The sequence below is a fragment of the Cryptotermes secundus genome, unplaced genomic scaffold (assembly GCF_002891405.2).
Source record: "Cryptotermes secundus unplaced genomic scaffold, Csec_1.0 scaffold1705, whole genome shotgun sequence".
NCBI classification, from domain to species: domain Eukaryota; kingdom Metazoa; phylum Arthropoda; class Insecta; order Blattodea; family Kalotermitidae; genus Cryptotermes; species Cryptotermes secundus.
Genome location: NW_019718639.1, coordinates 1356145 through 1415672, shown reverse-complemented (window position 1 = coordinate 1415672; position 59528 = coordinate 1356145). Strand labels below are relative to the sequence as shown.

General features: G+C 41.2%; 3 protein-coding genes across 16 annotated transcripts in view; all 3 read left to right on the top strand.

Moving 5' to 3' along the window:
* LOC111863680 (Golgi-specific brefeldin A-resistance guanine nucleotide exchange factor 1) overlaps positions 1-4817 on the top strand; it is a 45009-nt gene extending 40192 nt beyond the window's left edge. For 4 of the 5 annotated variants that reach the window (XM_023850207.2, XM_023850215.2, XM_023850238.2 and 1 more), the window contains exons 31-32: positions 2149-2547; positions 3455-4817. In XM_023850207.2, coding sequence (XP_023705975.1) covers positions 2149-2547; positions 3455-3643 — 588 coding nt within the window. In that variant the 3' untranslated portion in view covers positions 3644-4817. The remainder of the gene's footprint in view (positions 1-2148; positions 2548-3454) is intronic. The other variant, XM_023850219.2, reaches the window with a different exon arrangement.
* A 3640-nt stretch (positions 4818-8457) lies between these two features.
* On the top strand, positions 8458-15503 carry LOC111863731 (zinc finger protein OZF-like). 2 transcript variants are annotated; one of them, XM_023850325.2, is made up of 4 exons: positions 8458-9009; positions 9813-9926; positions 11245-11312; positions 13666-15503. In XM_023850325.2, exons 1-4 carry the CDS (start codon positions 8881-8883, stop codon positions 14753-14755), a joined length of 1401 nt encoding a protein of 466 aa, XP_023706093.1. In that variant the 5' UTR covers positions 8458-8880; the 3' UTR covers positions 14756-15503. The 2 variants fall into 2 exon arrangements, with proteins under 2 accessions (XP_023706093.1, XP_023706084.1); XM_023850316.2 differs by having other exon boundaries at positions 9810-9926.
* Positions 15504-19060: 3557 nt separating this feature from the next.
* Positions 19061-31638, top strand: LOC111863747 (zinc finger protein 22). 9 transcript variants are annotated; one of them, XR_002842660.2, is made up of 7 exons: positions 19297-19718; positions 20449-20595; positions 22717-22842; positions 24700-24767; positions 26813-27559; positions 28832-28988; positions 29084-29175. XR_002842660.2 is itself a non-coding variant. In XM_023850358.2 (6 exons), exons 3-6 carry the CDS (start codon positions 20455-20457, stop codon positions 25973-25975), a joined length of 972 nt encoding a protein of 323 aa, XP_023706126.1. In that variant the 5' UTR covers positions 19069-19216; positions 19519-19718; positions 20449-20454; the 3' UTR covers positions 25976-26294. The 9 variants fall into 9 exon arrangements, 6 of the variants coding, with proteins under 6 accessions (XP_023706136.1, XP_023706126.1, XP_023706115.1 ...); XM_023850358.2 differs by lacking the exons at positions 26813-27559; positions 28832-28988; positions 29084-29175 and adding exons at positions 19069-19216; positions 25339-26294 and having other exon boundaries at positions 19519-19718; XM_023850347.2 differs by lacking the exons at positions 26813-27559; positions 28832-28988; positions 29084-29175 and adding an exon at positions 25339-26294 and having other exon boundaries at positions 19287-19405; positions 19519-19718.
* The last annotated feature ends 27890 nt before the right edge of the window (positions 31639-59528 follow it).

The window sequence follows — 59528 nt, the reverse complement described above, 5'->3', positions numbered from 1 at the left end:
CTCGTGCCACGCTGGTGTCGTGCTCCCCAGGTTGCCGACGAAGATTATGGGTCTTCTTCGAAATCACTTTATGATTTGCTACCTTCAACGTCACTCTCAGAATTGTCGGTACAGGATTCTGTATCGGAGGCATTGATTAGCTGCAATATGTCAGAATATCCCAAACGACACGGACCACATGTTACGAACGAACTTTGAAATTACTCTCGACTGAACACGTCTAGCCACTAAGCTATTTGCTGTGTGTTAGTACGGCAACGGCAACGCATGCATAAAGAATGCTAGCATTGAACTGTAGATGAACAGTATACGTATTGTTTAGGAGAGATCTATAAACAACACGTGAGTTTATATCTCTCTTCCACTGACAACATTCCAGTTGAAGTTCGTCACAGACTGCGATAAAGTCTCTAGACACAACATCCGGTCTGTTACCGTTACTTGGACTAATGTCGTCATCCAGCAGATGGCATTCAGGGGTGTCCAAAACGTATGAATTCTCGCAGAGAAGGAAAAAAATTGGCAAATTTCTTTTTGGAGTCAGTGCAAAAATTTTAACATGTTTTATACAATCTGTAAATTACAATATCTGATTCTATATTCTTTCGAGAAAAAAACAGCGTTTATTTCGTTCGATTATCACAGAAATAGCAGAAATAGGAGCAAAATTAGTAAGTAACTTACAGCTTTTACGGATTTCTAAGAGCGGCCCTTTAAATAATTCCGTACCGCCGCCACAGCCTAAGTTTAAAGGGCCGTAGGTTAAAGGTTAAATCAAGTGGTAACACTCACCTGACATTGAGGAGGTCCATGGCTCAAAGCTCAATCCAGAGACCAATTGAGCTGTTATGTTTTTGTGGATTCTGTTGGACCCATCAGATAAATTTTTGGATTCCTGCCGTGTGATTTACAGCTCACTGACAAATTTTCAAACCATTTGACACTATAGGGTATGATATTCTGGTAGCATTCTTAAGTAAACAGTAAAAAATGTGCTGAATGGTTTAGCATTAGTATATTACATTCAGCAGACATATACAGCTCAGGTGACAGGTACTCATGAAAGCAAGTCTTACTGAGTTGGTTGAGACACTACGCAACAAGCTGGAAGGTCATGGGTTTGATTTCCAATGAGGCTATCAGATTTTTCAATTGACTTGATTCTTCCAACCGTACTGTGGCCCTGGGATCTACTCAGTCTCTAACAGAAATGAGTACCAGGAATCTTCCTGGGGTAAAGGGCAGCCAGCGCGTATGGCTGACAACTTTTACTGCCATTTGTCAAGGAAATGTGCGAGCCTCAACGTCTCACAACCCCATCGGCCTCCACAGCCTGTTACAGGGACTTTATTTCTCAAAACACTGAATAAAGTATCCATCAGTTTCTTCTGTTGTGTAGTCATTGTGATCACACTGTGTACAGAAATAGAGTTGCAAGACATTGTCTCAGGTCAAACTTTTTTTGCATGACATTTCTCTCCCATTAACCAACATTTTTCCTGCCCCCTGCTCCTGGCCAACATTTCCAAGCTGTGGGGGTTAAGCTATCTAACAGGCCATAAAGGCCTATAGGGTTGTGAGACATTGAGGCTCCCATGTTTTCTGTAGACAATCAGCTCAAAGATGGTGGTAAGTTTGTCAGCATTATGCGCCAGCCGCCCTTTACCCCCCAGGAAGATTCCTGTTACTCACTTCTGTTAGAGGCTGAGTCGATTCCAGGGCCATAGTGCAGCTGGAAGGATTAGGTCAATTGAAAAAAATCCATTGACCTTATTGGGACTCGAAACCACGACCTTTCAGCTTGTAGCATAGTGCCTCAACCAACTACTCTACCATGTGTCCCTCATCTGATTTGGTTAAAGAATATTTCATATTTTATGAAATCTTACATCACCAAGTCAGTGATTATGAAATTTGCTGTCTTCTGGTATGTGCAGCCATGAGATCTGGTAGATAATTATAATTTCAGACGAACCTCCTGTCTCCATCTTCAGGGTAGAAATGTAAGTAAGGAGCTTAACTCTTCTGCCCCAAAGATGGAATGAGAAATTTGCTCTGAAAGGCTGGTAATGAGATACCAGACTACATGTTGTCACATACCAGAAGACAGTGATCTTCCGCATTTTCATTATCAGGCGTTTGTTTCAGATGCTGTCAACATCAATTGGGCCCCCCATTCAGCATGCCCCTTCTTCCCACCACACTGACATAACCAGCCCCCAACCCCCCACTCACCCTCCCTCAGTGGAACCTGTCCCTAATCCACTGCTGTACAGCCAGTCTCAGAATGTTGTCCCACCTGTATCTCTATACAGTCAACCTATCTCACTATACAGTCAACCTCAAAACACTTTAGGCTCTGTAACATTGTATAGCCAGTCCAAATCTTCCATACCTATATACAGTCAGTCTCAAACCACTGCCACATCATTGCATTTGAGCTTCAGCGCCAGCAGCACATCAAGTGCTGCCAACTTGACAGATCAACCAACAGTCAGTAATGCTGGTGTTATGATACCATCGCATTATTTTCACCATGATGTTGGGGTAAGATAAATATGTTTCACTTTTCGTATAACAGGTGTTTTATTTTGGATCTTTACTTTTACCAGTGCTGGCTAGAGAAGTTATAAGAATTTTCATTATCCAGCTCTGATTAACTCTGCCTGTCATTTGTCAAATTTTATGGTCTAGTGGTCAGGTTCTGCTGTGAATTTAAATGTTCCAAATTCATATCTTTGCCTGTAACAACTGCATTTTGAGACTTGTTTCCTTCTGATTTTCATCGGGCCATCTATGTAACTGTTGGGATACCACGACAAAATAGGCCTCAGCCATTTACTTCCACATCTTCATAATTCAGAAAATGGTCCTGACTTTTGATGTCATATGAGATGTGGCCAGGTGGGGTACACTCAGCTGCAGCAGTTTGTTCATTATTGAAGAAAACAATAAACATTGTCTTGATTTTAGATTTTGACATTCTTGCTTTCTTTTATCGTGGATAATGGGTTGATTTCCAGTGCACTGACTGCTGTTTTGGTCCTAGATCATATTGAAACATCTATGTTCCTTCACAGATGACCATACTACCCAAGAAGTCCAAATCTTGTATGACTTTTTCCAGCATATCAACACAAATTTCTTTTCCTTGTGATTTCTTTGGCATTGTTATGGAGCAGACTTTTCTCTTTATAAAATCGTTGGTTATAATTTGTTTTATTGTTTTCTTGTCCACGTTTATTCTCGTGCTCCAGTTCTGATGCCCTAATAGTGATTGTTTCATATAAAAGCCCTCATCTTTTCCACATTCTCATTAGTTTTCACTGTAACTAGACAACCAGGTTGTTCTTCAGTTTGGCCACTCTTGAGAATAGTGCACATTATTTGCACAGATATTGCCAACCTTTGCTGGCGTAACAAATCTGACATTGTGTTTTCATGTTGTCAACAGCAGCAGCAGCAACTGTTCCCTGTATCAGTGCCTGCCCCATTGTCTTCATCAGGGATGTCTAGCGCCGGATCATCAGGTGGCATCGTCTGCTCCCCAAATGCAATCCTCGTGAACCCTAGTCTCATGGAAGGCACCAGCATTCCTACACGCCACATCCTGTCCTCACCAAAGGGTCTCAACAACCAGTAACCAGTTGATGTGGTATTGAAGAATGTTACTAGTACCTAACGTGACAACTTGCCAAACTGTGGGGCTCCTACAGTGAAGAAATTTGGTCCTGGAATGCATTGTGGCTCATTATGTGTACAACATGGAGACTGACTACCTTGTGAGTTTTCTCAGTCCCTCCAGGCAAATGCTAGGATATTACCTCAAATCAGGCTGCAGCCCCTGTCCTTCCACATCCTTTCCGTAAAGAAACGGTGTGAGGATGTGGACTGGATTCAGCTGGCTTAGAATAGAGTTCAGTGACAGCTCTCGTTAATATGATAGGGAACCTTCAGGTTCTATAAAATGCTTGGCTTTCTTCTGACCAGCTGAGTGACTTAGCTTCTGCCTTATGTGGGTTATAATATGTTAATGAAGGGAGTTTTCATATCTTTTGGTCAGGATCCAGCTTTCGCAGCTGGAAAGATGTGAGTAATGCATTATATAATATACATTTGGCCAGTATAATTGCTTTCTTATGCCACACATTTGCCAGATCTGATTCTGAACTTGGGCACTCGTGTATTATATCCTAAAATAGCCCACAGCATTTGGTCTGATGTAGGTGTGTGGATCAGATTTACTCACATAGGATTTGAGAATGTGACAGTGATTATTGTGGAGCGTTATACCTTCTTGGACAAAACGCCGTGAATTGTGGTGAAAGTCAACGGAAGAGCATGTCACCTCCATCTTCAGGGTTGAATAGTACACCATGCAAGAAAATTTCATGAAGCAGGTAGCAAGCAGAGATGGTTTCTTACTTGACTTACTGTTCAGTCCTGAAGGTGGTGATATGTACCCCAGAAGATAAAACTTTTCAACTGTAACCACTGTTGAAATAGACAAATACATTGAGCCCTGCATTAGGATTCTTTAGGGAGAAGAAGCAGGAGAGTCTGAAACGGGGAAATCTAACAGTGAGATAATTGACTTGGGATCATTGAAATTGAACGTTGAGTGAGGGAAACCCTGAAACTGAGGAACAGTAAGTGAGAAATCCATTGTAAATGAAACGTTGTTTGAGATCAGAGGTTCTCACAGCAGTGAATATAAAAAGTACTTTTTTGGGGATGTTACTCTATGTAGTCTGGTAGAGTGTTACCAGCATTACATAATATTGTCACGTATTGGGCATATAACGCGACAAATAAATTCACGCCATATTTGATGTAGCGAATTTTATTTCACATTCGCACTTAACTTACAATCTGACAATTACTGCTATCTGCAGTATCACAAATACTACACTCCAAATGCCAGAATACAGCTGACTGGTTGCTGGCTAACTCTGAACTAACTCGGAGGTAGCTCCAGGACTGACTGTGAATAGCCTTCGCTGCTCCTTATGTAGCCTTGATCGGACAACACAGAAAACGGCCACGTAATAGGCACCACTATGTCTGGTGCCATCGTGCCAGCAACGCTGTGTACCGCTGTTACTACCGTCGTCTCTCGCAACCACTGTTGACCCGCGCTGCCTAGCAACCCGCGGTACATCTTGGTGACGTCACCACTGTTGACTCGCAGTGCATAGCTACCAGGATGCTGGGACTCGGCTAACTTCGGCTCCGCTCGGCTCACTTCGGCTGGCGGCGGGGAGGGGCGTTATCCATAGCTCAACATGTCACAATATAATATTCACTGAGCCGAGCAAGGTATGGTCCACGGTTATTACATAATGCTGGTAATGACTAGTGTACTAAGTTTGCTTGACGTCCCAAAAACAAGAGTCTAAATTGTCAGTGCTGTGAGAATGCTAAACCTCACCGAAATCGAAGTATTTCAGAATGTTTTATGAGATGATGATGTCAGCGGTTCCCGACTCTCATACAGGTTACCCAGAGTGTTTTGATGAGTGTAGTGGGTATGCCAATATGTGGTTTCTGTAGCCTAGTTTTTCCACAGTGCGCTCTGCTTGTATGCTTCATGTGTGAAGTTAACTAGATTCACATGTGATTTGAACCTGTCATGGTGACTGCATGCGATAAAGTCTGCTTAGACGATCAACATTTTCAGTATGGAGTAAGCACCTGACATTCTGGAGGCTGAGACAGACCCTGAGCATTGAAGACTTACTCCATATTGAGAGGCCACGCCATAGCTCAAGCAGTTAGTTGCTGGTTTCCCGCTGCAGCGGCCCGGGTTCAATCCCGGGTCTGGTCAAGTGGGATTTGTGGTGGACAAAGTGGTGCTGGGGCAGGTTTTCTCCTAGTACTTTGGTTTCCTCTGCCAATCTTGATTCCACCAAATTCTCCATCATCATCATAATCGCCAGGGACAGGTACAATAGGTCAATCAGCGGCCGCCATGCCGAGTGTACCCAGATCGACTCCAACCCCCCACTAATCGAAATAATTAATTAATTACTCCATGTTGATGTGGCAGTTTGCTCAGGACGACTTGATTGCCGTTGATACTCGTGTACTTTTAGAAGGGAGAGGATTTGTTAAACACTACATGAATGGTAGGAATTAGTGTGAACAGATGAGTGTCTGGAATAAGAAAGAAGTTATTGGAAGATAAGTAATTTTAAATTATTGTTTGCATCGTATGGGGTTGGAATGCTTAACCACTGAACCTGAGATACTGTTGTGTCAATGAGAAGGCAGTTTGTCTTTCCTTTGTTAATAGCATAAATGACACAGGCTACATGTGTAATTGTTGTCACCCAGCATTCTAATATTTTTACTATGATTCCATTTTTTCCCCTTGGTTATGTGCATATGTGTCATATTTAAGCAGAACGAGGTATTCAGCATTTGTGCCATGCAACCCTGTCTCCATTTCATTCTGACCAGAGCGGTAGGATGAATGTTGTATCACTTAACTGAACTGTGGCAGAGTTTCCAGTTTCCAGTGCTGGCATCCAGATTGTAACTCAGAAGTGATGGTATTGGTGTTGAAGAAATGCAACCCCCAACCGATAGAACTTCTTGCACGTTCTCTTGTGATGTTACGGTACGCAGTCAATGAAGATGCAGATATTGAGATTTCAGGTTTTTGCAGCAGTCACTTTGAAGATTACTGTATTCTGAGTTGTGATGCTGTGTAATCAGGTAGAAGTATACCGACATTTTAGTGAATTTTTGTGCAGTCATTTTCTGCTGGCTGGTTGTATGGTATACTCCTCAGCCATGAAGACAGATACAGTACAGTCCATTGAACCATTGTTGGACTACCAGGCTACATGGCACCACATCCCAGAAAACAATAACCTTTAAAAAAGTAACTTCATTCCTTTGAACTAAGCTGAAAATGTTAGACAGAATTACTGGGTTTTTGAGATTTTTCCATTGTCTGGATTTGTCATCCACCATCATCAGAACTTTTTAGAATCTATTTGAAAATGTTAGATTTTAGATTCTCATGGCAGTGACTGTAATCTCTCACTATGGTGACACAAAGTTTTGCGTGCTACACCAAATGTTCTACGATGTTAGTTGCTGTTAGGTGGTTGAGTGACAGTTCCTTTCGTGGTTGGTACACAGCAGAGCTAGTCATGTTGCCGATACTAAATAATGTCATAATGTAAATTTGCTTATGAAGGTTATGTCTGTTATTCTGTATGCTCTCCTCTCCCCTTCAGCAAACTTTGTTGGTACATTCAGGTACATAATTGTAATCTGTCAGATGACAGATTGTCATATTGTGCATTACTCAATTATGAACATTGTGTTAATTGTGCAGTAAATATCCTGACAATGCCTGAATTATATTAACACACATGCACATATTAATTTATAAGTGTACAGTATGTAAAAAGGTAATATATTTTTATGGGAGTAGAAATGAAATTATGTATATTGTATAATTAGACTCTACATTGTGGCCAAGAAAATGTACTGAGTTTATTATCTGTAGATGTTAATAAAATTTGTTGGAAAGTGAGAAAGAAGCTTTTGGTATTATGGGATTTTGTACTTTCATTACTAAGACTTAGACCTGCAGATTTAACCCCATTTCATTGAATTTCAGTCCATATCCCAATATGTTCAGTTGGCACAACACCAGACCTAATTGGACTGCATTTACTCAAGCAATGGTGCTGTTGTCTTCTGTTTGAGAGGAGCATGGTTAAAGATTCGGGCAGGACATTGGCAATCCTGACAGGTTCTTTCTTGTTGTTTTCCTGTCCCCCTAGGAAAATTCAAGAATAGTAATCCAAATTAGGCCATGACTATTATCGTCCACATTCTTTACAATTCATTAGTCACCAAAGATTGTATCATTCATCCCCAAAAGCATATGAACTTCTAATAGCATTATTAAATGAATCATAAATAAATTCTTGTCTCCTGGAAACTTCATAACTTGTGCTCATTGCAAAATTTAATTAGAATGATTGTGTCAAGAAGGGTGAGATTGGCAGGACATGTAGCATGCATATAGGATTTTGGCGAGAAAGCCGGAAGGAAAGAGACAACTTGGAAGACCCAGTCATAGTATGGGAATGGGATGGGGTGGTGTGGGCTGGTTTCACCTGGCTCAGGATATGGATCAGTGGCAGGCTCTTGCGAACAAAGTAACGAATGTTCAGGTTCCATAAAACGTTGGTAAATTCTTTAGTAGCTGAACAACTGGTGGCTTTTCAAGAAGGACTTTTCTCCGTGGAGAATATTATTATGTAGCCAACGTAGTGATGTGGAACAGTAGTTACTCAACTTACCGACTGGGATACTGGCGTGTACGGTAAGCTAGCTTTTATTTTGCCGGATGGGTGTACACCCAAAGATTGCAGTGAAGTCGACTGAGTCCCAGAAAATGTATAAAACCGTATAAAACCAACGAATAGGAGAGGTGTGAATGTGTGGGTTTTGTCTGTCTGGTCGCTAAATGTAAAAATGAATTGCTTAAACGAACCTAACGTTTATCGAAAATAATGTAAAGGAAATTAACGTTAATTGAAAATAAACATAATTACCGTATGATTTGGTGGTGATTTTCACTCTAGGTCGAAATGTAAGTTATCACGGAAGCTGCCTCAGGAACCTCAGGAATAGGTCAGATTGGACGGATTGGACCTACTTAATGTTAACTTTCCCTATATTGTAAAAGACCTAAGAAGAACGGGTATTGTCATGCGAACACTTTCCATGTCCCTGAGGGCAAGAGAAGGTGTTAATGTGTATTAGAACCCCAGCCTAGAATGTCAATAAAGCAACCAGCATGGAACATGTTGATTTAGCGGAGGTAAATGACATGAAGTGAAACTTAAAATGGATCTGATAATAACGGTAGAAGGAACAACTCCAGCTTCTACACCAAAGAAGGAAGAGCTTATTGATATAAAATATGAAGACCATTATGATCCAGATCCCACATCAGCAATCCCGAATGAAGATCAGGTGAGTTTTATCTTAAAATTCCGCCTCATTCTCCATGAACATTTGATGTGGATTCTTTGTATTTTTGTTGTGGTGACATGTTATAATATAAAAATGTTATTCAGACTAATAAATTCATTATCCCACTTATTTACCGATATTGCCACATTTATATTATATTATTACTATAACAATACAGGAGAAATTAATTAATTAATTACTGTAGCATTAAACCTTGCAGCAGTGTTTTTAGTACTCCGTAATGTATGTAATAATATCAGCTTCGAAGATTTCTCGGTGATGATAATACATTCATTCATTCATTCATTTCCTTTATTTTCCACATATCCATACAGGTAACAAACCTAGGATGTGGAAATAATCCCTTTGAGAATAGATGTGTAGAGATATATACAGTAAATTACATGAGTTACATAATTAAAAGAAGACCACAATATGAGCGTCAAACAGTAGCCACACGTCATGGGAAAAATAATATGAAGTCATCTGACATGAAGCTCATGATGTGTGTAGAAATTAGCTATTGGTTCCTTACAGTGACAAAAATAGATTCTCAGAGCATTGAACTGTGACAGTTTGGTATTACATTCTGTATCAATCCACCAGGGTAAATCATTTTGTAACTTTATAAGATTTGAGGTTTTCAGGGGACTGAATGCAATGAGATCTTATCCAGCAATGAGGCAGGTGTGTATAGAGTGAATTTTTATTTACACAGCTCATCACGTGGGAATTCTTGTTTTGTAACAGTTTTCTGACATTCAGTATGAAGTTAAGACTGATTTTTCATTGTTTTACAGCAGTTCTTGGATGCGGTTAAGACGGAACCTGATTCAGATAGTGAATTTGATCATGATCCACTCTCGAATGTCAAATATGAGGAGCCTGTTTGTGTACTACTCAAGAGTGAACCGTTTGTAAGTTATGTTTTCTTAAGGCTATTCCCTGGTCTGAATTTTATTGGAGGAGTTCTTTACTTAAGTAAATTTTAATATTAGCAGATGACCCAAGTAACTGTAAAAGTTATCACCATATTAGTTGTCTGTGATCTGAGTGCTGCCAACCTGAGAAGTTTATTTGCAAAAACAGGAGCCATAGTCTAACTTTTGAAAGAAAAGGAATGGAGGTGGGGGGAGGAAAAAATAACCAACCAACTGTAGAATTCTGTCTGCGGTAACATGTACACAAGATTGGACTTTCAGTTTATTTTGCTTTTGGAAAAGGATTTTCATTTTCTTTTAACATTAAATATTTGAAACTTTCTAATGTTAGGTTTTGTTTTTTATGTTTACAGTAAACTTGTACAGTTGGCAGTGTGGTGGTAAAGTTTTAAAGTTGCTTAGGTGGCCCCTTAATTCATAAGTACATTTTGAAATGTTGCTGTAGTAGGACCAGCTGGATCTGAAACCCACTACAGAAGAACTCTCCTGTGCACCCTTGTCCATGAAACAAATGGAAATGTTGAGTTACTAGATCATGCTCACATTGGATGATTTTAGCATGCACTGCAAAATTTTCACTGTCACAGTTTCCTTTATTCAGTATTTATCTGTACACATCTGATCTGAGATTCACAGTTTTATAATTAAATGTATGCTTGGAGTTGCTTTTTGTGCCCTCAGAGTTCTAGAAGTTCATCTGTCCTATACAGTACCGAGGTCAAGAGAATGTGGATCTATACATCCCCTCCCCAATATGCCTTCATGGTGGGGAAGAAAAAAAAAAAAGCAGCAAAGTAAAGGTGTCCCTGTAACTGGTTGTGAAGGCCCATAGGGTTGTGAGATGTTGAGGTTCCCACATTTTCTAGACAATCGGCTCATAGATGGCGGCACGGTTGTCAGCCTTACGTGCCTGCTGCTCTTTACCCCCAAGAATATTCCTTTATGGTGTAGTGCTTAATTAATTAAGCACAGGAACAACTTTACTTATCCTATACCAAGGGCACAGAGCCAAGTCCCATGGTTGGTGTGAATGATGTCACTTGAGACCTCTCTCTCTCCCCAACACCTTGTGGTCTGTGTTATTGATTCCAAGCACTCAATATATAAACTCATGTGTATTGAGTGGGTAGACGAGAGGGAAGTATGCTGGAGGGGGTAGCATAACAGCTCAAGGAAGTTGAGGAGGAGCTCAAACCATGGGCCTTTTCTCCGTAGCCGTTGTTCAGATCAATGATCTGTTGGTTCTAATTGTATAAATACCTGAGTGTTGTGTATCTAAATTATTTATTTTTAGGAAGCATCAGATTCCACGTCAGAAGGTGATGAAGTAATGAAAGAGGAATGTGTCTCGAGCAGTACCAGGTGAGTACGCTGACAGTGCATTGTATGGGAGCAGTAGGTGCTTGTCTGATCCAATACATTTGTTGTTTATAACAGAATCTCTCAGCTTCAGTAAGATGAATGCTGCATACAGTTTGTTGTGTCAGGACAACAGAAAATTTGCTACAGAGCAGTTTGCAATCTCTGTGTGGGATTAAGAACTTATTTTTTAAACAAAAATGCAAGTTTACATTTCTATAGTGTACCATTATGTGAAATGTTTATGTTGTATACTAGTGTTATACCCATTGAGAATTCAGTGGAAAATCTCATAATTTTTGTATAAGCTTTTGCCTATATTCATTTCAGCCCTATGTGTTTTTGAATGATGCTTTGAGGCCCACATTTAATGCTCCCTCTCTCATGAATAACATGTAGAAATAGTTGTAATAATCTCCTTTAAATAGTATTTTGCTTAGTGGGGCGTGGAGTCCAACTGGGTCAACTCGGCATGGTGGCCACCGATTGGCCTATTGTAGCCTGTCCCGGGTGATTATGATGATGGAGAATTTTGTGGAATGAAAATTGGCAGGGGAAACCAAAGTACTCTGAGAAAACCTGCCCCAGCACCACTTTGTCCACCACAAATCCCACTTGACCGGGCCGCCGTGGTGGGAAGTCAGCAACTAACCGCTTGAGCTATGGCCTTATATAGTATACTGCACTTCACATGCCCACATCAAAATATTATTGGTACTCACAGAATAGACACAATATACTTCAACAAACTACTGCTCACTTATTTCTGACCTGCTACATAACTTACATTCATGGAGTGTTTTATCACTTGACAGTCTGTTGCTATAGTAACCTGAAATTGTGTAATTTGGGAGCTGTTATCTCAACATTACATTCAGGTTGCTTTTTCTGTCATTGCTTAACCTCTGAAATGCAGCACTGCAAAGGAACAGCAATGACTGTCTCAAGTTCCAGTGGCTGCGGGAGAAGAGAAATGGAGTGTATAGACAAAGCCCAAAAAAGTAAAGTAAAGTTATCCCTGTACCAGGCCATGAAGGCCCATAGGGTTGTGAGACGTTGAGGGTCCCACATTATCTAGACACTCGGCTCAAAGATAGCGGTAAGGTTATCAGCCTTACATGCCAGCTGTGCTTTACTCCCCAGGAAAATTATTTAATTAATTCCTGGTACTCATTTCTGTTAGAGGCTGAGTCGACCCCAGGGCCATAGTTCCGCTGGAAGGATTAGGTCATTGAAAAAAATCTGGTGACCTCGTCGGGACTTGAACCCGCGACCTTCCAGCTTATAGCATAGCCCCTCAACCAACTATGCTACTGCGTGCACCCCATCGGGTGTATAGAGCAAGTTCTTATCACAAAAGTAACAAAACCTACTTCCTGTATGGTTCCACAGATTCTCCAGATAAGGTGCAGAACTGAAATATAAGTGCAACTGTCCTGACTGAGCTGTTTCATCATTGTCCTTTGTCCTTCCAAGCAAATGCTAGGGTAGTACCTAAAACAGTGGTGATCATTTCTTTCCACCTCTTTCCAATTCAATATTCACTTGTCCTGCCATTATACACAATGTAGTCTTGAGTCATTGAATAAGCTGCACCTAAATTATCATCAGATTTTGAATAATTTTATTAAAATCTTGTAAAACCAAAAAAAAAAAAAAAATCACAGTTTCATAATTGGTGTGTAAATTCCAGGAGACGAAACGTTTTTTGAACGAATAGCTTGTAAACTGCAGGCTTGAAGTGTAGTTAATGAAAGTTTTTAATGTCCTCCGAAACTGTAATGTAAGCATACCGTCAGCATTGTTTCTGTACTGGATTAAGCACCAGATTTCTTATTGTTATATGGGAGTTATTGTATTGCAGTAAAATTGAAAATACTGCCTTAACCCTTTAAGGTGCAGTAGTAACTATACATACCACATGCTTTAACTTTCAGAGCTCTCACATTTTACCATCAGAGTGTATTTGTATGTTTCATATGATTCTTACTGTGAACAGTGATTATTTCCATAGGCAGGATTGAGCATTGGCAGTCTCTTGTTTTTTTTCTGTTAGGTAGGGACTGGATTTTTAAATATTATGTAGGTGAACTTCAGGTTTCATATGGTTGACAGTCTTGAGAGTATATGTAATTGCAGTAATACTGATGCATGTGTGTCAGAATATTTCATGTCCCTAAAGCTGTACCTGATATGTAAATTGCAGAGAACATTGGTTACTCTGAACCAAAAGACCACTTAACTGGTTGCAGTATTTCGGCCTTAACTATTACAATCACAGCAAGTCCCATTGCACTGTACAACGATAGATATAAATCTATGACACCATTAAGTAATACTGTTTATTCTGTCACAGTGAGCACAGTTTCATCAGCCACCAGTATGAAGAAAATGGTACAGAAGTTTCACCTCGGCTGACATCAGAAGGGATATCAATGAACGAAGTGTCTGGGATGTGTAGTAAGGGGTCCTCCTGTGGTGGAAATTTGAAGAATTGTACAAATGTGGACTCTGAAGAAATATTGCTGACAAGCTCAAAATGTAAAGACCGAGTGACAGAAAAAACCTTTACATGTGAAATATGCTCCAAAGTATTTCCATACAATAGTAACCTGAAACGTCATGTTCGTACACACACTGGAATTAAGTCATTTAAATGTGACATATGTGGTAAAGTTTTTTCAGAGAGCGGAAGTGTGAAACTTCACCTTCGGACACACACAGGTGAAAAGCCTTTCAAGTGTGACATATGTGGGAAAGTTTTCTCACAGAGTGGAAACCTGAAGCTTCACACACTCAGACACAAAGGAGAAAGAAATTTCAAGTGTAACATTTGTACCAAGGCATTCCTAAATAATAGTAAACTTAAACGACATATTCTTACACATATGAGAGAAAAATCATTCGCATGTGATACATGTGGGAGAGTCTTCTCACAAAGTAGACACCTGAAACATCACATACGTAGGCACAATGGAGAAAGATCATTCAAATGTGATGTATGTTCCAAAGTTTTTGCTAATAATACTGTACTGAAGTGTCACATTCTTATACACACAGGAGAGAAATCATTCAAATGTGACATATGTGGGAAAGTATTTTCACAGAGTGGTCATCTGAAACTTCACATTCGCACTCACACTGGTGAGAAGCCTTTCAAATGTAACATATGCACTAGAGCGTTCTCAGATAATAGTAAACTGAAGCATCACATTCGTACGCACACAGGGGAGAAACCATTCAAATGTGACACATGTGGGAAAGTGTTTTCACTGAGTTGGAATCTGAAGCATCACATGCGGACGCACACAGGAGAAAAGCCTTTCAAATGTGAGAAATGTGGAAGAGTGTTTTCAGGGAATAGAAGTCTGAAACATCATGCACTAACACATGTAGGAGAACCCCAATTTGAATATAATGTATATGAAAGATTTCCCCCAGAATGAGCACCTGAAACTGTTCAGCCTAAAAATTGCTTGAAAGTGGCAAAGTGGAGAATGAATATGTGGTAAGGGGTCCATTCCTTGAGGAAAGAGGTGTTTGTAAGTCTCAAGGAACACACACGTACACAGAGGAGAAAGTTTCACATTTTAATGTGTGAAAGCATTCTTGCAAAGTGACACAGATACCACATGTACATGTGTGCACATACACAGTAGAAGTGACTTTCAAACATGACATGAGGGGAACAATTCTTTTGCCCAGAGTGTTACATCTATATAAACATGGGTGATAACATATAACAAACATGAGAGCCTGTGAAATTTGAATTTCCCATTGAAGTTGCTCTTATGGTTATTACTATAGGGTTTTAGAACTGGCTGTTCTGAGCAGAATGTACAGTGGATTTGGTCAGTTCCACTGACTGAGGTAGGAATTGTTGGGTATGTATGGGTTATAACAGGGCCTTAGTCACAGCGGATCGGCCTTCGTCCCTTCCACAGTGCAGCTGTAAACACTACCTCACTACTTTTTGGCCTACTCCCTGTGTACAGTCCAGAGGCTAGTCTAGTAGATAATTACTAATGTTCTAAAGGAGTTTGCTGCCTCTGTGGTCAGGGTAGAAGGAGTGAATTGGAGGTTAGGATCCTTGGAAATACTGATAACTATGTCTGAGACTTAGCGGGTGTCATCATCATCATCATCATCAGTAATCTGTCAAGACGACAGGTCCACAGTCTCTTCCAAAACAATTCCTCCACTTAATGTGATCTAGAGCTTTCTCCTTCAAATGACAGTATCCTCTTCTGTCCCCAAGGTCATCCAGCATCTTCTTATGTCTTGTTCCTCGTCTTCTTGTCACATCTATCCGCCCCTCTATCTTTCCTTCAATAACTTCTTATAGAAGGCCGTTACTGCGTAAAACATGAGGGTGTCATATCTTAGAAGATGGTAATTTTCATGTGAAAGCATTTTCAAACAGTGGGTTCCTGAACTAAAATATTTGCATATATCTGGGAGAAATGACTCATCTGTGACACGGGTTGGTAGTTCGATCAATTGAAAGTCTGAAGCGGCACACTCAGTAGTGCATGGTGGAAGAACATGCAAATGGGAAATTGTTTTAACGGTGTGAAAACCGACTCTTCATATTCTAAAGTACGCACAATAAGAAACATTACAATTCAGATGGTTCAGAAAGCATTTCATGGAACACACCATCATCATCATCATCATATGATGGGGTAAAATATTTCTTTCAGCATGATGTGTTAGATTGTTTTTGCAGAATTTATTGTGGAAGGGAGTCATGAAGCTATTTAACTGCGAGACTGCTGTGGTATTTAATTTTTGTATACTGGATCTTTAGGAGAAGTCTAAAGATGGCACTCAGGACATGGATATGATATTTGTATAACTGGATGATGCATACCACCACCTGCTTTAAACACATAAATCTGTTCTCCCCCCACCCCCTCCCAGGAGTCAGTTTAGTATGTGGAAGAACAATAGCCCTTGCTTTTCTAGGTCGCATCGCCTTTCAGATGTCATATAGGAGTATTTTATACATATCATTTGGTTTGTGTAAGACATTACATTGGGCTTTCAGTGCAGGTAGTCCCCAGTTATAGATAAGAGATTTGTAGATGATTGGCATTAACCAATGAGAGGATTCCTTAGAAGCTGCATCTCAAATCCACTTTGGTCCAGAGATCTTTTGTATTATTGTGTTGTCGTGCTACAAAGTTAATCAGATGATTACATTTTGGAGAATTTTATATCTCATCACCAGAATTCAGAACTAAATCATAACATAAAAGACAGCTAATAGATCCTTTGCAAATGTGGCAGAGTTTAGATATTTGGGAAAAATTGTAACAAATCAAAATTGGGTTCATGGGGAAATTAAGAGCAGATTGAATTTGGGTAATGCTTGCTACCATTCATTTCAGAACCTTTTGTCTCCTCGTCTGCTGTCTAAAAACGTAAACATTAAAGTATACAGAACTATAATTTTGCCTGTAGTTTTGTATGGGTGTGATAATTTGTCTCTTATATTAAGGAGTATTTGAGAACATAGTGCCCAGGAGAATATTTGCATCCAAGAGGGTTCAAATTATAGGAGGATGGAGAAGTAGCATGAGGGGGCAGCTTTATAACTTGTACTCCTCGTTAAACATAATTGTCAAGTCAAAGAGGATGAGATGGATAGGGCATGTAGCATTCATGGGAGAGAAGAGGAATGCCTGTAGGATTTTGGTGAGAAAACTAAAAGGGAAGATGCCACTAGGAAAACATTAAATGTACTAGATGCAAGGATAATATTAAAATAATTCTTAGAGAAGTAGGATGGGCAATACATATGGACTGGTTTCACCTGGTTCAGGATAGAGACCATTGGCTGGCTCTTGTGAATATGGCAATGAACCTTCAGGTTCCTTAAATTATTGTGAATTTCCAGAGTGGCTAAGCAATTTTTGGTTTCTCAAGAAGACTCTGCTGCATGGGGTTAGTTTTGTGTGAAATGTAGCCCCTCCAATAAGTGAATTTAGCATTTTTAGCTTTGAATTTGTTTTTGAAATTAAGTGCTTATTAGGAGGTTGTTGTAAAGAGCATGAATAGTGAGAGAGTAAGTTGGGGAATGGATTTATAGGTGTTTCAGCATCTGTTGCTATGTGTGTTTGGATAGTCACGTTGAAACATCTATTATGTCATCCGGTTTAAAATCAAATAGAATTATACTTATCATGCTGTAAATGGGTCTGACTAATAGTGGCTATACTTCTGAAATGAAGCTATAGGTGTGGAGTTAAAAATACTTCACATATAAATAAGTAGCTATGCATAATGTTCAAGTAAAGGAAATGCCCCTCTTGATACATAAGCAGTTTTCTTTTTGTGTTACCTATGCTCATCTTCCTGCATGTTCCATGTCCAAAACTATTCAAATGATTTCTATGAAATTTGGCATTGAGACCTTGGACCAAAATATTATTATGTGAATTTCATTTTTATTTGTACAATTTTACTGTAACTTATCCACTTCTGTAGATCAGCTAAAATAAAAACTCATATAATTTCATGGAAATTTGGAAATGTTATCCCTTGTGAAAATATTCTTATGTAATGATATGCCGACTTAGTATGGTGCACATGTATATTCCCAGTGCTGCCTATTCCCAGTCTTTTGTCAGACAAATTCTCCCGTTCATTTCTTTACTGATGTCAACTTGAGGTGAAACTAGCCCTTTTGAGTGTCATGGTAGTCAGTTTTCAGTGCCAGGTGATGTTCCATAATATCCACTTCAGATGTATTAACCTTTATTATCTACATAGTAAGCCTGGTTGTGGAGCCCAGAGACGAGTTTCTATGATGTACGGGTTGTTAAAGTGTGGTATAATAGGTGTGCATATTTCACGATATGTATCTTTATATGATCATTAAATATGGCCTATGCATTTTGTCTGTGTGTATATATTTTTGTTGTGTTCTACCAGTGCATTGGTTCAATGTAGACTGTAGACTGATTGTATTATTACTCAACCAACCATTCATTTCTGGGGCAGATGGTAGTGTAGTTGGTTGAGGCACAAGCCAGAAAGTTGTGGGTTTGATTACTGATGAGGTCACTGGATTTTTCAATTGACCAAATACTTCCAGCCACACTATGGCCCTTGGGTTGACTCAGCCTCTAACAAAAATGAATACCAAGAATCTTCCTAGGGATAAAAGGCTGCTGGCTTACAAGTAAGGCTATTAACCTTACCACTATCTGTGAAGCGATTGTCAAGAAAATGTGGAAGCCTTGATGTCTCGACCCAATGTGCCTCCATGGCCTGTTACAGGGATAGCTTTTCCTTTTTGACTATCCATTTCTATGGATTGACTAGTCTATTTGATCATGCCAGAACATAGGAACACATCAATAGCTGAGTCCAAGGTATACAACACATTGTACAATATTTCATTTTCCTGATCAGAAGGTAAGTCTGTGAATTATTTGCAGAAGTCTCATATAATTGTTGCACAGTTTAATGGTACACTATCATTGGCTTCTTTGGGAAAAGTGTGGAATGAGTAGGCTCTGCTTGCCACATGCTTTAACGTGGTTTCCTGCTTGGGATATTCTTTGGCCCAGAAGATGGAGACACGTTCCTACGAAACGTCGGTTGACTTGTAACGGACTGCACAACGTTATATCTTAGAAAATTTTTCATAACTATAACTATATAATCCTGCATGAATAGGCACTAAATCGTGAATCCCAATAACGTGAGCGAACGTGAGATTTTTTTTTGTCATTTTAACTGTGAAGCCTTTGGGGAATATATGTATAACATGCGCATTTTCTTTTGTGAACTGCCCAAACTGAAACCATTTTGACAAAAATGTCATGAAGACTAATCACAATTACAATTATTGCTGTGGTATATTGGGCCTATGAAACCCTCTAGAAATAATCGGTGTAAGTTCTCAACAATTAGATTTCTGTGTTCCATACAGAAAAAAAAAGTGCAAAAGGCCACAACGGAACAATTATAGTTTTTACAGGTTGCGTTTCGTGCGCCAAATAACTGTTTATTTCCTGAAGTTCCTGAACTAACGATCAAGGCGATCAAAGTGACCAAGAGTCTGTTACCAGCTAAGCATACGAGTATTGTATTGCATTCAACGCTAGGTTATATTAATTTGCGTGTATTGTTTTAGTTGTAAAATCGTATACCATTTATGTATGTATTTTATCCACGAACTCTTCATACTTTCCAGCCGTAGGGGCAGACGATGTAGTGTTACGTGTTTTATTGCGTAATGGAACGATTGTATTCATATCGTATGACATGTAATGATTAGAAAATTCAACGAACTTCTACCAGAGTAACGAAAGGAAAATATTAAAAAAGGGCACTGCACCCGGCCGTGGGTTATTCCTAGTGGTGTTGGATCAACTGAATAAGTGATGTTTTTTGGTTAGTTTTGTAGTCTTATAAACATAAACCAATGTAGGGTGAACCAGACTGACCCAATATTGATAGTAAACTGGATATGTTTTTACCTAATACCTGTAGATGATGTGAATTGGATACTGCGTGCACTCTGTTGCACGTAATGATAGACTATTGAACTCAAGATTCTAATAACAGAAGCTCAAGTTCTTATTAGCTACAAGTATACATATCAACTAAAGAGAAGGCTTACCTAACTTTAAGTAATCTACTCTTGATACAAAATTATTATTCATTCACTCATTCATTATTATTATTATTCTACAGGCATTATAGTTCAAAACGAACATTAGTTTGTTTTATGAATGCTTTCCAGTGGTCCTGACCCTCCGACTTTCCTCTCTGATTTCTAATGTCCAAGGTATCCAAATCTTAATCTGAATGCAGCCCCATGATAGCAGGTCTGCCTACTTGTTAAGTACCCTTCTGATTTATGTAGAGTTAACTCCCTCCAAGGTTTCTGCTTTTACATTCTAAAATCTTTTTCCAGCCATCTCAACTGCCCTGCTTTGTTCACAAGGAAGGGCACAAAGTAACAAAAGTAGTAGTTATAGTAACAACAGTAATAGTAAAAATAATGTCAGCAAAGCTGGAAGTTCTTGTATGCTTCAGGATGTTACGTTACAAGCATAGCGTCAGCCATAAGAAAGAAAACATTCACAAATTAGGCAGTATAAAGGACATTGTTTTACAGCCTGCAATGGATGTAATGAAGGAAGAACCAGATCTGGATGAGGAAACATCCCAACTGTCTACACTGAAAGAAGAACCACGTGTTGACATAAAATATGAAGATAATTATGATCCAGTATCACCAGCAATATTTGTTAGTCCAGAAATGGTGAGTTATGTTTTAATTTCCAGTCAGGCTTATTGGAAACCTTGTGGGACATCTGTTAAAATCTTAGAATCACATCAGTCAATTCAAGAACTTCTAAGCAGATTTTCATGAAATTTGTTATGGGTGAGTCTTAACTAAAATGTATCTGTATATTCCTATTTGGGTTAAAATCAGACAGAAATAATGGGCACTTTACATGAAGACTATTTGTATTTCTGCAAATATCTTGATCATAATGGGGGAACGCTGTAGTGTGGTTAAATGTATGAATGCATGCATTAAGGGGTGGGCCATAATAATCCCGCCCTTGCACTGCGACCTTCAAAGATCTACTGTGCTTCCCCATTTTTGTTAACCCTTTATCAAAGCTACACTTTGAATTAAATGTAGGACTTTATTTATGTGGACATCATAGTAGTCGCATGATTATATAAAAACTGGCCGAAGTGAGAAAATCTTAAATAAGCTGTGACCTCTCAATTGCATAGGATGTGTGTAACTGATTCATCTTTTCCCAGGCATAACTTACAAATGAGCTTATCTAGTATAGTTGGTTGAGGCACTGTGATACAAGCCAGAAGGCCACAGGTTTGATTCACGATGAGGTCATTGGATTTTTTTATTTACCTAGTTCTTCCAGCCACACTATGGCCCTGAGGTCAACTCAACTTCTAAGAGAAATGAGTACCAGGAATTTTCCAGGGAGTAAAGAGTGGCAGGCACGTAATGCTGACAACCTCGATGCTATATCACGGATAGCTTTACATATATTAATCACAACTCCTCACATATTTGTCAGAAGGAGAAATGTTTCCAGCAATAGCTGTAGCAAAAAATGATACACTATATGCTAAATACAATTTTTCATAAGTATTAACAGTGTTGAGATAATTACACCCTGTTATACCTTGTGTATATTCCCTAACTTGTATGTGCAGCAGTCAGGAATATTCATGTATATATTGTATTCTTCTGGGTTATGACTAGGGACTGGATTTTTATGTCTTAATAACCCTTTAAATATGTATGCATTTATGCATGGAAAACTTCCGAAATATGCACTAAAATATGCACATAAAAATTTATACCAAATATTAAAATTGATTTTACATTATTTTAAGACCAAAAAATCAATATTTAAGTTCATTTTATGCAATCACTGAACGATTCACTTGCAATAAAAAGCTATACTTAAATACAAATCATGCAACAAAACCAACATATTTCATTACAAATTTAAAAAACCAATCACACTCACATTTAGCTCTCCGAACTTTCAGCTTCTCTTCTGTTGCAGTTCACAGTTACTAAATGTTTTAGGTTTTCCATAGTTAGTCGCCTCCTATTGTCTCGTAAGATGTCCTTATAGCGGGAAAAACTTCTTTCCACCTCACAGGAACTTAGGGGCACGTGTACAAAATCCGCTATTTGCTCCACTGTTAGTGATTTTTTACTTGGCAGTTCAGTACGTTTACTGGCTAAAATCGTACACACACGACCATGATTGAAAATTTGAACATAAAATTAAAAAATATATATGATAAACATTTTAAAAAGGAAATATGCAGTATAAATAGAGATCTTCGAAAATATGACGCTTATTCATAAAACGGGCAAAATATGCATTTATATGCACCATCAAACCATGTCCAAAACTTAAGAAATGAAGTAATTCATACATATATCCAAACGAGCATACGTTCTGGTTGCAAGAAAGAAATATGCATTTGCATTAAAATCCGGTCCCTAGTTATGACACAATATAGTCTTGTAGAGAGAGATTAATGTTTTGGATGAATATGCCTGCACCTTCCATGTTGACTGAGAGATGTCACAATCCAGCAGATGAGCATGAACAATCACTGCCTTCTTGAAAATCTTGAAACCTGTATACCCTTATACTTATTTATATTTAAAAAAAACAGACAACAAGAAGATTGGTAATAAAGATGCAATTGTAATGCAGTACTTGCACGTTGTTTTAACAATCTTATCATATATGTATATTGTAGGAGAACTGAGTAAATTTTATAATATCTTATGTTCTCGTTTAGATCTCTGGTAGGCAAAAGGAACGTTACACTTTTATATATACTATATGATCCACGCTTTGTTTTACAGAAGTTCTTGGATGCAGTTAAATTGGAACCGGATTCAGATAGTGAACCTGATCCACTTCCTGACATGAAACATGATGAGCTGGCCATTCCAACAACATCTCCAGTTGTCCTGAAGAATGAAGAAGTGGTACGTCACATTTCATTTTCCAGTCTTTAAAACTGATTCTGTAGTTGAATTAGTTTTCAAATGTTATGTCATATCAAATGAATATCATGTTAGTGTGTCTCATTTGATGCATATCAAGAAATAACTTGATAACAAAAGTCGTGAAATGGGTAGTAGGTATTCATTGCATGATTCTTGTTAAATTTTAACTTAATTTTATGATTAATTTTTTTGCAAAAGGGTACATTCGGTTATTCTTAAATGCGGATGAATCTAAATCGTAAAAAATGTATATCATTCAGTCTTGAGGTTGCTGTGTTTCTGGACTTTGTCCATTGCCTGATATTCTGATCAGAACACACAGTTTTGGAAACTGAATCTGTTTCCATCCTTAGCTGGAAAGATGGGAGGCACCTGCTCAGTTAGATCATTAGAAAGAATTTATCTCATTCACTGGGTGCTGTAATTTCACCTGAGGACAGATAGATCCAATTTCCAAAACTTTGTATTCTCTTCAGAATATTGGATGATGTACTAAGTTCAGAACTGCAGTAATTCTGAGTGTAACATACCATCATCAGATTCCTATAGTAATGAAATATATGCAAATATGAAAAGACTATTTACTCATTCCACTGTAATTACAAATACTAAATAATTTAATATAACAGAAAGATGAAAATAAAATGAATTTCAGCATGCATAGTCAGCAATGAAATAAAACCTTGCAGCAATATACTCAAAATTATATGCACTTCTAGATAGCATGTATCTTTCCTGATATTATTTCAGTACTTACATTAGGATATTCTAAAAGCGTAAACAGGCTGTGGAGGCTCATATGGTTGTGAGACGTTGAGGCTGCCACATTTTATAGACCAGGCATGTCCAATGCATCAATCGTGGGATGATTTTTGGTCGATCTCATAGGCCTATAAGGAAATTATACATGAAAAGCATGTAAATTCACTTGTAATAAAATATGATTATATTCAGATTTTGAAGGGAAAATACATATTAGTCTTTTCTGTTTTTATGTAGCTTACATGAAAATTGCTTTATACTCGTGTTAAATGAACTGTGGGGAAGTCCCTACTCTATCCTTATCACATGAACACTTATTTCATCACTCGTCGTCAGCCGCGTGCGTTCTGATGCAAGAGTGATCGACAGAACATGTGATTCACTTCTTTCCCTCCCTCCAGTCAACAAACATCATGTTTGTTATTTTTACCAGTATTTTTGCTTAAAGCGAGGTACGCCGTTAGGAGGGGGTGGTAGATCACTGGCAGTTTTGACACTAAAAAGTCGATCACAACCTGTTTGAAGTTGGACATGCCTGTTATAGACCATCAGCTCACAGATGACGGTGAGGTTGTCAGCCTTATGTGCTGGCTGCCCTTTACCCCCCAGGAAGATTCCTGGTACTCATTTCTGTCAGAGGCTGAGTCAACCCCATGGCCATAGTGCAACTGAAAGGATTAGATCATTTGAAAAAGACCTTGTGACCTTGTGGCTTGTAGCATAGTGCCCCAACCATCTATGCTACAGCATGCCCCCCATTAGGATATTCTAACATTGTTAAATTCAAGTTCATGTTCTTATGTTGAAATTGTATGTGAAGCTACACTGTATTTCAGAAATTCATGTGTTCTGATGCGCAGATTTACAGGTTCTTCATTTCTTGAAATTACTGGTTTCGGCATGTGTTTCTGTATAGTCTGGTAGTATTTACTAACATTTTGAAGTAAATATGAACTAGACTACATGGCATAATATCCCAGAAGACAGTAAATTTCAGAGTCACGATCCCAAGAACCTCTTTCATTCTTATATGAATATACTGCACATTACTGAGCCAGCATACATTTATTTCAGGAAGAGATGTTAGATTTTGCAGCAGATGGAGTTGCGATGTCAGAGGAACATGACTCATTTGTTCCCAGGTGAGTATGCAATTGGTGCAGTTAGTACGTATCTACTCCATTACAGTCATTGTTTATAGTAGAAGATTGTTGCATCAGTAATAAGAATGCTGCATCACTGTGCTTGGCTACAGGAAACTGATCATGGTCAGCATTGATATATGAAGTCCTCATGATGGTGACTATGAGGAGTAAACCCTTTTGAGATGTTATACCATGTACTCTGAGAGAAATTTACTGACCGGCTACAGATACTTAGTGTTTCCCTACTAAGACATATCACTCTTCAAATTGATTCCCACAGTATATAACTTGCAGAGGGCAATCAGTTACTCTGCATGGAAAGAACATGTGACAGCCACAGCCTGTTGACCTGAACTTAATGAAAGCAGATTCTATCCCATTGAACTGCACAATGGATGACAAAACTATGATACTGTTAAGGTTAGTCTTCTGGGATGTGAAGCCGTGTAGTTTGGTGAATAGATAGTTGACATCACTGTCAAAAGTAACGCTATATAGTATGAAGAGTTCTATCTTCACAGTCATTGCTGTGAGAACCTCAGATCCCACAATCTTTATTCTGTCGCAGTCAACACATCTTCACTGCCCATCAGTACGGAGGAAGCAACACAGATCATGCCCTTCGGCAGACAGCGCAAGGAGACTCAGAAAATGAAGTGTCCGGCATACATAGGAAGAGATCCTCTTGCAGTGGAAATAAGAAGACTCGTGTGCATGTGGACTCATCAAAAAAATCGACAAGCTCGGAACGCAAGGGACAAACGACACGAAAAACATATACATGTAAAATATGTTACAAAGTGTTCTCATATAATTGCAATCTGAAACGTCACGTTCGTATTCACAATGGGGTGAAATCATTTAAATGTGACATATGTGGTAAAGTGTTTCTAGAGAGAGGAGGCATGAAGCACCACCTTCGGACGCACACAGGAGAAAGGCCTTCTAAATGTGATATTTGTGGGAAAGCGTTTTCTAATAATGGAAATCTGAAGAGTCATGTTCGTATTCACACAGGGGAAAAGCCTTTCAAATGTGACACTTGTGGGAGAGCGTTTTCTAATAATGGAAGCTTGAAACATCATACATTTACACACACAGGGGAAAAGCCATTCAAATGTGATGTTTGTGGGAAATTGTTTTCACTGAGTTGGAACCTGAAGTATCACATTCGTACACACATGAGTGAAAAGCCCTTCAGATGAAACGTGGAAGAGCATTTTGGAAAATAGCAGTGTGTAATAACACAGCAGAATCCCTGTACACATGTGACATTAGAAAATATTCTTGCTTAGTGAATACTTGAAACATCACTGGCTAAGTAACCACCTGAAATATGTGGGGAAGGATTATATTGTTCCCAGTCAACAAGACATTATATGTGCACACAGGAGAAAAAAGTTTCAAATGTGACATGGGAAAGCCAGAATTGAAACAGCTTTTAAACATGACATGTGAGGGAAAAGTTAATGAATGTATGAAGTATTATGCATGGGTAAAAACCATTAAAAGTGTTTGAAATCATGTTTGGATAGAAGCCTCAAATGATATGATTCTACATATACAGAAGAGATGACATTAAAATGTGACATGTGGGAAAGTTCTAGCACGTTTGTAAACACATTTTAACACTGTTTTCACTGCACTCAGGAGGGGGGATTTCATTGAGATTTATTCTGATTTTCCAGTTACAGAAAATCTTCTGGTTTGTCAGTGGAGACCAGGAGCCAGGGACTTTGCCTGTAATGCACTTGCATCCAGTCAGCTGTGTCTGGACTTATTTTTCACTGTTAATGAACTAGATCATATATATGTATATGTCCTTATTTTGCTAAGAACTTTCTGCCTTAGAGTAAGGGTTCATATGCATTTGTGGTTTGTTGAAAGTGAATGTTCTACAACCTTTGTCCATAAAGTTCCCAGACTTGATTTAATATCTTGGCTTAGGTAAATGGTGGCATTTCTGGGAAAAGGTGTTCTAAATATGGGACATTTTACAGATCGCCTGTGTTATTGACATTAGTTTGCTCAAACTCCGCTAGGTGGCAGCGCATGGCGGAAAACCCATGTCACTTGTCAGTTGTGGATTTGTGCTGTGAGAAGAATGAACATTCAACTTGAACAGCAAGTTAACATCAAATTTTGTGTGAAGCTGGGCAAGACAGCCACAGAGACATTGCAGCTTCTGCATGATGCCGACAGCAATGAAGCTTTATTTCGGGCACGAGTGTTTGAGTGGCACAGGCAGTTTGTGTCAGGCAGGGTGTCCATGGAGGATGACACAAGATCAGGCTGGCCTTCGAGTTCCCAGAATGAAGACAACGTGGTTTTCATCAGAGACATGGTACGGAAGACCATACTGTTAAGGTGTGGCCACACAGAGTGCTATGTACGCTATGTTCGCTATACGAACAGAAAAATATCTCCCTTTATTGCCAATGTGACTGGCCGCACAGACTTCCGTACGCTACGTACGCTATGTTCGCTATGTTAGCTGCATCGCAGAGTGTTTGATTCTCGGCTATATTTTTAAAACGTCGTGCTGGACGGGCATGCGCACTGGGCTCACTTCCAGGTGTCAGCTGCACGCCTCAGTAATTTCCCACTCTGATTACAACACGTATTACGTATCATTCAGCGCAGTATTCCTTAGATGAAAATGACACTGGAGGAAGTAATTGAAGAAGTAAGGAAGTCCGTGTTTGTGAACAAAGGGTTAGAAGAATATCGGAACCAGAACATGTGGGATAATGCCTGGGACATGATTTCTGGAGAATTGAATACATCAGGTAATGTACAAACATTGTTCTTTTATCTATAAGTGAAGAACTTAAATATTTTCATCAACCCCAGTGAAACAGTAATATTTATTATGAGAATTCAGAAGTAATATTTTATCTTTCATTTCTTAATTACGAGGTTTGCTTATTGCTACAGTTTTAGGATACTCTTAATTATAAATGTATTCTAAGTTTTGCAAAATATAATTGTTTAAAATCACAGTTTCCATATTTCGGCCATACTCGGATGTTACCTAGTACCCATTTCTCCATTCAGTCTAGTAAGCCACACGATTTACTATTCTGTGTTGCCACTCGACTCGACCATCATCAAACATGAAGTATTCCATGAATGAATTTCGACCTTGTAGTGCCTCTCTTGTCTAGTTTGTTGCAGTAGCAGCGCCCAATTGAACGAAATCATTTGCCTGAGTGTGTTCTTCTCCATCAGGAGTAATGCCGGCTTGGGTTGATTCTAGCCGTATATAATTATAGAAGACAACGGTAGCTTGGATTGCCTCGTCGGCAAGCTGATCATGGCATTCAAAAGGCTGATGATATATCCCCAAGGATCCCAAAAGCATTTGCAACAGTGTTTCTGCTTCTTGAAAGCCAATAATTGAAAGTCTTCTCTGCCTCACTAAGACTTTGACCAGTTTTGGGATAAGGTCTCATGAGGTACTTTTTAAGAGGAAAAGCTTCATCACCAGCTACAATGTATGGTAAAGGAATGTCCCCATAATTTTCATCTGGAGGCAATTCAATTTTTTGTCTTGCTAAGCGCTTACCAATATTACTGTTGGCAAAAACATTTCCATCACTAAGTCTCCCATATTGCCCTACATCTACTTGAACAAAGAGGAGTCTTTTATTAACCTCAACTAATGCCAGCAATACAACAGAATGATATCTTTTGTAGTTGAATTCTGAGCCTCGTAACGAAGGGGCTTTAATACAAACATGTTTGCCATTGATCGCTGCGACACAGTGAGGAAAGTTCCACTTTTCTTTGAAATCTCTTTCATATGCTCTTCAGATCTCTTCATTGGGCTCACGCATGACTATAGGTTGCACAATTTTCCAAATAGCTTCACAGACATTTTCAACAGTATCACTGACTGTAGACCTACCCATGCTATAGGTGAAAGCCATGGATCGGAACGAATTCCCAGTTGCTAGGTACCTGCAACGAAGAAAAAATATTATGATTATTAGTCGTATTTTACTAGTACCAAGTACACTATTATATGCATTATAATTTATTATGGTGTGTGTCTGCAGTGGAGGATTTGAAAGTAGATGGGAAGAAACTGCAGGATAGTCACAGGCAAGCTATGCTAAGAAGAAAGACAAAAAGTGGTCAGGGTGCTAGGAAAATGAAACCGTGGAAGTACGAGGCGCGAATGTCTTTCCTACTGTCTGACCTAACTCCACGGCAGTAAGTGCAATTTCTGATGTTATACATACTGTGATATGCTGCTTGAGATATTAAGATTCTTATATATGCATATGTTTTGTTTTCTTCTTCCGAAGAACTGAATCCAATATCGACGTAGTTGAGGAAACCGAGGAGCGTGAGGACGGCGTGGGACTCACGTTGGATGAGGAAGAAGAAGAACAGACAGAATCAGCCTTTCAAAACAGAAGAGAGAGCAGGAGTAAAAACGGCAGGAAGTTTGGGAAAAGGTTCGACAAGGAACACAATGTTGACAAAGTAATCACATTCATGCAAGAGAAGGAAAGGGATAGAAAACAACCAGGTGAGCTTGAGTATTTCTTTGCCAGTGTGTGCGAAAGCACCAAGCACCTTCCTCGTTGTTTTCAACTAAGGGTAAAGCAAGACGTTATGAAGGCAATTTTAAATGCAGAAATGGAGTGCTTGGGCACTGAGTCATCCACTTTTTCAACCGAATTCTGCCATCAAGCACAACCTTCTCCTGCTGCTAGTCAGTCTTCATCTGAAGCCCGCATTGCGACAACGGGCTACAATAATCAGGCGCAAGAAAACGCTTCAGGTCTTTCAGATGGATGTGCAAGAAGCAATGACAGTTCGTTTTGAATGATGATGTCAACTAGTACCCCTTCTGTGACCTATATGTAGCATATAGTCTTTGTTAAAAGTTAGAAATAAAAAAAATACAAATAAACTAATTACTAAAACACATGATAACTCACCTCAAAAAAACAGCCGGTCATTCCTCTGCTGAAATAGTTTCTCTGTAGTTAAGTTTCTTCTTTTCGATTTCATCCTTGATAAGTGATAAAAGATTATTAAACTGATTCGTATTCATTCAGAAATATAACTTCATCTTCATGTAACTGCTTTATCAGATGATGAAATTCACCAAACTTTGTTCTTCTTAAGTTCACGCCATGCACCCACTTCCTTTTACGTTTACACAAGGAAAGTAACAGGAAAAGCTCATTGTCGGAATCATCGCTGCCCCCCATGGCACACTATCAGCCAACATCTCATTCAAGACTGAGCAGTTTCATACCAAACATAGCTTTCTGTGTGGCCACGCGGTGTAGCGAACATAGTGTAGTGCTCTGTGTGGCTGCACCTTTAGCTGATGCCCTGAATATCAAGAAGTTGACCTGCAACCAAATTCTGCAAGAGAACTTGGGTAAACGAAAACTCAATGGCAGGGTAGTCCCACACACACACTCACTCAGAATCAAAAGGAGGTGCAAGCTTCGGTTTGTACTGATTTGTTACACAAGGCACAGAATGATTCCATGTTCGTTATCAGTATCAAATCATTGTGTTTCCAGTTCGACCCTCAGACAAAGAGGCAAAGCGCTGAATGGCAGTGAACGGGTTCTCCACTGTCAAAGAAACTGAGGCAGCAGCCATCAAAAATAAAGACTATGATTTTTTTTTAATGCCAGGGGTATTGTTCATCACAAATTTGTTCTGCAAGGACAAACTGTCAACCAAGACTTTTATATCTTCATACCCAGGCGTATGCGCAAGGCACTTTGATGTCGTCGTCCTGATGTTTGGGCATCTGGACAGTGGACTTTGTTGCATGACAATGCGAGACCACACACAGCTCCAAGTGTCAACAGAATTCTTGCTAACACAATGTTACTGTGCTTCAACATCCCTGTACTCCCCTGACCTCTCTCCATTTTCTGTTTCTGAATGAGGGATTTGACAGCGGCTTCCAGGACTTCTCGAAATGCTGGCAACGGTGTGTCAACTGTGGAGAGGACTACTTTGAAGGGGACAGGAGCCATTAGTTAATAAGTTGAATTTTGTATTTTTTACAGAATAAGTCTCAGAACTTTATGGACAAATGTTGTATTAATGTGGATTTCCATTTATTATTAACAAACCATGTCTTCAGGAATTGCAGAAGGGTACCCACTCAAAATCAGAATTTGTCTCTAAAATTGAGGCTTCTTGTAGGGGCAGAGATTTGTAGTCAGTTGATACTAATCGCATGTGTATGTCGACTGAAGGAGAGATTTTTGGTAATTCAATGGCGGGTACAGGTTTCTAGTCAGTGGGAATGTGTTTACCAAAATTCATTCAACCTCATCATGAAACAGACAAAAATTCCAGTATCTTGCCTTACAGGTTTATAAATTTTATGCAGATTAGCGACACTAAGGTTTTTGTGTTTCTGATAGGAAACTGATGTCATTCTAAAATTATATAAGTACTTTCAAATCTTATGAGTTTTATCACCATACTGGATTTATCACACTCTGACACCAAGCGAACCCTGCTATACTATCATTTAAATTCTGCTTGTGTATTGAACAGCTGAAGCAATGGCTGAAGAAATAATAACCATAACTGGTTAGTTATTAGCCACCCTAATTCCCATCCCACATTTCTGTTTCATTATTCCCAACGTAGTGACCGAGCAAGCTGACCAAGGGAGTAATACTTTTATTTTGTCTTTGGAAGGTGCCTGGTTTGGATCTTAGCCGGGATGCTCTCATGACTGAAAATTTTTGTGGTTTTCCTCAGTCCCTCTGGGCAAATGCCAGGATAGAACCTTGAAATAAGCCACAACCACTTCCTTCCAATTCATCATTTATTAATCATTCAACACCGTACAGTTTGAACTACTGAAAGTGTCGTTAAATAAACCACAAATAAATACACCAATCTACTGTCAGTGTTAATGAGCAGTTAGTAGCATTCCTGCAACTCTTCAGATTAGAAATGAAGCTCTCCGAAGTGTCAAGTGGAGAAAATCCAAGCTCGCTCAACACTGGGAAGCTCCAGTGCCATAGAGGAAAGCTTCAAGTGGAAAATTTTTTTTTATTGTATGAAAACATGAGGCATCATTTTTTACAAAATACAAAAAAGTAAATATAGAATTTCTTTTAGGTGATAGCCAGTGTTTCAGTGTAAACTAGGACCTCCCTCTTCAGGGCAGGAGGTTGAAGCTGACCAATCAGTTCCATCTAATTTCAACTTCTCAGATGTTTAAGGCTTTACATCCATGCCCCCATAAGCCTTCGTCACATGGTATTTAAGCAGAATGCCAACTTTACTTTCATAATTTTGTTAATGACAATTTTTATAAAAATTAAAATACCCTGTGCAGTAAGAGCAGTGGCAGACCCTGTATTTTTCAGATCTGTCTGCCAAATCCTAAGGCAAAAGGTGGTTCTGAAAATGTTGCAGTTGAATATATACATCATACAAGAACACCATGTAAATATGAGCTAAAAGTTAAGAAAGTTAAGGGATAAAAGAGGAATGAAACTTACCCTAAATCACAACGGTTTTTTTGGGGGGGGGGTCAGTTAAATTGCAGATATAGTGTGAATTCTGAATCTTATTTGAGTCGTTAAAGAGCCCTGTAGAGCACATCTGTGGGCTACCTGTATAAATTAGTGATCGATCAGTAATCGCTGTAGAGGGCTATGAGTGAGTATATATGTTTCCCAGTTCTCGTTGTCTTTTTCCACTTCACAGCTCCCCAGTTCTTTTCTTTTGTCCCTGCCCTTCCACTTCCTGTTGCAACCCCCTTAATTTTCCCAAGCCCTTTTCCCATTTGGTTCCAAATTTTCAATATCTTTTAACAACCTTCGCCGTACTGTACTGTGTTTGTTCTTTGAGCTGTAACATAACGCTTCAGGAATTGGCAGAGAGGTGGGAAATGTTTGTGTCTAAAAGAGGTGCAGGAAGTGGGGAATGGAGAGTAATACATGAAGAGGAACTTCATGAGGTGTACAACTTGCCTGGTATGTTACATTACTGAAATAAGTTATGGTGAGCTGGGAAGTAAAGAAATTAACACATTTTTGGGGCAGGGGAATCTCATGGTAAATATATATTAGGAAAACTGAGAAGACAATTGGAGGAAAATATTTGAGTACATCTTAAGAAAATATATTGTGAGAATGTGAGGTAGATGGAACTGACAGAAGATCATGTCTAAAGACAGGCTTTGATGTTTTCATAATTTTGTGTACTGCATTATGAAGTACATGCTTTCCAGTCTTGCTTCATGATCAGACTGTACTAGCGTCCCTCACAATATTTATTCTAGCGGTCCATTCGTAACCACACACCATGCGAAGAATGTTTTGTCTCTCTGATGGACTCCACCCTCGAGAGCTGTTTCAATCAAACCCTGCCTGTCTTGTCACCACTGGCAGCTGCTTACACCCCCATCCCTCCAAGGGGGGATTTTGTCAAATGATAACATGTGACAGCTCATTTAAATAATTCGGAAACATTTTCAGTCTTGCTGCATTCCATTTACAAGCTGTTATGTGGGTGTTTATTTTGGAGACAAGCTAAGTGTTTGTTGGTTTGTGCTAATGCATGTGTTGAAACTTGTTCTGGTGATTCATGTATCAAGGATAAGAGATAAGAGCAGAATGCTGATTGAGAGTGGAGTCTAATGCCATGTAGTCAATAGGAGTCAACTGACGTTTCAGAGGTATGTGTCGCCTCCATATTCAGGATCTAAAGTAAGCCAAGCAAGAAGGTCTTTTATGACAGTCATAAGGGAAATGTTTTGACCTAAGGGAGGGAAAGTAACATAAAAATGTAGAATGAGACATAATGAGGGCTTCATAACGCGCACCTGCCACCAAATGCATATTATTAGGATGATGAAATGAAGGAACGTTAGGTGGGTGGGGCATATAGTTGAAGTGATAATATTAAAATGAGAAGTTTAAGAGTTTGCGGAAGTTAATCTAATTCATGCTGCTTGGATTAATGTCCAGTGGCAGACTTTTGTGAATAAGTCTCTGTTTCCATAACAGCAAGGTCTAGTGGTCAAATGAAGAGAAGTCTCTTGAAGGCAGATCTTGTACAATGAAACTGACCAGTCAGTATGTATGTATGTATGTAAGGAGTGGGCCATAAAAACTGGCCCCTGCACTGCTACCTTCAAATCCGTTAGTTGATTAGGTAGTGAATTAAGTGTTCATTCAATTAGTTAAGAGTATTGCCATCTGATAGATTTTACCAATGTTTTGGAGGAATGTGATGCCTCCATCTTCAGGGAATTCTGTGTTGATGGTAGAGGCAGTAGGTACTTCGAAAACATTTGTAACAAACTACCAGACTGCTTGGTGTCACAACCCTTAAGCAAATAAAGTTCATAGTCAGCACCAGATCTCAAGTAATTACTTAAGTATAAGGTAGTTACTTCATTTTTATTACATTGTTTATTAATCACTTGGAAAATCCATCTGCAGCCTGAAGTTTGTCTAAATAGTATTAAGAACTAATTCCTGGCTTGCAGATAGCACACTGACTCCATTACAAAAAGGAACCAGTTGGTGCTGTTTAGGGAAGTAATTGCTAATAAGATCTAAAAGTGTTTGATGATGGTACATTAATAGAAATATTATGTTTTTGTACATTATCCATTGTCTTGTTTTTATTTAAATCACGTTAGGAGACTGAGTTCTGTGTTTCTCTTCAGGTGGAACCTACTCATTTGGGCCCAATTGATAGAGCTAGTCTCTATCTCCTGACACCTGCATCATCACAAGTTAAGGTATACAAACCAAGCACAGCACAAATCATCTGCGAGAGTTAAGATAAAACGTTAAAACATTAAAAAAATAAAACTCCACATGTATGAAGCCTAGCACCAGAGTGATAGATAAATTTTCTATATGGTACCATCATAAAAGAAGTTTATCTTAACTCTCTCAGATTTTGTGCTGTGCTTGCTTTGTATGCCATGTCTTATGTTGGTGCAGGTATCTGGAGAAAAGGACTGGCTCCTTTGATTGGTCCCAACTGATTAGGTTCCACCTGAAAACAGAGACAGAATCCAATCTCCGAAACGCTGTGTGTTTTAAATAAAAACAGGACAATGGATAATTTCCAGAAACATAATATTTGTTTGAAGTAATTGCTGTATATTCTGACAATCATACAAAACAAATTAAGTACACCATGTGGATAAAATACAGATTTTTTTCTTATGTTAAAGCAGCTGGTACATGAACATACCACAGAGTTCAGAGCTACCAGTCAAGTTGACTAAAGCAGTGGTGCTTCTGACTTGTATGAAAGGTGCCTGACTGGAATCTCAGTTGACTGAGGTTGGTTGTCTTCCTCATTGCCTCCAAGGAAAGGCCATGACAATAACTTACATTAGGCAACGACCATTTCCTTCCACATTCTTCCTAATTCATTATTCACCACAATCAAAACCATGAGCACTATACGAGTATATCTTGAATGACTGGCAGTGTGCATTGAATGAACCATAAATAAGTAAATATTTGCTAAGCTAGTTGATGAATCATATAGTCAATCAGCCTCTCATTGTGCACTGAAGATGGCCTTGGTGCAGAGAATGGAGATCAGCCGATATCTTGATTTGTGAATTTCCCCCTGTTTTGGCTATGTCCCTCCATCTGTTTGTGTTGGAGGGTGGGGGGTCGATTGTGAACAAAGAGGGTTGCTAACTTTTAATTTACAGAAATTAAATGAAGGGGAGGATGTGTCCCATGTGGCCCGCGTGGTTGTACTCAATTAACAAACTCCTTTCTCGCTTTTGAAAGTATAATTTTTAATTATGACTTAGAGACAAGCAGGCGCGCCCGATACTACCCCGCCTTACAAATGAAATCCGTCCACAAGATGTTTCCCAGCCCGTGGTCCGCGTATAGAAAGTGCAGAGCAGCTTACAAACAGTTTGCTTCGACGGCATTTGTCAGTTGCATAGTTTAGTGTCAATTGATGAATTCGCTTTGGGGGGGGGATGATAAGTTGTCCCAATGTACGGAGCTAATTAACTAACTCTGGTAGCAGAACCAGAAGGTTCAACACCTCTAATATCAAAGCCCGTCATAAGAGACCCTCTAACCCCACTCCACTCTACATGCAGTGTTTCAGCCGTCTGATTACCACCGAAACTTGTTTCCCATTCAGATGGGAGGGTGTCAAGACAAGTTTTCTCCTTAGCAAGGCATTATGGGTGGGAAAATATGATGACGTCAGTATTAATGGCCGTCATTTGTTGAGCTGAACCTAACCTTTCTCTGTTATACGTTGCTTAATCCGTGCCTTATTGCACATAATTTATATTGCAGGTTCGTGTTTCAAGACGTTTTAATTCTCATTAAACTCTTTATTTCATTTTTTAATTCTTGAAAGAGCTGCTTTTCATTCTCCCGGGAACTCTGTGCTTATCCTCAGCTTCTATCTGTCTTGCTTTTCCTACTACAGAGTAAGACCTAAAGTTGGGCCGCGCCATAGCTCAAGCGGTTAGTCGCTGATTTCCCACCGCGGCGGCCCAAGTTCGATCCCGGTTCTTGTCAAGTGGGATTTGTGGTGGACAAAGTGGCGCTGGGGCAGGTTTTCTCCGAGTACTTCGGTTTCCCCTGCCAATCTTTATTCCACCAATTGCTCCACAATCACCCTCACCTATCATTGGGGGCTGGTACAATAGGACAGAAGTGGCCGCAGTACAAGGGACTTAGTCCCACCCCACTAGCAATAAAAAAGAAACCAGCGAGAAACATTAGGCCCTCCCCTGCATTTTCTCGCCGGTTACTTGATTGGCTTACCTTTCAACTCTGAAAGTGGAGACAGTATGCTCTTCCGAAACGTCTACAGAACTACTCGGCATTACAACCCTGAAGATAGTGCTCTTCATACTCAAGGCTTGATTGTGTGACGAATTAATTTCGAAACAAACGTGAGAAAATTTCTAATGCTGAAAATAGTGGTTCCTTCAATTCAAGGCATCCATTATTCATAAGAAAGGGAAAGACGTAGAGGCAGATAATTAAACGCCCTCCCTCTCTGAGATACAGAACGCTGATGGGAGACATCTTTGCCACCGCCTTCTCGAGGTGACTATCACTGTTTAGACGTGTGTAACTTCAACATAGGGGCCACTGTTGTGCCATTACCTGCTCTGGTAATGTGTCGACTGTGGTATAGTGGCAAAATCAACCGACGTTTCGGAGAAACTTATTATCTTCTTCAGGGTCAAAGCGACGGAAAAACAATGCTAGAGAGAGATGAGGTCTTTACCCATCTGAAGAACTTAAATTGTCTTACGAGTCGTGACACTGCATGTTGTGTATCAGCATCGGAACTATACAAAATATCCCAGGAGGAAGTGTCAACATTGTGGGAGGTCATAGTATCGGTAATTCTAAGCAAAGAATTGTATATGTACATGTGTCCTATTCCGAACGGTTTCCAAGATAGAGAAAGCTCACTGTTCATTGTAAACCTGGCCGCCGCGGTGGGAAGCCAGCTACTAACCGCTTGAGCTATGGCGCGTTCCTGTTTTTGAACTTAATAATGCAGGTTTGATGAAACTGTCAAGTTTTGTCTGAACAGACAAACAAAACACCTTCCCTACTAAATACCAAATGTGTTTTAAAGTATATGTGTACTCAACCGTGAACAGCATTTTTCTTGTAAGATTTGAGGCTTTCACGGCGGTGACTATGAAGACAGCAGTCTTCTGGGATTTGGCACCGTGTATATGTGGTGTTAACCGACGTTTCGGAGGAACTTATCGCCTCAATCTTCCTTATTTCGATCCAGATTAACTGTAACCGGGTTATTGAAGGTTTGCTGTATAAAGATAATGAAAAGAGTACATATAGTACACACTGCGCTATAAAAATCTTACATACTTTACTCAGCTCACGTTGAGTTATACTGGTACCCAGTCAGCATAGAGAATGGGCTGTGGGATAGATTACCGAGGCATCGGTGTTCACTTCCCGGCAAGTGTAAGATATATTTTCGTTTCCGCAGCTTTCAGACTGACTCTGTGGCCACCCAGCCTCCTATGCAGTGGGTAAAACTGCCGGGGCTTCAAGCCGACTACTTCTGTCTGATGAAAGAAGAAATGTAAACCTATCCCTGTAACAGGCCGTGAAGGCCCATAGGGTTTTGAGACGTCAAGGCTCCCACATTTTCTAGACATTCAGCTCACAGATGACTAAGGTTGTCAACCCTCAGCGCCGGCCGTCCTTTACCCCCAGGAAGATTCCTGATACCCATTTCTGTTAGACGCTTGGTCAACCCCAGGGCCATAGTACAGCTGGAAGGATTAGTTAGATTAAAAAATCCACCTCATCGGGACTCGAACCTGCGACCTTCAGGCTTGTAGCATAGTGCCACAACCAACTACGCTACCGCGTGCCCCTGCTTCCATCTGATGCCAAGGTTAAGTATGCATGGAGCTATATCTCCATTCCTCCATAAATCTTAATGGCGTGATGCTTAATTACGCAGGGACAAATTTACATTTTTTCCAGTCGGACACACATAGAGTCTGTCTCAAGAAGGGACATCGTTTTCACCGCCCTTACAGCAAGAAAGTGGTCCGTAGCACTGCAGAAATGAACTCATGATTCACTGTGGATGCCATTATGTAGGGCGGGGGGGCGCTGCGTAACAATGGGAAGAGGCGCCACTTCCTGTGCGTCTTTATGTGCATATAGAAGGAATGATGTTGCAGCTTCAGGAAATGGATCTTACGCCTTAAACCCCCACCCCTTCAGGAGTGTAATTTTTAGAATGGCATCCCTCCCCCCACCCCCATTACACGGAATATGATGGGCTTGGAAGAGGGGTGAATGATGAAGCAGCTGTTCTCCCAGCTCACTCTGTTGGCCGTTATACGAACTGCGCTCGGTTCTTAATAGTTCCGCCATAATTCTCGCGACTACGAAATGGACAATCGGCAAATCGGGGCTTCGATTCCCGGCATGGCCGCCGTCCAGACTGTCTCTGAGGCTCACTCAGTCTCCTATCCCGGAGGCTTTTCCCTGGGCGTAAAGCTGCTGGGGTGAGAAATTTGACTTTCACCTCCATCTAGTGCTGCAGTTAAGGATCCATGGAGTTATACACCCGCTCCACCACACGTCATAACAACGTGATGCTTAATTTTATATACTGGTGCATGCAGTGAACCTAGTTTAGGTGAATCGGAAGATATACATGTGGGATTGGAGGGTTTTTTTTTTCTTGGCACTACAGTCCCAGTGGGCCTAGGCCTACCTCCATGAACTTCTCCGTTCACTTCGGTTTTCCTAGATCTTACACATTCGGTAGGACTCCTTGGGCGAGTGATCAGCTCGTCGCAAGTCCTCTACCTGTAGACAAACACAGAAAAACGCACACAAACATCCATGCCCTAAGTGGGATTCGAACCCACGATCTCTTTTTCCGAGCGAGCGAAGACAGTGCATGCCTTAGACCGCTCGGCTACCGTGACCGACTATTGGAGGTTTAGCTCCACACATTAACAATAAAAACAAAGTTTTCCTCACTATTAATTAAGCACCAAGCTTGGAGATGATTCTTAAGTTTTGGCTGTATATGGAAATGAGTGGTCATCTTCACTCTGCGGCCGGTTCAGCATCATGAAGAGAGCCCTCTGTCTGAGGTGTTGAGTAGGCGCTGTGGGGTAAGGAATAATCCTTTGCTCCTGTCAGGATTCGAATTCTGATTCCCAGATAGTGAAACACAGTCACTAAAGTGACGAGATATCCCGGCTAGTACTTCAAAATAAGCCACGATTTTTTCGATCCACGGCCTTTACAATTAATTATACACTCATACCCCACCTTTCTGTGCTGCTGAGAGCTTAGTTAAATAAACAATACATATATGTATTTCTCTAGGTGTATTTTGCAGCAGACAAACGGCCGCATTTCGCTGTGCAGAATGAGCCCTCCGTTCTTCCCGCGGTGGAGCAAAGTGACCCATATCCTGTTCCGCGAACGCGGGACACGAAGCAATCTGGCTTGGATATTCAAGATGTCTACTGTAACCGTGAGGAACTGCACAACGGGGAAGCAATATTGGCCTGGGTATTGCACTTGCCCTCCTAATAAGTAGCCGAAACGAGAATGTGTAACCCTCTTAAATCCGCCCTTAAAACACAAGATGATCATTTGTCCATTTCCTAGGAAACCAACGTTGTTGGGTCTTGCATCCCCTACGTTGTGCCAATAGGTTCTATTATTCGCGAATATTGATATACCTAATATTAGAGAACAGTCCATTGAAATCAACGGTAAACTGAAATAATTAATTACGATAACCATATTTGTTATAGGTTATCTGGTGCTGGCGAAGACCATTCTTGATTAGAAATAGAAGACCGCTCTCTCATTCGTGACCAACTACATAAGCTCATGCAATGTTTCGCTGCTGTGGTATCCCTAGATTGTCTAGCGTCAGAGCTTACACTCACTGTTACAAAACCTGTGTCTCTATACAGAGTGTCCAAGAAGGAAGGGACAGTATTCTGGGAGATCATAGTATCGGTCATTCTAAGCATAAACGTTTATATGTACGTGTTTCCTATGCTGAATAGTTTCCGAGATGGGGACATTTCACTGTACAGTTAAAAAATTGTTGATAAGAAAGAGATAGTACATACTGCTTCTAATGCCCTTACTTACTGTTCACGTGACAAAGTTGGTACAGTTTACCTAGTATAATCAGTCACTCATGGAGCTGAGCCCTTCTTGAGGAGCTGCAAATTGTGCAGCTACTCAAGAACTTCCCAGTATTTTATGAAACCTGAAGGTTTATTACCGTGTTCACAAAAGCCTTCCACTGGCCCCTATCCTGATCCAGATAAATCGAATCTATATTATCCCATCTTTTTTCTCTAAGATCCATTTTATTAATGTCAACCCACCTACGTCTTGGTCTTCCCAAGCGGTCTCCTTCCCTCTGGGTTTCCCACCGTTATCCTATATGCATTTCTCCTCTCCCCCATTCGTGATACATGTTCCTGCCTAGTATAATACATTTTGGAAAATTCTACCGTCAACATCAATGAGGTTTCAACCGGTGTAAGGACATGGCGTGTTGCTCGTCTGTACAGTGTACTCTGTACAGTGTACAGTGTACTGTACAGTGAAATAGCTCTATCTCGGTGCAACTCGTGTGAGGACATGGCGTGCTACTCGTCTGCACAGTGTACAGTGTACTGTACAGTGAAATAGCTCTATCTCGGTGCAACCCGTGTAAGGACATGGCGCGCTGCCCGTCTGTACAGTGTACTGTACAGTGAAATAGCTGTATTTCGGAAACGGTTCGGAAGAGGACACATGTACATATACACTTTCTTGCTTAGAATGACCGATACTATGGCCCCCCAGAATATTGACCTTTCCTCCTGGGACACCCTGTAGAGAGAGTTACATGAAGATGTAGACAGGGAGGAAAGGAGAAGAGGAGGTGGGGCGGGTTTGTGAAGGTTGCTGAATTTTACTTCTTGTACGCAGTAGGTACGAGGAAATACTGGGATGGTAGCACATTGGATTCCGACGTTTTGAGGGGTATACACGTTTTCAGCCCCCCCCCCCACGTATAAAAAAGGCTATTTTCTGGAATGCCGCCTGTATGTCTGCCTATCCATTAGCGTTCGTCTGGCGCCCGAACGGTTGGCGGATCCTGTTCTTACTCGGAATTTGAGGGTTTACCTGCCACACATCGGTGCCCGACTGGCACGAACATTGTAACTCTAAAAGTTCCGGTCACAGTAGCCGCGCGGTCTAAGGCATGAACTGTCTTCGTTCTCTTGGACGCTGGGATTATGGGTTCGAGTCCCACTCAGGACATCGATGTTTGGTGTGTGTATGCGTTTATTCTGTATTTGTGTTGTCCTGTGTTTAAGTAGCGGCCTTGCGATGGGCTGATCACTCATCCAAGGACTCATACCATCTGTGAAAAATGATTAAGGAAATGAATAAGGGACCTGGACCCTGAGTGGGGTGGAATAGCCACTGAAACAACTCTTAAAGTAGGAGGCCTTCACAAAGGCCCGCAAACACAAATTGGGATTTTATAGAATAGGGCTCAAAAGATTTTGATTAAATTTCAGCAAGCCATGTACGCCATAACCCTAAATAAAACGACTCATCCAATAAATATAAGGTAAAATTGTCCCTGTACTCAACTAATTAAGCACTACGCCATGAAGATGTAGGGGGGCACTCAGCACTAGCTGAAGGTGAGTTGTCAGCTTCACGCTCCGGCCGCACTACTCCCGGGGAGAGAGTCCCCGGCACCTATTGGATGGGAGGTTGGATGGACCCCATAGCCGGTCTGGATGACGTGGAAAAGAGAAAATTTTTGTTCCTACTGGGACTGAAACTCCGACCCGTTGGTCGTCCAGCCCGTAGCCCAACTGCGCTACCCCGGCTGTGCAGTATCTTTAGAAAAGTAACGGTACGGGCACTAAGGGCCCAACTAAACCTATGAGACAGCATGTGCAGTGTCCTTTGTCAATTTCTTTTGTGGATTGAGATTGATAGAAAATTTCCGCGATCTGAAGGTTCCCAGGTTACTGACAGCCTAGTTAAACAAACGGTAAGCAAATGAAGGAAGGCACTTTATAAACTTAGCTACACTGTCCAGTGATATGGTGGGATAATTGTGAAATAGATCGAAGGAAATCGATTCTGATTATGCCGATTGGATTTATCTGGCACAGGATCGAGTCAGTTTGTGATGCAATGTTGCTTCACCCTTTTCTTTTAACCCCGCAGTGGTGAGATGATTGGTGGATTGGACGGGATCGGGAAGGAACTGTTTGGGTTTAAACGAGGCTCTATCTTGATACCACCCTTGAAAGACTGAGGAAAAACATGTTGGCGTGCGTCTCTCTCGAGATTCGAACCGAACACCTCCTGACTATGACTCTAGTGCCAACCCACTTCACTCAGTGACTGTACCATCGCGTCTGATTACCGCGTGAATTGGGAAGTGCTTAACTTTGATCCAACCCCCCCCCCCCTTTGTTTCAAAGACACTCCTACGATTTTCAGCCCATGTCTTGACCATAAATTTCCTGGATACTAAGCCCACCTTACGCCATCTGTCTTCAAAAAGGATGATTTCGGAGGATAGAATTATTGTGCATACGTGTGTGTGTGTGTGCTTGTGCATGCGTCCAGGGTCAGACAAGGAAGAGAAAGAAGAGAATATGGCGGAGCTATATAAATGTTTCATCCCCTTTACACACACGGGGGATGCCACGAACGGGGTGGGAGATTTTTTTCTTCAAGGAGAGGAGGTGAGTTCAAAGAGTATGAAATATGTATGCCCTTCAGCCCTCTCGAACTTTTCCACCTGCGTGGTTCTGTCCTCCCAGCCTATGTACTCGTACATCCATACACCTAACCCACTTGAGTAAAATCCCCACAAATATGTTTGTTTAAGTCTTACCACCATTGGGTAATACCTTTAGAATTTCGTGTCTCTTACGGGACCTCTTTCTTGCCACAGGGTGTTTCGGTCTATTTGAACTGTTTGATTGCGTAGTACTCCTTTGTATTCTGGAGGTCTCAGTTCATATGTTAGCCCACAGAGCCTGTGTTCTTACTGAAATATATATTGTGACATGTTGCGCAAAGCCCCCCCCCACACCAGCAGTGACGCGGTGGGTGAGTCAGCGCTCCCCTCCGACCCCTCAGCGGTAACGTAACGCTCGCGGTAATAGGCGAGTAATAACCCCGCAATGCGCAACGCGCGGTGACGCGGAACTGCTTCCTACTGTGACGTGGAACGTAACAGGCAATCCTGCGGCTATATAAGTGAGCTGCGGTGCCGGTACGAGTTCAGTTCTAATGTGGGTACCAAGAGTTCTAATGTGGCTACCAGTCAGTTCTAATGTGGCTACCAGCGAGTTCTACTGTAGCAGCCGCCTAATACAGTTGTACGGTGACAGCCGCCGAGTTATAAAGTAACAGCCAGCCGACTACAAGTTGGAGTATAGCAGCCGTCGCGGAAAGAAGATCCGGACGTGTGTGTAATTGTGTAATTGGGAGCGTGTGATACAGTGATACCTAGCTCCCCTACTGTAAACGTGTAGACTACTGAAGACAGAGTGAACTGATTTGCGCATAGGGTTATAAGTCGTGAAACCCCGCAACAGTGTCGACAGATTAATGCGATTAGGGTTATAAAGTGTGAAACCCCGCAACTGTGTGATAATTAATTGTAGCCGTTAGTTGTAGATTGTTAAATAAACCAATTAACCATCTCTACGGCATATTCAGTAACGAAACACGTTACAATATTTTGTTTCTGCTCTCTCCCTCCAGGTCAATTAGTCTCCACCGCTTCTTTCTGCCGGTCAAGGTAGCCCAGCGGTCTAAGGCATGCACTGTCTTCGCTCGCTCGGAAGCCAGGATCGTGGGCTCGAATCCCACTCAGGACATGAATGTCTGGTGTTTGTGTGTGTGCGTTTAACTGTGGTTGTGTACAGGTAGAGGCCTTGCTACGACTATAAGTAATGTAACGTCCAGCTCCGCGTCAGTTGCAATTACGAGTTCGTTGGAATATCGATGGAGGCGCCACTTGAAGGTTTCTATTTTGCTGACGGCAGAGTCTGATAACAGATGGCGGGGCGCGCCGTAGTTACATGTCCAGCTCCAATGGATTGTTCATTTGTTGTTGCTATGATATTCAAAGATTAATATTGGTGTCCCGCCTCGTCACGGTGTTCGATTGCATTCTGAACAAAAATTACACGTATTTTTTTAAAAACAATGAATATTCAAACCTTTCAGAATTTCCTATCAATTATCATTGATATTCTCGGCCATGTTGGTGTTAATGATTGTAGGCATTCAATAAGAATGAAGATGAGGGGGTCTGTACTCACAATATGTTCACACCACGTTCCACAAAATTCCGTGAATTTATTGCAAGGAAAACACACACGAACATGGTGACCCGTAAGTAACGGAAGTTGATCCGTAAATAACGGAAGTTGCAGTGCTGATTTAGACTACAGCTAGGCCGCGCCATAGCTCAAGCGGTTAGTTAGTTAGTTAGTTATTAGAGAGGGTGGGTTTCCCCATGCACTTAGACCTGTATTGGTCCATTATGCTTCCCTCTATGATTTCTACCACTCTCTATATCCTACTGGTATTGGTGCTTACCATCAGTCCCGCCCAGCCAGCGAGACCGGCTCTACTAGCTGAGAAGTATTTATAATGCTTCCCCCATCTACCGGAGGTATTAGTGACTGCTATTGGGCGGCAAACGTCCGCAATTTAGCTCAGTGACCTCCTTTGGAGATATGAGGTTCTTTTACGTGCCGTAAAGCTACGACACGGGACCCACGGCTTAAAATCCCTCCCGGAGGACTTGTTCCCTGAATTTTTCCGCCCTTAAAAATTCGACGACCTCCGCCGGGTATTTGAACCCGCGTACTGCGAGTCATGAGGTGGGAACGTTACCTCTAGACTACGGAGGCCGCTTAGCTCAAGCGGTTAGTCGCTGGCTTCCCACCGCGGCGGCCCGGGTTCGATCCCGGGTCTGGTCAAGTGGGATTTGTGGTGGACAAAGTGGCGCTGGGGCAGGTTTTCTCCGAGTACTTCGGTTTCCCCTGCCAATCTTCATTCCACCAATTGCTCCACAATCACCCTCACCTATCATCTGGGGCTGGTACAATAGGCCAGAAGTGGCCGCAGTACAAGGGGCTTAGTCCCACTCCACTAGCAATAAAAAAAATAGACTAAAGCTATGGATCTCTAGAAAGTTTCGAGGAATATTTATGTTATATGCACTTTTTGACAAGTTTTATGTAACAACGTAACTTATATAACTTTAACGCTAGTTACGTTCCAACATCGCATATGCTAGACAGGAGCGGTGAATGAGCTACGTTCGAAGACTGATAACGTCACAAAGATGTAGGGTTTCGTGGTACGTTGTGAAGAAATTAAATTAACCTCGTTTCTCTTGAGACGGGTTCAGGGATCGAATCCCAAGGGCATTTTCTTCATCATTAATCTCTATAACCGCCCCTACCAGCATGGACGAAGGAGGAACAAGTGCTCCTGGGACGGCCATGCTTACCGTCTGTGCGCATTCCTGCCAACAGTTTGGCGATGTGTAGAGTGCTGTCTTCTGGGATCTGATGCCGTGTAGTCTGGTAGAAGTTCACCGATGTTTGGGAGGTAAATACTGCCTCCAACTTCAGAACTGAATACACGGTAATCAACCAGTGATCAAGACTCAAACGGCGGACTACAGATTTTGTGTCTAGGATGTTAGTTAAGACCCTCAGCTGGATGTAAAGATGGGAATCTTCGCCTGTCATCACAGCCATTGACCTGCGATCTTGTCAGTAAAGAATGGTCACATGACAGAAACATTAATTCCAGTGGTCACAAGATCGGTTTTTCCTCCTTACTTAAAACAGGTCAAATGGGGCAGGACTAATCCAATGAATGGGCCTTAAACGGCATAGCAGGAGCCTCCTACAGATCGCATGAGGCGCAGGTAGCGGAAACGTAATCTTGCAAATGGATTTTGATTATGAAAACGCGGAACTGAGAAGGGCATAGAAACATTCAGTACGTTTCATTTGGTTCATAGTGCAGCGTGTATTGCAGAGCTCTCAACTTCCCAGGGGAAGAATCTCTCGGACTAATAGAGGCAGCCAAGGTACGGAGGTTGAAATGTATCTTTTTGTTTACCTTTATTTTCTGTTTTATTTCCTTTGTGTTTCTTGTGCTGGTGGCTAGGCACTAGAAGTTGATTCGTAACACTTCCAGAAAAAACATTGAATATAAGGACACAGTTGTCCCTATGCTTAGTTAATCACCATGCCATGGAAACCTATAGGGGAGTAAAGGTGTAGCTCCACGTATTCTTAACCACGGCACTAGATGTAGGTGAGTGGCCGGGTACATATTTCGGCCGCTATACCCAAGGGGGAAACCTCCCGGATCCTATTTGGTAGGAGGCTGGGTGGGCCCAGAGCCAGTCTGGACGGTGTAAATTTCCATCAAACAGTATAATCACAGCAGCGACTGAGCTACGCCGTGCTCCTTCTGTATAACCAGTATTCCAGTCTCCTTTTTATTCCTCCCTTTTAGGTTCAAATATTTTTCCTAGTACCCTGTTCTCAGACAACCTCAATTAGTATAACAGAGTACGTCTTAAACCAACACAATACAAAACAAACTCCGTGGCCAGTAGTCCACAAGTAAACTATACCGACCGAGCGACCGCCGTTTGTAGGCGAAGTTAGTGCAAAATTTTGCAGATAGATGGTGTCCCGTGGTCAGCGCAACGGGTCCCCACGGTCGTTAATCTCTGCTTTCTAGACCGGAGCCGCTATTTCCTTGAAATAGCTCCTCAATTATCCTCACGAGGTTGAATGGACCCCGTTCCAGACCCACTACTTCTCAGAAAATCTGGTAGCGCCGGGTATCACACCAGGACTTCTGGATCTGTAGTCAGGAACTCTGATCACTAGACCACAGAGGCGGTCTCCCACACAGTACTCCAGGCAAAATTACTTACAGTTTTATGTATTTTAATCTTTGCGTTTTTAGATATCAGACGCGAAACAAAGATTCTGGGATGAATGGTAGCAAGCATTCCTCGAATTTTATCTGCTTTGAATTTGTTCATGAATGCAATTTAGAATTGTTACTGTCGTTTACAAACAGTTTGAAAATTCACACATTTTCAAAGGATCTATTTTGTATGATGAATACTCTATTAGACCCGTTACAGTTTTTTCCCCTTGGCACTACAGCCCCAGAGGGCCTAGGCCTACCTCCATGAACTTCTCCGTTTACTTCGGTTTTTCTAGATCTTACACATTCGGTAGGACTCCTTGGGTGGGTGATCAGCTCGTCGCAAGGCCTCTACCTGTACACAAGCACAGAAAATCGCACACGCACAAACTAAACATCTATGCCCTGAGCGGGATTCGAACCCACGATCCCGGTTTCTAAGCGAGCGAAGACAGTACATGCCTTAGACCGCTCGGCTACCGTGACCGGCCCGGTCACCTAACCTACAATTTACAATTTACACTTACGAATTCCGAAGTCTGACTCCCTGGTCCTACCCACCGATATCCCTCATAACCAGGGCCCGGATTTTGATGACCTGAAAATATTTAAAAAATGACCGAAAAAAATCCAGAAAAATGACCTAAAATATTACCCCAAAATGTAATATGCAGGACCCGGATTTTGATGACCTGAAAATATTAAAAAAATGACCTATAAAATGACCGAAAGAATCCAGAAAAATGACCTAAAGGAGAAAAGAAAGAACACTTCGCTTCCATGTTATTCAAATTTCGGAAAACATATGAAGAAAAATTCCCTAAAAAGGCCAAAAATGACAAGAAATACCCTTAGAAGTCCAAAATTTACCAAAAAATTACCTTAAACACGAAAATGTAAATAAATGACAAAAATTACCTATAAAATTTACAATTCTCTAACCAGCAGCTCATATCCGAGATTTATATATTTAAGAGCATCGTATAGGATACAAGGAAAAAAAGATGACATGTCATCAAAATCCGGGCCCTGCTCATAACTGACTGTTCTTATAGTACAGGATTCATTTCTTACATATCAGCATTCTCCTTTACATATCCCATTGCTACCCCGTGTAATTACCACTCATATAAATGTATTTATAATTCACTGTCGTTTTTTATTTTCGTCGTCTCCGATTACTATTTACGTTTAATAATACATGGTCCTATTTTCTATAATTGTTCTGTACTATCGCATTAAGTGGAGGAATTGTTTTGAAAGAGACTGTGGACCTGTCGTCTTGACAGATTATTGATGATGATGATGACTATTACACCCTATTATTCTTCTAATAACTATCTGTGCATCGATATTCATAACTTAACGTAAATCTCGTTCCTCCTAATGTTTCTTCCCTCTCAACTGTGCGAACATTTTCAAACGACGCGCGTAAAGGTCGAAATTCGTAAATAAACGAACTGAAGCCGATGTTTTCCGAACGCGGTCCCGCGGAAATGAGAAAGAAGACAGTTACAACCGCGTGTTGAACAGTGATGGAGTGTTTGTTTGTCTCGTTTCGTGTTTCGTTCGAAGCCGGCGTGTTAATCATTATTAAGTGTCAGAAGATAACCTGTTAGTGTTTTAGTGTTAATAAGTGAAGTTGTTTAAATGAAGATCAGATCATTGTGGTGTTAAGTTCGTGCAGTGTTGTGCTAGACTACCATGTCGCTGTGTGCTGCAGGTACGAAGCAGGCGGGAAGGTAAGTTTGCTCGCATGGCAGATTTTTCAAGGGAACTAAAAAGGGGCAACGTATCAAGAGCATTTGTTTATCTGTATGCGTTAATAAAACATAATGAGGAGGCTAATAACTTGTAATCTTCGCCAAGCATAATTAGAATGATCAAGTCAAGGTCGATGAGCTTAGTAGATCATGTAGCACGAATGGGGGAGAAGACGAATGCATATAGGATATTAGTGGGAAAACTAGAAGAAAAAAACACTAAGAGGATCAAAACATAGGTGGGTGGATAATATTAAAATGGATTTTAGAGAGATAGGATGGGGTGGTATGAACTGCATTGATCTGGATCAAGATAGGGACCAGTGGAGGGCTCTTGTGAACACGGTAATGAACCTTCAGATCCCGTAAATTCCTGGGAATTTCTTAAGTATCTGCTCAACTGGCGGCTTCTCAAGAAGGACTCATCTCTATGAAAGGAGTTACATGCGCCAATAACTTATTATTTAATGTTATTGTTTACCGCGAGAAGTCGTCGGGTAACTATTTTCATGTTGCAAGGTTTAGGGTTCTCAAGGCTATGGAAATGAAGATTATTGTCTTTTAAAATGTGACGTCGTGTAGTCAGGTAGATCACCGAGCACGGTGGTGCATTGATAATGCTCTGGAGTCGTATTGCCCAGGTGCTCGGTTGGAATTTAGGCTGGTACACCGTACACCGGATATCCTGACTGGAGTTCTTCTAGTTTTTCCTCAATCTCTTCAGGCAAACATCGGGATAGTATCTCTATTATGCCACAATCTTTTAATTATCATCTGATGTTATTTTAGAAACCGAAAGCGTCGTAGAACAGGACACAAGAATAAATCTTGTAGTTGGAGAATACGGTATTCTTGACTGTAAAATCATGTAATTCCGAGTAATTCTGACGTTTCGGAAGAACATACGCTTCGTCTATATGGCCGAAAAGTAGGCCAAGCATTAAACCAGCAGAATCAAGCAACAAGCTGAGCGCGATATATTCTCCCGAAACGTCGGTCTCTTATTTGGTTTACTGTTCGAACTTGAAGATTGGGGACATGAAACGTTCATCTGTCTCCGAACTACACGCCAATACAATCCACAAGACCGTACTTTAGTTACCACCGGGAGAATCTTATATGCTGTAGATCGTTGCCAGTGCTTCGAGGGTGTTAAGACACGTATTCTCTACCGATCTACCGGGCTACCGTTTGTCTTGATCTGCAATTGAATGTTGGCGGTTCCAAATACGTTACGCCAGGCTTCTTCCAAATCTCTACGTACGTTGCCCTTCATGAGCACCTCTCAGCCCCATTTGACGTCTATTCCGTTCCTGCAGCTCCGCTGAGCAACCAACGCATTCGCTTCAGAGTGCGTACGTAACTACAGACAGCGTTTGCACAGTGTACGAGTTATTAAGGGTGATGTTCATGTTTACACCCAGTTGACTTTCACCTTTACGTCAGCTTGGTAGGCTGATGACGTAATATGCACTTAAATGACTGTGACTTGTATATGTTTACTGATCTTTTCTAAATAGTATTATTATCGCCAAATGCAACTAATACGATAGATATACATTGTAAACTTCTCTGATGCTTGCAATTTATTTTGTGCTACACTATATTTTTCGACTTTCTGGGAAGTTTTCATGAGGAACCTGTTTTGATTCACAAGAATACTACTGAGTTACAGTAAATTTTTGTGATTCTGAATTTTACTTGTACAGACTTAATCAAATATTACTCAAACCGTAATTCATTTGGAAGCATTGCCGAGCAGGTTAATATAGCGGCAGCGCTCTACAAGTGTACTCGGGCATGCTCGACAGCGATATCAGCTATCCGGACTAACGTTTTTTCTTAGTATTCCTCAGTCCCTCCAGGCAAATTCCGGGATAACACATCGATTAAACCACGACCACTTTCTAATCCTTTCTAATTAATCATCAGTCATCGAGCAATTCAATTCAGTGTAGTCTAGATATTGACAGGGTTGTTAGACAATCAACCTACAATTTATGGTATTAACCCTTTAAAGCCCAGTGCTTACTATATGTACCACCTGCTTTAATATACTAAAACTCTGTACTCTGTCCACATAATGATTTGTGTGTTCCGTATGGTTCTAACAATAAACAGCGACCCTTTCCCCAAACAGCATTAACCGGTTGGGCTTTGTAACAGAGAAGTGGTGTTTCCTGTGAGGTACGAACTAGATTTTATATGTACTATTTAGAAAAGGGCCAAAGGAAAAATTTTTGATAACATGTTATATGTGCGAAATATACTCTTGAGGAAAGGTCAAGTGTATTCATAAGAGACAAACCCATCTTCTCGTCAGAGAGGATGTTACATAAGGACTATTACCGCAAGAGTTCACTTGGAAAAACTCTCTGGTCGCGGGCTCAAGGGGCCTGACTCCAAGACGAACTGATTGGCGGTAAACTGCCAGTCGTGAAGTATTTCTCTCTCTCTTTCTCAGTTTTTAAAGGGTCACTAATAAAGTGTCAGTGGGTCCGGTTTTAACAGACGTAAATTTCGTTCTGCGCTTATGGCTCTCAGTGTTACGTACGAGATATTTCGTCTAGAAACAGTGGCCCGAATTTCATTTGATGTTTACGAAGCTTAGTGAAAGGAATGCGTTATGCCCACATTCAACAGTTAAAGCTATCTGTTCATGATTTTGAATAACAGAGTTCGTATTCTAGAAGGGAAACATACCGACAGAAGTCTACTTTAAAGACGAGCGCTTACAATGCTAATGACGTGACCACACGCCTCTGTCTGAGCCGGTAGTAAACACAGATAGCGACGAAACATTGCGTCACCAAGTGGAGGGCCATTTGAATCACAGAGAATATAAATGTCCACTCTTGCTGGTACAAAGAGGTTCCATTTAACCTTTCCTGCCACCCTTAAAGGGACTAGTGATATTTATATGTTACACCCCGCTGCGTATAAAAGGAAAATGGATGGAACGGTAAATGTTATTGATTTGACTGTCGACAGAGAGGGGTGAGAGGTTGAGTTAAGAACACTTGCTTCCCCGCAATGTATTTCAGGACGCATTGTACCCCCCACAGTGCCTGTAGTTATGTATATGTGTGAAAATTGGTCCCTTATATTAAGGGAAGAACATAGACTGAGGGCGTTTGAGCACAGGTCTCTGAGAAGAATATTTAGATAGAAGAGAGACGAAACAACATTAAGCTAGAGGAAGGTACTACCATTATGTAACAGGTAGAGAGCCAGCGAACAGATTAAGTGAAATTAAAAACCGGGGAGCTTATTTTTTATTTTTAAAGACGTTAGAGTTTCGATTAAAATCGGATAAAAATGACTGACACTTAACATGGATGCCTACGCGTGATTTCACAGAGCGTATTGATGTACGTGTTCGGGAGGCGCTCGATTCGAATATTAACTGTGATACCGTCTGTCCTGGGATTTTTCTAGTTCTTCCTCAATTGGTGGGGTAGGATCTCAGTTAGGCATCTTTCCAATTTATTATTCACCGTTCGTGTCACCACTCGGCGCTGTAGAGTCAGACACTAGCAGCATCGTGAAGTAACCCACGTAGAAGACACGCTGTAACATGTGTGGCTGAAACAAATTCGTTAAGAAATCAGTGAATCAGTGTAGCATTTCAACAAACGAATTAATGATCCATTTTGGAAGTCACATTAAAAATAATAAAAAAGAATCCATGTCCTATCTTGCAGAAAATTCATGTGCAATACGAAGAGAAAACAGTTTGACCGCGCCATAGCTCAAGCGGTTAGTCACTGGCTTCCCACCGCGGCGGCCTGGGTTCGATCCCGGGTCTGATCAAGTGGGATTTGTGGTGGATAAAGTGGCGCTGGGGCAGGTTTTCTCCGAGTACTTCGGTTTCCCCTGCCAATCTTCATTCCACCAATTGCTTCACAATCACCCTCACCTATCATCTGGGGCTGGTACAATAGGCCAGAAGTGGCCGCAGTACAAGGGACTTAGTCCCACCCCACTAGCAATAAAAAAAGAGAAAACAGTTAAGGCTGTTTATTGTGAGAATCATATGAAGCGCAGAGACACGCTGTGTGGGCAAAGCAGCAGGTACATGTAAACCCATTGCCAAGTAAGAGTGTATAAACATGTGACAGAGCAGCCGTTGCTAGGAAACAGTACTGTGGACACTTTTCCCCGGCAACGAGAGGTAAGCAATAATGGAAGAAACGTCTTTTATGTGGTCCGTGTCGGGGCTCTATAACGAGGACTAATAGAGTAATGGTTGGTTTCCAGTGTGGACGCGAGTTCGAATACCTCCAACGTTGCCCTGCGAGCCGTAGGAGGTGATGGTAGGGGGAAAACAGTGCCTGGGGGTATAACTGGGCCACCCTATTCCTGGGGGATATAAATATGGGGACCTTGCCCTCCGGGATGGGGAAGTCTTGAATCTGAAATTGTAAAATATGGTCATGATTCCTCTGGACTCGAACCCGAGAATGACTGCGCTGGCGAGGTCCAGAAGCAATTGTAAACGACAGACCCGTCATCTCCTTAGAGAGGGCGCCCCACATCAACAAACCCGCAACTGTCTGACAGTAATAAAAATCTGCTCTTGAACCCCAGATTGGGGCTTGACACCAAGATAGACTGGCCGACTGACCTTCGGTCGTAACATGACTTTACTTAGAGCTGAGTTCTTTTTTCGCTTAGTGGGGGTTGGGGTCCAGCTGGGTCCACTCGGCACGGCGGCCACTGATTGGCCTATTGTACCTGCCCCGGGTGATTATGATGATGGAGAATTTGGTGGAATGAAGATTGGCAAGGGGAAACCGAAGTACTCGGAGAAAACTGGCCTCAGCGGCACTTTGTCCACCACAAATCCCACTTAACCAGACCCGGGATCGAACCCGGGCCGCCGTGATGGGAAGCCAGCAACTAACCGCTTGAGCTATGGCCCGGCCTTAGTACTGAGTTATTAGAGTCGGTTGAGAGTTGTGAGAAGTGAGAAGCTGGTAGCTGAGGTCGGAGGCAGTTGGGGAACCCAGAGGAAGTGGAACTTTCGCCGTTGGAGGCCGCTACCAAGCAACGGCTAGTGAACACTAATAAGTCTTTATGTGTGCTGTAGTTACAGTGAACTTTGAAGTGTGTAACTCGGTGAGACTGTTACAGTTATTTGTAGTTACAAGTGTCCAATAAATCCGATTAGCAATCCAAACCCGTCTATAATTACTAAACACGCGATAATATTGTTACTACTGCATTCGAAGCATAACGCATCAAGTTCCTCTAAATAGCATTTAGATATACAATTGCTGCCTCACAGACAACACACTGTGTCTCCAGTACATTAGCTGTTCATTTTTAGAATCTTAAGAAATAGACGAATTCACTCTGTGGAAAAAGTGGAAAGAATTATCATGGTCTAGTGGTCAGAGTTCGATTCCCGGCGCTGCCAGATTTTCTGAGAAGTAGTGGGTCTGGAACGGGGTCCGCTCAGTCTCGTGAGGATAATTGAGGAGCTATTTCAAGGAAGTAGCGGCTCCGGTCTAGAGAACCGAGATTAACGGCCGTTGAGATTCGTTGCGCTGACCCCGCCACACCATCTATCCGCTAAAGTTGACACTAACTTTACCTACAAGCCGCGGTCCCTCGGTCGGTATAGTTCGCTTGCAGACTACAGGCCACGGAGTTTGTTTTATAGTTGATGTCGGATAGTAACGAATGTGTTTTGAGTATGTAAGGAAGGTATGAAGCAATGAAGAATGACGCCGTGTAGATATTGTGTAAACATATGTTTCAGAGGAACGTATCGTTTCCATCTTCAGGGTATAAAAATCCGCGAACGAGGAACCTGCAGCCACCTGCTTATGCCGGTTCTCGCTCTCGGGTTTTTATATCCTGAAGATGTAGGAGATACATTCCTCCGAAACATCGGTTTACATAATATCTACACGGCGTCACATCCCAGAAGACGTCATTCTTCCTAGTCACCTCCGTTAAAACCTCAAATCTTACACAAGTTATGAAACAGACGTGAAGTCTGTAGACAATCGTCATTCCCAGTTTCCTCGAGACCAGTTGACGGCAACCGGAGGTACAGCAGAACGCCCTCATCGCAAAGAAAACGTTTTCTTTTTCCGACAGTCTAAAAGTGACACATCCGCTTGTCGTTGCTCTCTTGTTTTCGTACGCGTGAGACGGAGTGTCCAGATTTGTCACCCTCAGAGGCTTTCCTCAACAGATGTCTCTAGCTGCCTCTCATCCGAGACGAGCGTAACAGTGGCGACACCCAGAGAGTATCAAATCTCTCGCATTTCGCTGACGCAACTGTATAAAATGATGTATTGCCACATGTGAGAGCCCTGTAGAACTCGCGGGCCTGTGCTTGATATGCTGTTTGTAGACGATCATCGACAGACTTCGTGGAACCGTAGGATAGGGCTTTTAAACTTTGCTCAGGGCTGTTAAAAAAATGTCAAAGGTAATAAATCAGAGGTTGGGGGTGCTGACACAAATGATCCATTTTAATTAGGAGCAGAACAGAACAGACCAGACACTCATTTGGTGAGGGGGAGGAGACATGGAGGAAGAAATAAATCAGGAAAGGTTATAAGAGGGTTCTTACTATGGAAATAGCCAGGCTCAAGAAGATATGCTGAGGTAGCTCCCTCGGTAAAACGACTTGATATCCTATTATTGGGAGTTCAGCGGTGTAGTATGTTGTAAGTAGACCTGTAACTAACTTCATGGAGCTGAACCCTTCTTGAGAAGCCGCCAATTGTGCAGTTACTCAAGAACTTCCCAGCAATTAAAAGAACCCGAAGGTTCAATACCGCGTTCACAAGAGTCCTCCAGTGGTCCCTATTCTGAGCCAGATCAATCCAATCAATACCGTCCCATCATATTTCTCTAAGATCCAGTTTAATATTATCCTCTCACCGAGATTTTGGTGTTCCTAGTGGTCTCTTTCCTTCTGGCTTTCCCACTAATATCCCATATGAATTCCTCTTCTCCCCCATTCGTGCTAGATGCCATGCCCACCTCATCCTCCTTGACTTGATCATTCTAATTATACTTGGAGAAGAAGTTATGAAGCTCCTCATTAAACAGTTTTCTCCAACCTACTGTCACTTCATCTCTCTTCGGTCCAAATATTCTCGTCAGCACCCTGTTCTCAAACACCCCCAGTCTGTGTTCCTCCCTTAATGTCAGATACGAAGCTTCACGCCCATACAGACGTATTCATGTAACTAAAGGTCATCTGCTCTACAAGCCTGGGAACGTCATACTTTGTGTAGGCAACCTTACAGAATGAAAATCCTCTCTTATTACGGGTATGTTTGAATTTCCCGCCAGCGTGTGTATACCGGAAGGATGTGGAAGTTTCTAATCGTGATTTAAGAGTATTCGATACTGACTGAAACTGACGCATGCTGGATCCCATAGCAGATGGAGTATATGATGTCTTGTACGGGTATTAAACTTGGTATCGACAGGGGAAAATAAGGATTGAAGATACTTTGTGTTTCCATAATGCTGAGGAGAAAGTTTGAGATTCCAAGTTCTCACACCGGTGAATGTTAAGATTATACGGTTTTCTTGAGTGTGACGCCGTGTAGACTGTTCTACCACTGTTATCATAACCAGAGCGGGTTCATGTTATAGTCATCACGTGACACTACACCGTATAGTATAGGGAGCCCTGATAAGAAGCAGAAGGTCGATTTATATGCAGCTGCCAGCTCGGGTCGCGTGAGCCAATCAGCGGCCCGCAAATTACAAGTTTGTAATAAGTATTAAAAGCACTTGCCACGGCCCTCGGGAGTGGGGGGGGGGATTTTAAATTACCAGATGATTTACATCTTTGGTTTAATGCCGCTCATGCTAGAAGTGAAAGTATTCACCTTGCTACACAAATTACAGGGATAAAAAGTATAATGGATTATTACTTATATTTATTTGTGGCCGCGCCATAGCTCAAGCGGTTAGTCGCTGGTTTCCCACCGCGGCGGCCCGGGTTCAATCAAGTGGGTCTGGTCAAGTGGGATTTGTGGTGGGCAAAGTGGCGCTGTGGCAGGTTTTCTCCGAGTACTTCGGTTTCCCCTGCCAATCTTCATTCCACCAATTGCTCCACAATCACCCTCACCTATCATCTGGGGCTGGTACAATAGGCTAAAAGCGGCCGCAGTACAAGGAACTTAGTCCCACCCCACTAGCAATAAAAAATATATATGTATTCGTTGTTTATTTAACGACGCTGTCAGTAATTCAAACTATAAAGCGTCAAATGGTTTGAATGCTTATCGAATAATGGATTGGAAGGGATGTGGAAGGAAGCGGGCGCTTTCTAAGTTGACATACCAGACTGGCATTTGCCTGGAGGGATTGAGGAAGGCCACGGTAACTTCAGTCAGGGTAGTCGTCCCGACAGAGATTCGAAGCCGGCACCTCCTGGATACAAGTCAGAAGTGTTACCGGTTGAGCTAACGTGCTTGGATTAATATAAATGTATTTCACATTGGCGCTATGTAGTGTCATGAGTAAATTTAGTATTATATTTCATATGTGAGTATAAGAAATTAAGTATCAGTGATTGGCAGTCCTGCTTTCGTATCCTGGAGGTCTCGGGTGTAGATTGGGCCCCAAGACCGTCTATCGTGACTGAGGCTTATCGTGGATTTCCTTAAATTAGGCCACGTCTACTTTCTTCCACGTCTTTCGCCCTGGATGAGGCCAAGCCCCCTTCTGAGGCTACTTGAATTCTTCCTTCCATATTTTCCTAGGTCGTCCTGAATCATGTTTTCCCGGATTATCTTAATTCATTATTCAGACCTCAAACTAGCGCACGATGCTATAAAATAAGAGCCTTTGTTATAAGCTGATAGTCGCTAAGAAATTTCGGATGGTTTATTGCTGTTCACAAGCACTTCGTACTCTGCCGTAATGTGAATCTGGTTAATCCCACCCAGTCCCTCCGTTCGAAGCTGTGCAATATACTATGTATTTGGGAAATCATCGTTAAATGGAATAAGGCAGAAATGATTTCAGTAATTTAAATGGTTTTATAAAATAACCGAATAACCTACAATGTTTGGGCAGTTGGACCCATTGCCAAGCAATGATCGCGAAATAAGTAATTATAAAACATCAGTTGCTAAGTGACGGTTCCGGAAACAAACATGTTTCCACAGAAAAAGTTACACAGCAAAAGAGGAACGGTGTTTTCTACGTGATCCGTGCCGAGATACTATATGCAGGACGAGTTAGGAGTTGCACTCAATGGATTAAGTTCGTTGGTTGATGAGTGAGTTAGAGAACTGCTGCGGTTCAGTCGTTGTCAGCTGTTGTGAGAAGCTGTAGCTGAGACAATGGGAAGCTCGAGAACTCAGAAGAAGGGAATGTCCGATGTTGGATACCGCTACCAAGCAACGGCAATTGAAATATGGTTGTGGACATTTTTGTGTGTGTAACAGTGAACTGTAAAGTGCAGTGCCACGTTGTATGAAAGATTACCAATCCAAACCCCGTCTATAGTCACTATAAATCGTGACAGTATTATATTGTTGAGGAATGATAGGATTTATATTTGTTTGAAAGAAGTCTACAGTATTGTAATGAGACTGGGCTGTTTAACTTCTGTAGTTGAGTTGGTGATTCGAAACAAAACGGAAACAAGTAACGGTGTGTGGGTCGAAAAATTACGGAACCGAATTACTGAGATGTTTCCACGCACGCCGCAGCGAAGAGATGGCAGCACGTGATGAGGGCGAACGTAATTCCGAATCCGCAGATTGCGTTGGGAACACCGTGATTTACAGTGCACAAATTACCCCTGCCGCCCCCCCCCCCCGCCTCTTGAACACCTTCCGCCGCCGCAGCAAGCAAGCGAAATGCCACCTTTTATTAGTTCCCGTGATTTCTGGGGGAATTCGTTCCTTTCCGATGTGTGCGCAAGCAACTTCCAGACGCAAATAAGAATGAGGTATATAACAAACTGGTTTGGAACAATGCTCTATCGGGAGGGGCTCAGTTCGAAATCTGACCACACATCGGCTGTCTTGACTGCTTTTTCGTAGTTATCCTGTCCATCCCGGTAGATGCTGGGATAGTACCACACTTAGTTCTTGACCGCCTAGTTGAGTATTTAAATTTTTAAGTCATCATGTCGCCCGACTCTGTATAGTGTAGAGCAGTGTCGTTAAATAACAAAAAAATTAACAGGACGAGGTGGGCGCGCTGTATTTGTCCGTGTGCCAATTGTGTGTAGTGCGTATACAGGGTGTCCCAAGACGAAAGGTCAGTATTCTGAGACGTCACAGTATCGGTCATTCTAAGCAAGAAAGTGACTATGTACATGTGTCCTATTCCGAACGGTCTCCGAGATACAGCTATTTTACTGTACAGTTCCAAAACTGTTGATAAGAAAGAGATGTTACGTACTGTTTCTAATTTGTTAAACCTATCCCTGTAACAGG

Coding starts and splice junctions, on each gene's coding strand:
- LOC111863731 (XM_023850316.2), top strand. CDS start 8,881: ATGGATCTGATAATAACGGTAGAAGGAACAACTCCAGCTTCTACACCA. Junction 9,010..9,809: donor CAATCCCGAATGAAGATCAG/GTGAGTTTTATC, acceptor ATTGTTTTACAG/CAGTTCTTGGATGCGGTTAA. Junction 9,927..11,244: donor TACTCAAGAGTGAACCGTTT/GTAAGTTATGTT, acceptor ATTTATTTTTAG/GAAGCATCAGATTCCACGTC.
- LOC111863747 (XM_023850368.2), top strand. CDS start 20,455: ATGGATGTAATGAAGGAAGAACCAGATCTGGATGAGGAAACATCCCAA. Junction 20,596..22,716: donor TATTTGTTAGTCCAGAAATG/GTGAGTTATGTT, acceptor TTTGTTTTACAG/AAGTTCTTGGATGCAGTTAA. Junction 24,768..25,338: donor CATGACTCATTTGTTCCCAG/GTGAGTATGCAA, acceptor ATTCTGTCGCAG/TCAACACATCTTCACTGCCC.